Below are 58,880 nucleotides of genomic sequence, written 5' to 3' on the forward strand. Positions count from 1 at the left end.
TGCGCCTTGGAAATAAATGCGTTAAGAAAAGGAGAAAGTCATTAGCAGGTCTATTTATGAAAAATAAATTACGTCAAGTAATGTGCTTACTGATGTCCTACATGGTTACTCACTGCATGCCCTTGTTTGGTAGCACAGCAGAGCACCGAGAGAAAGATGTTTGCATCCCGTGTGCCCATTTTCCGCATTACGACGTCATGATGCATGGATCTCCCGATAAATGAAGCCGAATGTAGTCTGCAGAGCAGCTAGTATGAAGAAATAGGTTCTAGGTTCGTTTAGCGCTGTTGGTATGCAGTTACATAGTACATGCCGAAGACATTCCGTTAATGGAAAAGATGGCTAGATCAAATGGCATGGCAGTTTTCCTTCACACACACACACACACACACACACACAAACACACACACACACACACACACACACATATATATATATATATATATATATATATATATATATACATATATATATATATATATATATATATATATATATATGTATATATATATATATATGAAAAACAATTGGTAAATGCTGCACGGAATCTCAAGTGTCCAGCTCGTTTATTCTTATCTTTTTCCCCTCATTCTATTCCTCCTCATTTTATTTTATTCTCACTAAACGAGCTAACAAGGCCGGCATAACAGGGACAACATGTTCATCTTTCAATAAATTCTCTCGCCTGTACAGCTATTAATGAATAAGAAAGCCCGACAACCATCACTGACAACCAATCTGGTTGACAGTGATGTTATTCGAAGTTTATTATTGTGTATGAAAAAAAAGTAAAGGTTTAAATAAGACTAATATTTTTTATCGCCCTTGTGATTGAAATGCTATTCAAGAAAATATTGAATATTTACGATATATGCCGCTTCTGAGGTTGTGCGTTTTATCCTATCAAAGGAATTAGGTGGCACATAGAAAAATGAATCTGAGCTTTAGCAAGTTCGTCTTAAGTTACTGCCGAATGCCTTTCCAGCAATCTACGACAAATTCGTATTATTTGGATTTTTTGTTTATACACAGCCACATTAACTTTCGTCTTGCTGTGTAAAACGAGCTATTCCTTCGAACCCCGACCCCATGCAAACGGCGAAAAAAAAAAGCCGCTAGATTGTTTTCGCTGACCTAGACTGGCTCAACGTGGCACGACGTCCGCTATCTTCAGGAAACTTCGAATGTGGAGCCAGCAGTCGTGGCCAATGTCGGCGAGCTGAAGCCTCCTGGCACCGGGATGACTGAGGCACTGCACCGCCTCCTTGACTACGCCAGTCATTGTCATAAATTCGTCAATGCTACTCCTGCGGACGCGAAGCAGGGCGCGGTGGATCCTCTTCTTGGCTTCGGCCTTAGTGACGTCAGCACCGTCCATCACCATTTCGAGGAGACGCGAGTGGTCACGCATCAGCTCGATGGCGCGGGCACCCTCGACGCCATCTTGTTCGCCCAGCATGAAGTCTGCAGCGTCCAAGATGGCGGATGCGTTCTTCCTGGCCACTTCCTGCGTGTACAGAGATGAGCCATGGTTGGGAAAGCCAAAGAAATGTAGGCCTGCAAAAGTCAAACGTTCCAAGCACTTCTGTAGTGAACGCAAAAACGGGACTGAAGTGGATAGCGCATGGGAATCGATAAGGAACTTGTAGGTCTCGATCGTAGCATCGCTTGCTTCGTTGCAGAAATAGTCTCACATATTGCAGATATGAAGTCTACGCAACGTGATTTTGAACATTTAGAAGTTAAGCGCGATCCAGTGCAACCACAGGATTTCACATTGAGCAAACAAACATTACAGGCGAACGCCATTGTGGGTGCAGGAAGGTCACCTTCATAATCGTCATCATCATCATCATCATCAGTCTATTGTTACGTCGTCTGCAGGACGAAGGCCTCTCCCAGCGAACTCCAATCACCGCTGTGCGAGCTGATTCCAAATGTAGCTTGCAATTTTCCCGATTACTTCACTGCATCAATGTAAGATACAATAGTTCTTCACAAAATTTTGGCATGTGTACACTTGACGCAAGCATCCGACGTGAATTACGAGCGTGCTGTCCCACCGTGATAGCCGTAGTGCTTAGGCACTATAGCTGATAACAACAATCTGCTGACACGATAGCTTGGTAGTGTAATTAAACAGTAAGCCGATGCGACCCCGGTCAACACCAACTTAATTTGCAGCCTTCACCGTTCAGGAAAAAAACGTGTCATGAATTGTGTCTCCAAAGTACGGTTGCTGCCCTTGCCTGATATATATATATATATATATATATATATATATATATATATATATATATATATATATATATATATATATATATTACGCGCGCAACGCATGCCTAATGCTGAGGTTGTGGCTGTAAGGCTTTGTAGAACATTATATTCGCAGTTATTATTGCAAAGGCTAATGGTAACCTTTTCTTTTGCTCGCGACCATTCAACGTTTTTATATGTAGATTTACTTGGGGTAAGCTTGTTGAATCGTATTTTTTCCATTTCTTTTGCGTAAAAGATACACAGTGCGTATTTCTTTCGTTCGTTAGCAGAAATTCTTATCGCAACGTCTAGTCACCCCAGCGTGGCTTTTAAGATTACTTTCCGATTTGAAGTCTTCTTCCATCGTTCATTAATTCGGCTTTTGTATCAGCATGTAGGACGCCGGGGAATGAATCGTTGCGCTGTTAAAACGCTTCATGGTTTAAGTCTCGGTGACGCATTTCAATGTTCCCGCCTGAGACTTCCAAGTAGAGTTTGGAGCCAACATCTTTCGCTACAACTGATGCCAGAAGTAAAATAATGGAGTGCAGCGCTACGAGATATGCGTGTGACGTTATACGCTTACACGTCGCTGTCGAACATCGACTTTAGCGATGCATATTCAGGATGCTTTCAAGCAAAAACCTTAAATTTCGGGTGATCATCTATCGTGGTTACGTACCCTGTTTGAGTCTTATTATCATCATTGTGACGTAGGGCTTCATTTGTGACACCGACGCTGTTTTCACGCTCGCCATAACGGGGCACATCTCGAAAAGGTCTCCGCCATCTTGTCAAGAACACACTGTTTTCCGATTCCCACGTAATGTAATCCTCGCACACTGCAATGCTGGTCCTTCTCGCCGACGAAATGCATGAACATTTCGTACTCCTTTGAGAATCAGCTTGGAGCGTGAATCCTTGCACTAATTACCCTGCACCGGTGATCCGCGATCTCCTAATGGTTTACGCGTTCGACACTCTGCAATGTGCATTGCTCCAATGGCACGGAGTTCCCATTCCAGTATAGGCAGCTGTGGAGATCCGTAGTACTTTCTTTTTCTTCCCGCTTAGGCAAATGGTGAAGATGGGGATTACAAGACGGCTTGGGACGTCAAAAGAAAAAGTAATCGTTGTGCCACAGCCAGTTTCGAGTACTTAACCACTCTCGCAGTAACGTTTTGTGGTGCTAAGGTCATGCTCGACTCGCATACCTCGAACAAGAGACTTAACGCGAATGTAAGGCGAAAAGCAAGTTCAATTTCTTCAAATGCCGGAGGGAATACTATACATCTGGGACACTTAACGATGCACTTCATTAGTTTAAAAGGTGCAGGCAAAGAAACGCGCAGTGTGCCACCGCCCATGTGTCAACGACCAAGCGATGCTTACTGCCCGATTAATCGGCACCAAGATTAATTCCGTAGGTGTCACGTAGTATCCGACAGGGAACTCTGGCGACTTCATCATTCAGCTAACATGTGAATCATGGATGATAGGTACATTAGTCTGCGCCTACTTGTAGCCTACCTTTATGGCGGCATTTAGCTTAATAAATTTGTAAGTACTCATAGTCTTCAAAGCAATGTTATCAGTCGGAGTACATATGCGCAGATCATGGATAATGCTGGCGTTTATGAGGGAATAGGATAATGACAATCAAGAGTTCCGTCTTGCAACTTTCCTGGAATATTCAATGTGGACAGTCCTCTGCGTGCGCCGTCTTTAGCAGGCTATCGCTTTCCTTGTATTGGCGAACACACAAGAAAAGTAATAGCACAGAGTCATACCTGGATGTCCGCCAGCGCGCCGTCCTTGTAGTCGGCTGCTTCGAGGAACGCTTCGGCCACGTGTACAGAACAGTTGAACCCCATTTCATCAGACCAGTTGTAAACGATACACGCAGGAGTCACGGTGAATTCAGTAAGGCTGATGCTCCTGCTAAAGCCTCGCGCGAGAACGTTCAAGTCGTCGTACGACAGCTGCAAACCCTTGAGGTTGACTCTCACTAGCTTGATGTTAAAGGCGACAGCTGACACCAGTGCTCCCTCCAGATTCCGAAGGACGGAGCTCGGCCAAAGAACATACGTGGGATTCAGGTATATGTCTACCTCAGTGAGTGCGGTAGAGCCCCTTATATACGCTGCCAAGGCGGAATATTCATTGCGTTGGCATCTCAAGCATTCAACCCGCAACGAACTTATTTGATCGCAACCACTGACAACACGTAAAGATGGGACTATCGAGCGTGGGATGTTGGCAATTGGAATTTCCGCATTGATGGTTGCATTGCAGATTTGCGGGCACTGCTGCAGCTGCCTTGTGTTGTCGTGCCCGCAGTGTCCCTTCACGACAACGCGGTCATCGAGTCCCCGCTCCCGGATTGTTCTGAAGACTCTGTCGAGTCCGTCGATGCAGGGCAAGGTGTCGACGACTACCGTCTTGAGTGCTTTGTTGTACGAAACTTCACGGAAGAAGGCGTGGCACTGTGCTTCTCCGAAAATCCGCATGTCGATGCAGAGATGGCTGAGCGTCGAGATCTGTTTCTGCAGGGCTTGGCACAAGGACTCCATGCACCTCGCGGCTTGGGGATCCGGAAATTGGGGATTTGGATTCCACGATGACGCAAGACATTCGCATAACGTCGAAGGCAGCCTCAGCCGCCGTATTATGGCACTCCGTGTGATGACTTCGGTAAAGAGGGTGACCGTAGTCATGCTGGAAGCACATGTGGAGAAAAAAAAATATTTCTTGAAGAATTATGCCTCAAGTAAAAAGCTATTTAGAGCTCCAATACATTCAGTGCAAGAAACTGAAATCGAAGTATCTGTATGTATGGAAGATAATTTATGTTTCAAGAAATAAGACCACATTCGGGGTTTCTACTAACCGGAAAACCCGGGAATTCTCAGAGAAATTGAATAGTCTCGAAATACTCAGGGAAAACTCAGGAAATTTTTTGCTTTTATCAGGGAAAATTAGCTGTAGTTTCATTGAAAGGGAAAGAAAGTCGTGTTAATGCTGGCTCCAGTAACATAGCAATTGTAGCGAATCGTCATTGACGCCGTGTCATCGGCACGAGGTAATGCCTGAGTGGTTAAATACCGATTTTGCAGACGCCCGATGGTACGAACATGCCCGAGAATTCGCATGGCTTTGCGGCACCACCACGTACTACATTATAGTCAATGTATGTTGCCCTGACTGCATGCAGGTCTGAAACGGCATTAATCAAGGCAACCGGCGCCGCCATTTTTATCATCTCGCCGCCTCAAACCGGCACTCTCACACGCAGATCCGTTGGCCACGGTAGCCACCACCGCAGCAACGTTAGACCTTGGTGCTTCTACTTTCTGTATTAAGCTTCTTGCGTGTGGTGCTGTGTTTTGCATTGAAAGAATTCGCCGCAGTCACCAATGGCACCGACTCCGCCTTTGTAATCCCAGCGATTGGCTTCGAAGCTCGCAGAGCACACTGCGTTGTGTAATGCTAGTCTCTGAAGGTTAGCTTTGCCTTAGTACAGCAGTATTACGCGGTGAAGGATAACAAGCGTTGGAAGGGGCAATTGTCACGGGGCACAGTGTGTATTCCTTAATTATACACGCGTGCGCGCACCCCCGTCTCCTGTCACAGTATGAGCTCTGATATATCTAATAAGTGCACTGGCAGGACTTGAGAGGTTTTTCGGATGTGCCTGTGGCAATTTAAGCCCTTAACGGCACCTAAACACATGCATTCATTCTTTTAGGACTGCCCGGTTTTTCGGATGTTCTTGCGCCCCCTAGGGAGTCCGAAAAATCGGACGTTGACTGTACAACTGACCAAGAGTGTGCTTCAAGTGATCCACGCGGTGAACGAGTGACATAAGGAGGATGAGAACAGAAAGGACCAACGCACTGAGGAAATAACGGGAAAGGAAGCGTGCCGCCGCATCTTTGAAGGAGCTTGAGCTCCAAAAAAAAAAAGTGTTGGCTGACGCCGAGATGCAGACGTCCCTCATTCAAACCAGAGTAAACTCCTTAAAGCGGTGAAAGTCAACACTGAGATGTTGTGTACGCGCTGAGAGTATGTCAGGACAGTTGAGGTTGACTTTCCAGCGGCTCAGAGACAATCTGAGTTGTGACAAATTTCCGACTTCATACCGATGAGCTTGCTATCAGTTGATAGAAATAGCTCATATTCAAAAATATTAACTTAGGCATGCGTCTCCTGCTCATTCGTATTTGAATATGTTCGACTCAATTTGGATTGGGATTTGCGATTTTTTTTCGCTGTGCCCTGTTTTTAAATAAAATAGATATTACTCCTGATTATTGAAACTGCATTAAGCCAGCTTTTTGTTTTAACATGCATACTAGAGAGTGACAGCATCGAGCAAAATGGTGTCAGCCGGTCTTGATATAAAGCAATGTTCTGGCTCAAAAGGAAATTTCGCAAAGGTGCTCAGGGATAACCTCGAAAACTCAGGGAATTTGTAAATCTCAAATTGTTCCACACCCTGCACATTATAGTCCATAGGATCCACAAGATCCTCAGGATTCAGACATTCTTCACCGGCCGCTTGTTTGGCGAAACGCTGTGCTGCCCCCTTAACGCAGTGCCTCAGTCGTCTCACGTAGAACCTGCGCAAAGAAGAAGAAAAAAAATGGTAGCCGAAAAGATTTAGCGGCTAAACTGTTGCTTCACAATTTAACATGACCAGCGCGTTTCGCTCAACGGAAGTTACTCCCGTTGTATAGCATGTTTTGACCACGAAGAGAAAGGATATCCCCAACCGTGGGCCATTTATCTAAAAAGCAAGAAGCGCTGCGAAGATTGGGTTATGTTACTACTCGCCTATGTGATGAACAATTTGTGTCACGCCCCCAAAGCCACGGCGAGTGCCCTGACGTTCGAAGTACGCCAAGCCGCCCACAAAGGTTGAAAAAATGTCGCAGTTTCGACCGAAAGGCGAAGCACCGATGATAGCAAATTAGTGGAAAGCTGTACGAAGTAAGGACAGTAGTTTCAGCAACCGTATATAAACTTCAAACATTCGCTTACTAACGAAAATAACAATGATAGAATATGTAAGCTTGACACAATGAGGACGTAGAAAGAAGCCGACACCCAGAGGCAGCTCATTCTTTGTGTGTCGGCTGCTTTCTACGTCGTTGTTCAGTCGCGCTTGCACATTCAATCATGGATTGAAACCAACAAGCCCGCCAACGTGATTTATCTAAATTAACAAGCACTGTGCCACGCGCGCACAGGTAAACATGAACACATCTGGCTCGATGAGCGCGAAAACTCGCTCTTAAAATGCAGGAGTTTCGAATTGCGGCAGCAGCAAGCGAATTGATCTTCGTGCATCAGTCGCTTCAGCGCTAACGAAACGTTGAAAGCACAGCGCATACCAAGCTACCGGCACTCTGCGCACTCTGCAAACATCACAGGTCGATTTCAAGACCCACGAGCGCCGGGAACGCGTCCTTACGGCGTCCGTCAAGGGCGACAGCTACGGAGTCCGCCATTCACGTGCCAACGCCGTAGTAGACGCCACAGTTGTCTCCACTCTATGGAGCGGCGAGTGAGGAGGACATCGAGGCACCTTAGCAGCCGCCGGAGAACGCTCTCTGACCCCCGTGCTTCGCGCGCGTCAGGAGAGGGCACGCTTCCGGCTCGCGTTCCTCGCTGGCGCACGCGTGGTGCTAGATTGAACCGTGTTCGCCGGCTCAGCCTCGCACGCTTTCACTCGCACATACAGCATATCCGGCACGCGGCGACGGTCTCATCGCCCTTGGGCTTTATACGGAAGTGTCCATATAATTGCTATCGCAATAGAACGCCTGAAAGTCCACAACCACGAAAAAACGTTGCCCTTGGTTCCCGCATTCTCGATCGCCTCCTTCCCGATGGTACGCTCGACGGCCGCAAGTTTGCGTTGAATTTCCAGTGCTGTCTCCCTTCGAACAAGACGCTTCGTGTGCTCCATAGTTCCATATTAGTAGAGCTAGAGGGAAATCTGGCGCTGCGATCGTTCAACCATCATGGGAATGATGGGAAGTACAGGATACGGATTTGCATTCTGTTGACTGGCGAACTAGTCTACAAGTGCTTTTCGGCAGTTTTGGTTTTGCTAAGCGCAATTTCTATAACCTGCAATATGACAGTGCAACGCAGAGCTCTCTGCCTTTTACCTCTGTCACACAAGCACGCAAAAACTCTTTTACCTAAGCGGTCCTTTACCGAGTTGAAAGACCTCTAATTAAAAGGAGTTGCGCTGCAGACACACGGCGCGGGCGATCTCCTTTTATCGTTTCCTTCCGAACACGCTATGGAAAGCATGGCGCTAGATTCTGAAACAAAACCAGTTAGAATAAACCAACGTATTTCAATATAGAAATTAGAAACGTACTATAATATGCTTGTTTTAGTGAATTTAGATACAGTTTATTCGAAAAGGTTAAATTAAAGAAGATTTAATAAGGTAGCTTCAAGAGTCTTCGCAGAAGTAGCAAATTTTACATGTTCGTCTAGCAACCTTGGGCCACTGTTTACATCGGAGTCAACATGGAGGTCGAGAATATGGGGGACTGCACGGACACGAAGGAAAAAGTCGAAATAGCATGCATTTTGGCAAGGATTCTTGCTGCAGAGAGCGAAGCAGACGCCGCAAAGGCAGTCAAAGACCGTATTAAGCGGCAGTTGCTACTCAACGGGTGTACATTTTATGCCTTGGCGCTTCCCACGAGAGTCTGCAACCGATCGACGTGGGCTTTCATCCGCCACGAAAAGTGGTTCGAGGAGACTGTGCCTCACCTCGGTGGCCACAACTTCAAGCAGTCGTTTCGAGTGAACCCCTCAACGTTCCGGTTTCTCGTGGAAAGTCTGCGCCATGTGCTCGAAAAACAAGTTACCAACATGCGTGACCCGATCACTGCGGAAAAGCGTGTCGCCATTGGCCTCTACAAATTGTGCTCTTCTGCCGAAGATAGAACTGTGGCAAACCTCTTCGGCGTTGGGCGCTCATCCGTCAACGTCATTTACAGAGAGTTTTGCGCAGCTGTTGTCTCTGTGCTCGAAAGTGACTGGATCAGAATGATTACTGAAGAGGAAATGCCTAGGCACATCCAAGAGTTCGAAGCCGTGTGCGATTTCCCTCAAGCTGTCGGTGCCCTTGATGGCTGCCATTTCCCTATTTCGCCTCCAAAGAAGTACGCCACCGACTACTACAACTACAAGGGTTGGTAAGTGGCCACGATTTAACTTATTTCATGTAAGTGTTCTGTTTGGGCCCATTTTTATAGTAGTAAAAAAAAGTAACTGACTGACCCATATTTTATTGCTAAGTAAAATGTTATTCAATTTTACCAGCAGCTCTTAAGAAAACGCGTAATTTGGTTCGCAGTCTTGCAGTGTTTAGCAGCGACAATTTTAATGCGACGACGAAAAGAGTTCTCCGCAGGACTGCAACTCCTATACGATGTAGAGTACGCTAACAGCGACCGGTTGTGGCATTATGTGAAATAATGTAATCCGAGCTGCACTCACAGCTATTAATAAAAGCAAACAGTAAAATCGCATCACAGTAGCTAAAGGCAGTGAACTCAGCAGTGCCATGCTGCACTAACCTTTATTCACTTTGCACTTTGTTTTTTCTTGCAGGCACAGTATTATCCTACTAGCATTGGTCGACCACAAGTATCGATTCAGATACTGCAATGTCGGTGCCCCAGGACGCTGCCACGACGCACATGTGTTTGGTGTTTCACGGCTGTCGAAGATTGTCAACAGTCCCCTTTTCAAAGCACCTGTTGCCGCAGTGGGTACCACAGCAGTCCCACCGATAATATTATGCGATCAAGCATTTCCACTAACCCCAAACCTCATGAAGCCATTTGGACACCGAACTGTCATCAGTGAAGCTGAAAGGAATTTCAACTGTCATTTATCTGGAGCAAGGAGGATAGTTGAAAACGCATTCGGAAGGCTAAAGGCCCGGTTCCGTTTCATTGCGAAAAGAATGGAGTGTTCTGTTGGCAATGCCCGTTTGGCTATACGAGCATGCTGCGTGCTCAATAACATTTGCGAGCACTTCAACGACAGTGTCCACCCACAGTGGTTAAGTGAGGTGCAGCAGTCCAATGCTACATTTCCACAGCCATCACGCAGAACAGAAGCTGAAATTGGAAATGCATCCGCCATCAGGACAGCACTTGTGGAATATTACAAGCGAAGGAACTGAACGCAAGAGTCCCAAGAATCAGCAACAATTGTGGAACACCATGTCAGTTTTTACTAAAAAACTTCAACATTGCATCTACAAGTTTCTCTTGCAACTTGAGCCCCTCTTTACGGAGATCCATTTCCATTTTGTGCGCATCAGCAAACTGCTCTCTCTGCCGTCGCTGCTCCTCAAGCATCCTTTCTTGAAAGTCGCCAGCCGGTTGCCTTCTCTTCCTGCGGGCACATTCGGAACTGCCACTTGCGAGGTTCCTGGATTCAACCTGTTGTACTGGCGACTCGGAAGGTGAACAATCTTCGGCGACGTCTTCACAAGAAGCAGAGCCGGAATCAAGCATGTCGAAGATCAGCTGCGTTTGAAGAAGGGATCCGAAATACATTGACCACATTAGTTGATGTGTGAAGCGGTAAACAATTAGTTCAGGGTTTTTACTTGCAAGAGAGCTGCCTCTCCTTGCGTGTATGTATTCACGTTTTTTTATTTTAGAGTCTGCATTTTTTTTATTCTCCAAACAGCGCACTGCCAAGCTTGCAAAATGAACAGCGCGTGAGCACAAGCAGAAATGAACCACAGTATTAACAAGAGCAGTCCGCTACACTGCAGGGTTGTGCAGATTATGGGCTTGGCAGCACAGCTGATGCTACATTATGTCTTGAAATTTAGTTGACTGTAATAAAGCATATATAGTCTCCACTATGCATTTCTTACTTCTTCGACGGAGGCAGTGCTGCTTGTTGTGCTCTCGCTGCACCCAGCCTCTTCCATTAAAGATGTATCGTGAACAGGCAGGGATCCTAGAAACCTATGGACTTCGGAGAAGAATGGCCAGCTCGGCGGTGATGACCCTGTTGTCATGTGTTTCAGGCAGCTCCTGGATAAGAAAACGAAAGAACTAAAATTTTATATACTCAAAATGTAAAGATATACACAGAGCAAAACGTTTGCCGATAGATACAAACGCGACTTGATGGTACAGAAAGCCTGAGAAGCGAAGGTAACCCTTTTTACTCGAAAAAATTTAAAGTTTCTCATGTTTTCTTGTCTGAGAACAACGCTTGCGCATGGTCCGAGAAAAATGCAAACCGTAGTCACATCTGCAGAAATGAAAACATGCAGACGACTTCCTGCTTCGTATTATATGTTGCCGTGAGAAGGCGTACAATATAATGTGAAATGCGCCTGTCCATAAGTTAAGGTTCCCGTTATCTTGTGACGAACGAAATCATGCTATTGACGACCTGCGCGGGTTGTCATTCTTCGCCGCATGTGAAGGCGAATTTGCGTTTACTCAGACCGACTCGCACTGTAAAGGAATTGCAGAAACAGCCTTTAGCGCGTCGTCGACTTTCGTGTGTGCAGGGCGCAGTTCAGCCCTGCAAAATTCGACGCTAGCTGAAATGAAGGGTCTCTGCCTTAAAACCTTCGTTACTACGGCTCCGTCCGCTAGATTAGGGTTCCGTCGCTGCCTACTACGGAAACAACGTTCGATGCTGAGGTCGCGACACCACAAACGAGAGCTTGCAGCTTGCGACCACAGCCTGAAGCCGCTTCAAGGTAAATTTAGCGCTCACAGCTTACTGCTGTGCTTTGTCTTACCTGTAGGTCTGTCCCAGGTTCTCTATCTTGCTGTGCACTTGCGCCTTTGTGCGAGGTACACCCATGCTCGTCAATGCTTGTGCAATGCCATCGTAAACGCCTCCGTTGTGCTTCTGCGCACGCAGCGAGGGCAGGTTGTCTTCCCATAACTTGATTAACGCCCAGGTGTCTCTCTCCGACCACTGTACCCGCGGTTTTCTTTGGCGTGCCGGAGGCTGTTCGTCGGTACCGCTCGCCGTAGCCATGGTCGCAGAAAATGGCGCGAATTTGCATCGTCTGTTAGCGTCACGTGATATTTTCGAACTGCTTACGAGAGTGCCGTGCAAAAAGTGCAAAACTGCGCCTACTTAAGGTTCAACGAAAGACAAAACCCTTTTTTGTGATGTGTACACTTGAAATAAAAATGCACTTTTGCTTCGTTTCTTTATTGCATGATAATTACTGGTGCCCACTGCGTTGGAGGCTACGCCTTTCCAGCCGTAAAAGAGATCGGTGATCTCCGGTTTCGGAAAAGACCGCTTCTGAAAAAGAGATTAAACTTTGGCGTGTGTCTGCGGATGCAACTCCTTTGTGTGAGATGTCTTTTTCTTCAAATGCCTTTAAAGTGCTCGTGTGACAGGGGTATTTGTTATGTTGCTGGAAGCGGCGATGGCGCGCTGGGCCAGCGGCTGGGACGCTGTTTGTGTCGCAGTGTAGCGTCGATGCCCTGACGACAAAGCGACGGTATCGTAAATATTGAAATAACATATTTTGATCGATTGGACCTTGGTTTCTTAAGTGTGTTAGGTTGGCGCTGTAGTGTTACGTTCTTTATGAAACTTCAGAATAGGAAAAAGAAGGCACTGCTGATAGACGACATTCTATAGTGGCTTGAGAATCAAATTTTATTAAGGACTTCATTATGCATTGCTCATTTATGTGTTCATTGAAATGCGTGTTGTAGGACTTTGAGAACACAAACTTACTTGTGGTAGAAAAGGTTGCCGCTTCCTCGCTGTTGTATAGTGTTGCAAAATGGGTAAGTGCAAATATTACGCCACGCCATAACGCTTCGGAAGCGGAGCGTCAATATAAAATAAAATGAAGCCGCAGCGTCCTAGTTAGTAATACAGCAGATGTGTTTGAAAGTACTTGAAGACGTGACAATCGCGACAGCCGACGCAGCCATACGAAAGAGCGAGAGAGTTCGCAAGTATCTGTCGTCTGCGAGAAAAATGTCGCGTTCGCAGCGAGCAGGCGTTGTAGCAGACGACACTGGTAGCATTCCTCTCAAGGACGCAACATTTTCTCACAATGCAACATTTTTATTTCCATATATACTTTATGAGTATTTTTATACAAGTACATGAACGGTTGTCATTGCTGTTCTACAAATAAATAAATAATTATTCTCTGGCGTTAAATCGTGAACAGAATCGCACAAGAATGCATACCCTGGTGTGCCCTCGTAATAAACCATAGTAACCCGTGCTTCAATCTCACAGTCTTACAAAGTTTATCTAACGTATGGTACGTTATATACACTCTAAGAAAAACCCCGGGGAAAACGGAAGTAACTGCGCCGTTAGGCGCTTTCGTCCCTCAAAGGACTAACTGCATGAATGTGCGTGCCGTGTGCAAATTTCGGAGAGTAAGTGTTTAGTCCCTGCTCGGAAAGAGAGCAATGGGAGGATGAACGGCAACAGTTACTCCCCAGTCACTTCGCTGTTTTCGTCCGTGTCATGGAGCGATGTGGTGAAAACGGTTTTGTCTATAAATCGTGAATGGTTCGAAGTTAGTGCATTGTCTATTGAACTGCATGCAAAGCAGCACCTTGCCTCTTCGTGAGAAAATTACGTGAAACTTAAAACTGGAATGTGACGAGGCATGCCCGTCGTGTGCACCCCATAAGTGAGCGATACACATTAAACGCGCAAGTCATTGATAGACGGCTAGATTTTCTTGGCCAATAGTACCTAAGTTCCTTCCGTTCCAAGGAGGTTGCGAACTGAAGCGATGTGTAGCTCAAACGGCACACGCTAAGTGACAGAGAAATTGCCCTTCTCTGTCGTCTTCGGTGCCCCGTTTGAGCTCGCTACACGTATACATGGCGTAGTGCCTCAATTTAAATCACCCTAAGAATACTCGGGCTGATTTCTTTTCGCAGTCGCTAATGGTTGCGAGTACACTCAACGTTAGAATCTCACTGCATAGCTTGCACAAAATACGGAGTCACTTTTATATTGCCGCACTTGTGTTCCCATGCTTAACCTTGTCTAAATATCCCGTCTTGTCAACGAAGCGTCACAATCTCCTGTTTACAATCCTTGATTATGTCGGTGTTGGATCACGGATAACAGAGGGAGTTAAAATGGCATGCAATAATTGTACAACTAACCTCATTGTCAACCACGAGCTAACTGAAAGGATTGAAGTGCGTTCCTCTGTTCGTCAGGGGTGCCCCCTGTCACCTCTTTTGTTCGCAATATATCTAGAGGCTCTCTGTAAAAGGATTATTGATAGTCCGGATGTGCGAGGATTCAGCCTAGAAGGATGTGAGGTACGATTATTAGCTTACGCTGATGATGTTGTTTTCTGTGACGATAAGGAGAGTGTTCGAGCTACCATGACAAATATGCGTGAGTTTTGTGACATGACGGACAGCAATATAAACCTGAATAAGTGTGCCGGCTTGTGGCACGGCCGGTGGCAAACAACGCCGCGTGTTTTTGAAGGTATGCAGTGGAAGTTCACGCCTGGGATTTATCTTGGTGTACCATTAGGCACACATCGAGACACTAAAGACTTATGGAATGGGAAAGTGCAGGAATTAAAAGCTCAAACTGATAAGTGGGCCGGACGTGACCTCTCTATATTTGCACGTGCGGCTATCTGCAGAATCTTCTTGGTGAGCAAGCTGTGGTATCTCATGCAAGCCCTGAGCTGTTCCCGATTCAACTTCAAGAAATTCCATAGAGTATTTGCTGTTTTTGTGTGGCAGTCTGAATATGAAAGAACAAGCAGGAACAACTTGTTTCGCAAGTTGGGTCAGGGGGGCTTGTCATTACCAAGTTTATACTTGAAGCAACTGATTTCTAGATTTTTGTTCTTACGAGACACGACAAATCCTTTCTTGCGAACAGTTATTCAAGTCCGATTGAGCAATGCCTTACCTAACTTTGTTGTCTCGATGAGGAAGGGTGGGTGTTACGCAACGAGTAAATTTTTACGTGAAGTGGTCGTAGCATTTAGATTTTTAAACCACCACTTTTCCATAGAATATTTGGCTACAGTCAGTCGTAAGCGGATAAGCTCGGATTTAATATATATTATGTTCCCAGAACCATTACATCGATTAATGTATCGCGAAGGCCAAGGGAAAGATCTCATAAAACGTGTGAAACGAATGATTGTACCGGGGGGAGTGAAAACATTCTTTTTTAAACTACATACTAATACCTTGCCTGTAAAAACATGGCTAGAAGAAAGAGGGGACTATTTACCATGGGGGACTAACTGTTTGATTTCCAAGAAACCAGAAACTATAGAACACGGTTTTCTGGACTGTTGGAGTGCGGTCTTCTTTTGGGATATTATGCAAAGAACTATTAAAAAGTAATTCCCGTTAGCAGCGAATGGTATCCGTTACCTATCCACAGTGCAAGACAGTATACCTTATGACATGTTCTTTCTTCTCGGCCTTCACAGTATCTGGAGAAACCGCATGGCTGTAAGGAATTGTGATATAAATGTGAGAACAGTAAACTCGTATTTTGCTGAAAATATCAGTAAACTACGGAAAGTGTTTCAGAAGTTAGCGTATGACGATGATCTGTTGTCATTGATGGATGCCCTTGCCAAAATGGAAGTTTTGTAATTTCAACCGCAAGCTTGAAGCGCAGCGGTGGGAAAGCGAATATTGTCAGATGGTGGGAGCAGTGTGTATTGATGTGTTTGCTGATTGTCTGGAAATAAAGAAAAAAAAAGAAGCGGCGTGGTCAAGTGGTTAGAGTATACCTGACTTATGAGCGAGAGGACGTGAGTTCGAATCCTGCTCTCGGGCACGTTTTTAGTTTTTAATTTTTTTATTTGGGTATAAATGCCTAATTTAATTAATTCCACTTTTGCAGAGCATCGGAACGAATTACCGTTACTCCTTTGAGGACCATCGGGCAGGGGCAACTGTTAGTCCTCGAAGGAGTAAGCGCATGGGGAGTAACAGTTCATCCCATGTCAGTTCGTCCCTAAAAGGACTAACGGTTGTGGCAAATCAGTTGGTCCCCAAAAGGACTAACCTCCCTACCCCTTTTAGTATTTTTTTCTTAGAGTGTAAGATACTGTAGAAGTAAGATAAAATTTTGCGCCATGATTTTGACATAGGTTTGTTTACTGCGCCACAAGCAAATGCCATTAGTCTAAAGGTAGAAATCAATCCGAAGCCCGTACTTCCCATCATTCCCATGTAGGTTGAGGAAACGCTCACGGGAGACCCCGTAGACACTAGCTCCACATTTTCCTCTGGAGTATTTATTTAGAAACTGTATGGTGTGTGCGCGCTCCCTCCTCCTCTTTTTCCTCGCTGAGGCAGTCGCCGGCGATGTCTGTGCGCGCGTCTGCCTTTCTGTGCGGCGCCACTGGCGCTTGGAAAACCTTAAAGGGCAACTCTGGCGATTTGTCGGTGTCCGCAAATCTTAATACAATTTTGAATATACGCTCGCTTTTTCACTCTGGTTATAGATCCGTTCCAAACAATATTGTATTTAGGTGTGCTGAAAATGAATTTTAAGCGTTGGTTGCGCGTTCTCTACTCGCGTCTTTTTACTAGCCACCTTGTGTTTGAGACTTCAGAGATATACGCCGCCACCGTCGGTGAAATCGTGGCTCTAATCGACACTGTCCATAGGACGGAAAAACTCTAAAATCTCCTAGTATCGTCAGGAGATATCATCGGCCATAAGCTTCGCTTCTTTGGCGTTACCGCCACGTGTATCGCGTGTGTAGCAGGCGCTCGGCGTGTTTACACTGTGGTAGGGTAGAATCTGACGTCATCGACGCATCGTGACGCTACATGAGGCAGGCATCCGTTTCTGTTTCGGTACCTCGTTTATGAGCATATAAATTTATTGTTGAATTTCTATGGAAATTGAACCACCCTCTCGGTGACAGGACTGTGAATATCGTTTGAAAGTGGCAATCGTCTCATCTGGTTTTATAAACATCGGAGTTGCCCTCTGAAGGACTAAAGATAGTCCGACGTAGCGTGAGCGCGTAACACGTTGCGGCACGTTGTCGAGAACAACCTGCGTCTATAGTGCGACCGATGGTTCGAAGCACTGGCGCCGCGAACGTAACCGGACGCGACCAACGCGCCCGGCACGACGATCGCGCGATCATTGGTGAGAGAGGAACCACGTGACGAGCACAATCGGGCACGCACCATAACTGTGGAGCAGCCACGGCTTCGAATCGGAATGTCATCAGCGCACCTGGCAGCGACACTTTGAGAAGTTTGCCTGCCCCATTAGTTCATGTTGCGCCGCCTTCCGCAGCAGTTCCTGGCGCCGCAGTGCTGTCGCATTTGCCGTAATGGCGCCAACGCGACTGCAGTCGCTTAGTGAAGAAGAACGGAAGCCCAGGGACGCAGAGTATTGGCGTGAACACAGATTGTGCCAGAAACAACCGAATGACGCGACGCAGAGCTGGGAATTACACGTACTGCAACACGTTGTGGAACGCAACAAACAAGAACAACGCCATGCCGACGTTCCAGGGAAAGCTGGATGCATTTGCTTCATTTCAACGTCTCCCTCATCAGTTCACCCCACGTCCACTTTCGCTGCGGGTTCTCCGTAACACGAGTGACAATGGCACGGCGAGTCACAGTACTTATAATGTCGTCGTATGCTTGCTTCTAAATGACACAGACATGTTTGATGGAGTTATTGCTCATCATTTTTGCTGACAGTTGTGATTCTCCTAACATTTAAATATTTTACCTTCCCGATTGTTCGCTTACTCCGTATATGCCAGCAAATGCTGCGCCATATGCAGCAGTTAAGGTAATAAATCAATAAAGCGTGACGTAGAATAGCCCGATGCAATGCCGTTTCGTTGGAGTTTATAAAGCACACAAACATAGTGGAATAACGCATGTCATATTCATGAGCTTTATTGATTTTCTTGCGATATGGCAAAACACCCCGATGCTTAGATTTGGGCGCACGTTAACGAACCCCCGGGGAGCCAAAATTATTCCGGAGTCCCCGACTACTGCGTGCCTCATAATCAGATCGAGGTTTTGGCGCGTAAAACCCCATCATTTAAATTGATTTCATTTCCTTGAAAGTATGTTGTTCTGGCTAAACAATTGAAGAGTCATTAGGCAGGTGTCCTTTATCGGGCCCTCCTCAAGAACGGTTGTATTTCACTTTCACACACGGAATGTAGAATTCCTATATGTATTTTTTTCTACTGCGTTAAAATTGTACTGAAATAATACACGCCGAGAAAACCTAAATGCATTGTTTATTTCATTCGTAGAAGCACTTTTTCTTTTGTTCATTCACTAGCTCCGCTAAAATGTATCTTGCTTATATATATACATTTCGATTCTGCTGGCCAAAGGACGTGTATTCGCAACTACTGTCGCTGTTAAATTGCATAAGCAGTGTCATACGGCGCACCAATATCTCTTGTAGTACTACAGGTGTTGAAACAAAAGGAAATAAACGACCGTCCTTTTCTTTTTGATCTAAGCATGGCGCCGTAGAACTTGCACCCAATTCAATGCCGACAGCCTTAGTTGTTTTCTTGAAGAGACCTTTAACACAGTCAACTTTGTCCTCGACGTGCAAAACGTGACAAGAGAGCCATTCTTGAATCGTTACAACCAACACGGTAGTGCAGGGCAGTGCAGAGAATGTACGACTGCATGCCATTCAGCTCATCAACCATCTGGGCCGCATTCTGTTTTCATACATGTACTGCAAGGAATGTGGAACGCAACAGCGCTGTATTAAAGCGAAGCTTGTTTTTTTTGCCTCTTCGTCTTTTCTACTGCTGCTGCTGTGCAGTCTTGCACGCCGCGTTGAAGGCGGTGGGGGCGGGGGGAGGGGGAGAAAGCTGGGGGCAAGATAGGCGACTTGAACAACGTTTCGGTGGAGCGGATCCACAATGCCCTCTGGACGCCGTAATTAGGCTTGACTTCCCCCACCCTGCATTAGCATTGCAGGGGCTGCCACGCTTGCCTCCGTGTTCACACGTGAAAGGAACCACTGCTCAGGGAGGAGGTAGGGAAAGGGTACAACCGAATCAGTCCGACGCAGTGAAGAAGCGGGTGATTCTTGGTCAAGAAACGAGTGAAATTTCTGGCGCTCATGGCAGTTCATCTAACGTGACACGATGGCAAGAAAATGCCCCGCGAGAGACCATTGCAAATGAGCAATGCTTTCTTCAGCTGTCTTCCGTAAAGGAGTGAGTGAATGTACGACATGCCTCTCTGTGTTCTCTGCCCAGAGAACTCAAACTGAGCATTGCAAAACGTTCCTTTATAACACTCAACACAGGTGACTTAGTCCGCACCAATGTCGGCTGTACTAAGCTACATAGGAAATAACGAGAACGACAACGCCTGTTATGGTACGTCCACACTAGCGACAAAAACGCGCGCGACACAACGCGCGCGGCAAGATTCACGAAAAGCGGCAGCTACGCGCGGCAAACGCGCGAATGGGTGCGAGACCCATTTTTCGCGGCAGACGCGAAACGTCCACCAATCAGAAGCGAGCCGCTTTACGAGCCGCGCTGTTGTGGCGCCACCTGTCGCATAAGCAAAGAATCATAATCTATGGGCTCCGAGACTGAACAGTGACACGCGCGCCGTAAAATCTCAGAGGCCATTTCCAGTCAAGGGGGCTGTTTTTGTTAAGCCTTACCACACCGCCACTGAGCCGTCGACGAAGAATTCGCCTCGCAATGGAGGCGTTTTTGGAAACCGTTCGCGGATATGCGTACCTCTATGATAAATCGAGCGTCGGACAAGGAGCTGCGCGCCAACCGCTGGCACATTATGGACAGCAGTTTAAAATGACAGGTGAGTAATTGGTGAAGGTGGGGAAGCAGAGTGTGCGCCTGGCCCTCAGTGTCCCTGTACCGCACTCAAAACTTTCTTGTCCGCTGTCTGGCACGTCGGCGTCGCACAAGTAAAGAACAAACAAGTATTATAGTGTTCACAGTCACCAGTAGCTCCTCGTCCGTATCCGACATGCCTGAGCGTGGCCGGCAGTGGCGCAAAAAAACACACACTTCCGATGGAAGACGAAATGGGCAGAACGGAGACAGGGTTGCCAGGTACAAAATGTGAAAAGTAGCCAAAAAATCTCGGAAAGTAGCCAGATAAGTAGCCAACTTTGGCCACATACAGAAATGTAGCCAAAAAAGTAGCCACGCTATGGAAAAACGTTGCATTTTCATTTATTATGCAACTCTGAAGACATTATCACAGCCAACACTTAAAGTTGCTTTTAGTAAATGCAGGAACATACAAAAATATAATGAAACGTGTATAAATGACTACAGCTAAGAGCGCTTTGATCAGCATGTAATATGACTAGAATATTGTTACGTAGAAAGACGCAGACGACAAGCTATGTACAAATATATTTACAAGGAAAATACGCTGCGCTTGGCCAAGAGGCAACAGCCCGCGCTAGCTTCTAAATCGTCGTCTTCGTCTTCTTCCTGCTCAGCTCTTCGTCAGTGGGAGCATACCCCGTAGCACTACCCCCGGCGGCAAAAGCGCCGTCCCGGAGCGACTAAAGGCTGGACTCTGAAGCAGTGTAGTAGCTCTTGAGCCTACTGACGTGCACGACATCACTAGACGCCAGAGTAGATGACGAGGTTGAGCTCACAGGAGCAATTTCATAAGTCACAGGCGTCACCTGGCGCAGCACGCGGTAGAGTCCTGTGTATCGCGAAAGGAGCTTTTGTGAAAGTCCGACGTGACGAGAGGGCGACCACAAGAGCACGAGCGCACCAGGCGAAAACTGCACGTCACGGTGGCGGGCGTTGTACTGACGCTGCTGAGTGGTTTGCGAGTCCGTCAGTCGAGCACGGGCAAGCTGGCGTGCATGGTCGGCGAGAGCGATGGCGTCGCGTGCATACTCGCTTTTTGATATCGAAGCCGGAGGAAGTGCCGTGTCAAGGGGCAAGGTCGGTTCGCGACCGTAGAGCAGATAAAAGGGAGAAAATCCGGCGGTGTCGTGCCGGGAAGAATTATAAGCGAATGTGACGTAAGGAAGCGCAATGTCCCAGTCGCGGTGGTCCTTGGAAACATACTTTGACAGCATATCGGTAAGAGTACGGTTTAACCGCTCTGTCAGGCCATTGGTTTGAGGATGGTATGAGGTAGTCAGCTTGTGTTGAGTGGAGCAGGAACGTACAATGTCGGCGATAACTTTCGAGAGGAAGTTACGACCACGGTCAGTGAGCAGCTGTCGCGGGGCGCCATGAAGTAAGATAATGTCCCGCAAGAGAAAGTCCGCGACGTCAGTGGCGCAACTGGTAGGGAGAGCCCGCGTGATAGCGTATCGGGTGGCGTAGTCAGTTGCGACGGCTACCCATTTGTTCCCAGAGGATGACGTGGGAAAGGGACCGAGGAGGTCTAATCCAACACGAAAGAACGGTTCCACAGGGACAGTGATCGGCTGGAGATGACCGGCAGGTAGTACCTGAGGTGTTTTCCGACGCTGGCAGGTATCACAGGCAGCAACATAGCGTCGGACAGAGCGAGCGAGACCAGGCCAATAGAAGCGGCGGCGGACGCGGTCGTACGTGCGGGTTACGCCAAGATGTCCTGCAGTAGGTGCGTCATGCATCTCAAAGAGCACAGTCTGTCGTAGATGTTTTGGCACGACAAGAAGAAGATCAGATCCGTCAGGGAGGAAGTTCCTTCGGTACAGAATGCCGCCCTGGAGGACATATCGGCGAACGGATGCGTCGGTAGGTGTAGAGCGCAGACGCTCGATGAGTACTCGCAGCGATAGGTCTCGGTACTGCTCATCGGCGATGTTAACGAAGGCAGACACAGAGAAAATGCCGTCGGCAGTACTACTGTCGGCGTCGTCAGGCTCGTCTACCGGGTAGCGAGACAGGCAGTCAGCGTCCTTGTGTAGTCGGCCAGATTTGTAGGTGACAGAGAACGAATATTCTTGGAGGCGTAGGGCCCAGCGACCAAGTCTTCCTGAAGGGTCTTTCAATGAGCATAACCAACAAAGCGCGTGATGGTCTGTGATAACGGAAAAGGGTCGGCCATATAAGTATGGGCGGAACTTCGCAACCGCCCAAACTAGGGCCAGACACTCACGCTCAGTGATGGAATAGTTGCGCTCCGCGGGTGAGAGGAGCCTGCTGGCGTAAGCGATAACACGGTCGTTGCCGCGCTGGCGTTGTGCCAGTACTGCGCCAATTCCGTGACCGCTGGCATCAGTACGAACTTCGGTAGGCGCAGACGGATCGAAATGGGCCAGAACGGGAGGCGTTGTGAGAACGTCGATTAGATGCGAGAATGCAGAGGCCTCGTTAACGCCCCACTGGAAAGGGGCGTCTTTTTTCAAAAGCTCGCTTAGTGGTCGTGCTATGGCCGCGAAATTTTTCACGAAACGGCGGAAGTAGGAACAAAGGCCGATGAAGCTGCGCACATCCTTGACACACTTCGGAACAGGAAAGTGCGTAACAGCATGGATCTTGCCTGGGTCCGGTTGCACTCCGTTCGCGTCAACGAGATGCCCAAGGACGGTAATCTGGCGACGGCCGAATTGGCACTTCGATGCGTTCAGTTGCAGACCGGCGCGACGAAAAACGTCCAGGACTGCCGAGAGGCGCTCGAGGTGCGTAGCGAACGTTGGGGAGAATACTATGACGTCGTCCAAGTAGCACAGGCATGTGGACCATTTGAAACCGTGAAGAAGGGAGTCCATCATGCGTTCAAAAGTGGCAGGAGCGTTACATAGACCAAACGGCATTACTTTGAATTGATAAAGACCGTCCGGAGTTACAAAAGCAGTCTTCTCGCGGTCGAGATCGTCCACAGCAATCCGCCAGTAGCCGGAGCGGAGGTCAATAGAAGAGAAGTAGCGAGCACCATGGAGGCAGTCAAGGGCGTCATCGATCCGAGGTAGGGGATACACGTCCTTTTTGGTAACCCTGTTAAGGTGCCGATAATCCACGCAAAAGCGCCATGAACCATCCTTCTTTTTTACCAGTACAACCGGTGACGCCCATGGACTACATGACGGTTCTATGATGTTATTGGGAAGCATTTTGCGAACTTCAGCGTGAATAACTTGACGCTCAACCGGTGACACTCGATACGGGCGGCGATGAATAGGAGGGGCATCGCCGGTATTAATGCGATGTTTAACAGTTTTAGTGTGGGCCAAAGGACGATCGTTAAAGTCAAAAATATCGTTGTAGGAAAGCAGAACGCGGTAGAGCTCACGAGCGTGCTCGGACGGCATGTCGGGCGCAATCATTTTCTGTAAGTCGGCGATGGTGCAAGTTGTCGACTGAGATGGTAGAGGAGGATCGGCTGAATTGCTGTCTACCTCAATAGATGCTATTGAGTGATCTTCGAATGAGCAAAGTTGGGCCAGAGACATCCCGCGTGGCAGCACTTGTGTCGTCAAGCCAAAATTGACCACTGGCAGGCAGACGCAATTAGCCGTAATAGATAAAACGGTATGAGGTACCGTGATCCCGTGTGTAAGGAGGACGTCTTGTAGAGGAGCTGCGATATAGTGACCGTCGGGCACTGGTGGGGATGACACTAGGTCAACGTAAGTCAGTGCCGTAGGTGGCAAGCGAACAAAGTCGACGGAACTGAGGCGACTGGGGTGTGGTTTAGCGGGATCCAGAACAGGCAGGTCAAGGCGGAGAGTACTGGCGGAACAATCAATGAGAGCAGAATGTGCGGAGAGGAAGTCTAAGCCGAGGATGATGTCGTGGGGACAGTGGGCGATGACTGTGAATAGCACGACTGTTGAGCGATCGGCGAAGGAGACGCGGGCGGCACACATACCAATTACGGGGGCTGTTCCGCCATCGGCGACACGGACAACAAGCGTCGTGGCGGGCGTGATTATTTTTTTCAGGCGGGTACGAAAGTCCGCGCTCATTACCGACAAATGCGCCCCAGTGTCTATAAGAGCAGATACAGGAACACCGTCGACTTGCACGTCAAGAAGGTTCAGATGAGTGGGCAACGTCAGTGGAGGATTTGGCGGCGTAGGGAGCAATGCAGCGTCACCTCGAGGCGCTGCATCATTCAGTTTTCCGGCTGGGAGCGGCGTCCGAAGGGAGTCGGCGAAAAGGAGCGACGGGGCTGGGGAGAGCGAGATTGTCGTCCTTGGGGCGAAGGTGAACGAGAATAGGGGCGGTTCGGCGCAGGAGAGTCAGTGGCGGCATTATCGGAGCGTGCGGCATAAGGACGAGAAGGGCCACCCGAGGGGCGGGAATAGGCAGTATAAGCAGACCGGGTCGGGGAAGTCCAGCGACTTCGACAGTGCCGAGAAATGTGCCCGATGCGACGGCAGTGAAAACAAATGGGCTTGTCGTCAGCAGTGCGCCATTCAGCTGGGTTGCGGAAACGTGGTGGGTAAGACGATGCGGGACGGGGCGGAATCGAAGAAGCCGGATGGGTATCAGGGTGATGGGCCGAGCAGATGGTGTGAAGGCCCATGTTTTCGAACTCCTGGCGGACAACTGCCTGGATCAGGGAAACCGTGACTGGTGCGTTGGTGGGGCTGGAGTCGAAGGCAGCCGGTTAGGCGGCCTCAATCTCACGCCGAACGATCTTGGTAATATCGCCGGTGGTGTTGGGACGAGGAGCGTCGGCACAGGAAGAAGTCGCTGGGGTGTTGGGCAGACGGGCAAACTGCTGATCGATACGTCTGCTTTTAGCGAGTTCCAGGCGGCGGCACTCTTTGAGAACAGCATCCACCGTCGCGACGTTGTTGAATACGAGCAAGTTGAAGGCGTCATCGGCAATGCCTTTGAGGATGTGGGATACGTTGTCCGACTCAGGCATGTGTGCATCAACTTTGCGGCACAGAGCCAGGACGTCCTGAATGTACGTGACATAGGGCTCTGTTGACGTCTGCACACGGCCGGAAAGCGCCTTCTGCGCGGCAAGTTTGTGACCGTAGGGGTTGCCGAACAAGTCTTGGAGCTTTTGCTTGAACGAATCCCAACTGGTGAGCTCCTCTTCGTGCGTCCGAAACCAAACTCGAGGTGTGCCACAGAGGTAAAAGACTACGTTGGCGAGCATGATAGTGGGGTCCCACCGGTTATTGCGGCTGACGTGTTCGTAAAGGCTGAGCCAGTCCTCGACGTCTTCCCCATCTTTTGCCGAGAATACGCCAGGATCACGGGGAGCGGAGAGGGTGATGTAGGTCGTCGAAGTGGCAGCAGGTGTCGGAGCCGGTGGAGTCGGGTTGGCGTCGCCGGGAGCCATGAAGGTAGGCTCGACGTACCGGCCACTGCGAAGCTCCGTGACGAGGTACAGGGAACGTCCACCTCCACCAAATATGTTACGTAGAAAGACGCAGACGACAAGCTATGTACAAATATATTTACAAGGAAAATACGCTGCGCTTGGCCAAGAGGCAACAGCCCGCGCTAGCTTCTAAATCGTCGTCTTCGTCTTCTTCCTGCTCAGGTCTTCGTCAGTGGGAGCATACCCCGTAGCAATATTATCACAAATCAGAATCACAGTGTAAATGTTTGAGTTAATCTTGGCGCACATTTCTCGAAGAAGGTCAAAGCTCGAGGCAACCTCGAGCGATCGCTTTCGTGATTATTTACGTGCGATATTGCGTCTTGGCATCGGACGCGTCGCAGGCCGTTTGCTACGCTCTGCAAAGTGAGATGCCCAGTCGCGCGAAATCTCGCAAAAGTGATCGTATTCCAGGAAACAGCTCTATGTTTTCAAGCTGGGAACACATAAATGGACCGACTACCCCGAGAGCGCGCCGGCCAGACCGGCCGCTGACATGCTGGTAGCATGTTTACGTTTATCCCGTGACCAGCTGTCCAAGTGTTCGATTTTGCAAGCTTCGGGCAGCTTCGGGTTGTCTTAGGATCCCACCTCACGTTGCCTTCCCATCAGGACCGGCACTAGCTGGCTGCCAGCGGGCTGCCAGAACTCCGAAAATCGAAGAAGCCCTATGTGTGGAAGGCCTGACGCGGAACGTCAATGCGAAGATGGAACACGCTGTGACGTCACCAGTGCGAAATCCTTTCCATGAAATGAAAGCGCCAGAGTATGATTGACAATGATGATGGACCTGCTTGAAAAGATTTGAAGTGTCGTTGTTGCGGGTTGGCCTAAATATTTGCTAATGTTGCTGCATAATATGAGCTACACAAGTTTCTATCCAATTTTTACAATAGTCAAGCTATTTCAAAAGTAGCCAAAAAAGTAGCCAAGTAGCCAAGGCATTTTTTTCGCCGCCAACAGCCTCAAAAAGTAGCCAATTTGGCGCAAAGTAGCCAAATCTGGCAACCCTGAACGGAGAGCGCGTTGTCGCGAGAAGTATCGAATGGAACGAGACAACGCGGGACTCCACGGGCCGCTGCCGCGTGCCGCAAAACGCGACTGTGGACTTGCCCGCACGCGTCTGCCGCGCGGGCGCTTGCCGCATGCGGCGTGTCGCGCGCGTTTTTGTCGCTAGTGTGGGCGTACCATTACTCGAGAGCTTCCTGGTGCATCTGCGGGTGTCGTCGCAAAGGCCAACGCAAAACACGCTAGGGTGCGCCAGCCTCCAATACGACAGCCGTACGTTCCCATACCGAGGCGCAATGTGACCGTAACTTCGTCCATGCACGATAACGTTACTTGCGAGAGGGTCAGCTTTCCCATCTTACAAGCCAATGCAATGACCATGCACAAATCACAGGCTATGCACGACTAGGATAAGAGGCAGCCTCTCCGGCTCCTGTACGTCGCACTATCGCGTGCCACCGCTGTTGAAGGCTTCTACCTAACAAATCGAAGCAATGATTTTTCATTTCCGCATCGCAGTGGTACTGCGGATAGAACACTACATGACGAGGTGGTTCTGCTAAACAAGCGGAAATTAAGCACTTGAGTACACGATCGACAGCCTCCAACGAGCCGCAAGGAACTGACACGCCTCAATCGTGTCCTTCAATGTTCAGACTACACGCCCCATACATTGAAGTGAATTGCGCAATGCCGTAAGGAGACATGGTCGGCTTGTCGGAGACTTGTAGTGCCGAGGCGCAACCGACTTCAAACGAGTGTGCTACTGGAAGTGACAGTCTTACAGCAGTGCTGGAGTGGCCACTTACAAGAACAAAATGGCCGCCCGTCCGTCTATTTGATCGAGAATGCTGTCCCGACCACCGGATTGCGAAGCCAGGTGCGCAGTGGTTGACGGCGGTGCTGAGGCATGCGTTCTGCAGCTCAAGTGTGGAGAAGTCGACGTTGCACGGCCGCTATTCACATTGGCCTCTCGGCGACGCAAAAAGAAATCAAACGCTTTCATGCGCTCGAGTTCGCTCGATATGCACCCGGAGCATTAAACCCTGGTTGTAAATACGACGCCGTCGGTGTTCATCGCGAGTTCACCGTTGCTTTAAGGAAACGGGAAAACCGCTGGCTGCCAACGTTTATGCAAGAGCTGTCTCGTGTGCGCCTCGGGACATGCGATTACAACGCACCGTTACCAATTTTTTGCAACGGATCTGCTTGTTGGCCTTGTTGGTGATTGATGAAAGACACGTTTTTTTGCTGCAAGGGGTCGCAGCCCAAATTAAATCAGTGGGAAGTGCTGACCGTGTTGTCTTTCTGTGTGTTCGTTTTGTGTGTTTTACCTTAGGGCGAAAAACATGTCTTTTAACAACATCACCAACTTATTGAGGCATATCTCCTAAAACGAAGCACAGCAGTTTCCTTGGGTGAAATAATCATGCCCCTGCTTTCGCAAAAATAAAATTAATTAGCTTTAGTGGAGCTTGTAGATATTGCTGAACGGCTGCAGTACTCGAGCCAGATACCCATATGCATAAGTCGTTTGCATATAGTCAATCACTCAAAGTAACAGGCAAGAGATTCCAGCTCGTGCTAGACTCAGCGTCTGCAAATTGTGCGACAAGTTTTAGGTATTATCATACGTAGACGGCTGTCATCGGTAATATCACAGTACTAAAGCACGTAAGCGTAAATTCTAGGCTCATCAACTTGGAATGGCGGATCGACTTTTACTCGCAACATAGTTAAAAAATAATGAAAAGAAAGAAAGGACAAGTATTAAACTTAAATTCGATTACGGGGCTGGAACGTGTCAAAACCGCAATTGGATTATGAGGCACGCCGTAGTGGCGGACTGCGGGTTAATTTTGACACTGTGAGGTTCATCAACGTGTCCGATATCTAAGCGCACGGACGTTTTCTATTTCGCCCCCGTCTAAATGCGGCTGCCTTGCTTGGGATCAAATCCACGACCTCTAGTAATGCCATAGCCGCAAAGCCACCGCTGCGGGCACAGAAATGTTGATTTGACGGTCGACAGCTTTCGTGGTGTCGCCTGGACCCTGCGGTGCGCTTTAATTAATGCGGCCCTGCTTCTGCCCGTGCTGCGTAGTTTGTCCGCTTGACATATTTTTATTTTTGAGAAATAGCAGGAACGTACTGTACCGTACCTTGACACTAATGGTATCCAGTTGGTATAGTAGTAATGTTTGCTTTGCTTACCTTCTCTCCGAACCCCGCCCCCCCCCCTTACCTCACTTGTATCAGAACTGCCTGTTCTCATCACAGTTCTATCTACGTCCCCTCTGGACTCGCACCTTAGTAGAAAGGGAAGCGCTGCAGTTTCTACAATGCTTCTGAGGGCAGAACGTGGCGACGGCAAGGGGGCACCAGAGGCGATTGTGCTCATTCGACGTGGTGGGCTGAAAACTAGTTTTTAGTGTCGCCTTTCATCTCCGACTCAACCCTCTCATATATTGTCATGTATGCACGCGCTGTGCCCTCCCCCCCCCCCCACCTGATGCGAATATGCCGACCGGGTTGCAAAAATTTTTCGCGGTCGCCATCTTGACCAGTGCGAAATCATGCATGAAGACGGCAGCCCCATCGGCGTTGCAATGTCGCGAGTAATGGCTTCTGCAATCGCCTTAGCTGCGCGCCATGAGCAGCTCCTAAGAGCGCCGTAGCAAGCTGAAATATTGGAATCAAAAGGGCGTGACAAAGCCAATAGAGAGACGACAGAGGAGTCAATAGCAATGGTATGCAGGCATAGACACTGTCCATTCCACCCATCATTTGAAGCGAGGATTGGTTGCGCCACCGTTGGGAGTGGATTTTTATAGTGCAGGATGGCTGCTTTTGCAGGTCCTGACACAATAACCTGCATTCGTAATGAACTTTCTCAAGCAGCTGTCGTGAGACGTAAATTAGCGGCATAGACGGCGCCAAACAAAATCCCGTATAGCTACAGACGACGTGCCGTCAGTCTATACCGTCAACTGCGAGCGAACGCCTTGATAGCGGCGCTAACATTTAGCAGTATAGTAAACTAATAGCAGGAGCAAGGTCAGTGGTAAAATTTGCAAAACTTTTTTTTATTTATCCTGTTCTTCTCACAAATACTCGAATTCTTAAGAAAAGGTATACCTCCGTGTGATTATCGGACATATCAAAGTGTGCAGGGGAATACCGACATGTATAGTAAAGTATTTCTGAACGCGTCCACTTTATAAGGTGCCCAATGCAACTGAAATATGTCTTTATATGTATGAAAGCAAATATAGGAAGAGAATATGCCCCCTTTCTATAGCAGTTCTGCAGCAACTACAAAAAAACAACACTATAACAGCCCAACCTGTGTTTTGGCTTCAATTCAACTTTATGCAAGTGGTGCTGAAGTATGTCAGCGTTATCGAAGTTTTGCCCCTCTCTCAGCATATATTACGACAAAATCGCCGCAATGAAAATGCCGTTTTCAAAGGCGTAGGCTGCAGCTGCGCCTGACCCTGGCGCAGGGTAGTCGTGACCTTGTGAAAATAGTGTTAACGTTATTTTCACTGCCAGTGCCGTTGCACTGGCAGCTGTTAACATCCGCATTTCGGCGACGCAAAAAGAAATCAAATGATTCCTTGGGCTCGACTTAGCTCAATATGCACCCAGGGCTTTGAACCCTGGTTGCGACAGCACCAGCGTGAATACGACTCCGGCGGTGTTAATGGCGTCTTCACCGTTTATTTAGGAAACGAGAAAGCAGCTGCATGCTAACGTTTATGCAAGAGGTCTTTCGTGTGCGCCTCGGTCGCTCCGACTACAACACACCATTAGATGACCACAGAGTGGGCACGGGAACATTGCAAGAAGCATGGCTCCTGATTTTCGCTTTGCTCCGATGCAGGTTACGCTGACGCTCTTCTTCACCTGGCTGATACCGGAATCGCTATCTCCCTCATGCCCATCAGCTCAGATGCTACCACCGCCACTGCCCGACTGTGGCCACTTCAACAAATATTTCATCCCTGCGCACCCGATGGAATCGCTCGCCTTCGGCCGTTCAGCCCCATCGACGACTGCATCATCGCCCGCAAGGAATTTAAGCTGTGGCCACTCCGTCCTCGGATTCAGTGGGCACGGGAACATTGCAAGAAGCATGGCTCCTGATTTTCGCTTTGCTCCGATGCAGGTGTGTACGTTTTCCTTGTACGCTAAAAAAAGCGATGACATCTGCTTATTGCTGTTCCCGTGCCCAGGGGGGCTGTGTGAAACTGTGCATGATTGCTTTTCTATGGCTTTCCTACTCTTGTGTTCCGGCGACATAGAAACGAACCCTGGCCCCACCACTCGATCCGAATCCCTAATTAGAAATTGAATCACTACCTGAAGACCCTGCAGAACAGATGACCGTAATTTTTCAACTGCTCAAAGATGTTCACTCCCGCTCATTACAAAGTTCGAAGGCACAACATGAGATGACCACAGACATTAAATCCATTAAGGCTGGGCAGAAAAGCATCGAAACAAAAATAACTAACGTTCAGAAGCGTCTGGATGAACTAGAAGAGAAAGGGAAAGTTCTTGATACCTTCAGCCATAAGTTTGCAGGCATGCAAGAATGTATTGAAAACCTAACTGTACAAAATAATTTTTTACGAAAGCGTCTAGATGATATGGAGGACAGGTCACGCCGCGATAATTTGATTTTCCATGGACTAACAGATTCATCTGAAACTTGGCAACAAACTGAAAGCACACTGACCAATGCACTAACAAAGGTTCTTAACTCGCTACCAAACGACCCATTTGAGCGTGTTCATCGTTTAGGAATATTTTCCCCTAATAAATGCAGACCCATCATTGCGAAGTTTACCAACTACAAAATAAAAGAACTAATCCTATCACATCGCAATGATTTCAAGGAACAAAAAATTTCAATAAGCGAAGATTTTTCACCCGCCACTCGAACTGCGAGACGGAAACTTACGGAATTTGGAATTGGCCATCCGGGTTCACCCAAATTTCGCCTTCGCTACAATAAGCTATACATACGCGGCAAATGCTTCATGTACAATCCTTCTAACGACACAATCGATGAAATCGAGCAGCCATCCGAACACGCGCCCCAAGGATCAAGCGCTTCGTCACGTGGGGCGTCCTAGGGGCGCGAGAGGGGCAGTGGTCATTCATCATCGCCATCTGGTGTTACGATTCTGTATACTAACATCAGAAGTATCTTGAATAAGAAAACTTCTCTTTCTCTTTCATCGGCAATCGACACCTGTTCTGCGCATATCATCGCACTTACTGAAACTTGGCTATCATCTCAAATTCACGATAATGAACTCTTTCACAACGCACACCGCTTCGCAGTATATCGCAATGACCGAACTAATCAACGGGGAGGCGGCGTACTCCTTGCTATTTCGAAGGACTTACCGTCATCATGCATCTACACTAATAGCGTCTTGGAAACTGTCTGGGCATCAGTTACTCTTGACCATCAGAAAATAACATTCGGCGTATGCTATCGTCCTCCTTCTTCTCCATGCTCGTTTATTAACGACCTTCATGACGAACTTAACATAATACATACCAGATTTCCATCGGCTTCCTTGTTTTTACTAGGTGATTTTAACTTTCCGAGTATTTCTTGGGTTACCCAGCCTCCCACCCTATCTCCATTTTCATCCGATGCCAGCGATTTTCTTGATTTATGCTCTGTTTTTTCACTTACCCAATTAGTCACCAGAATCTCTGTCAACACAGCCAACACTTTAGATTTGATCCTAACCAATCGAGCCGACTTTGCTTCAGCCATCACCTATTTACCTAACATAAGTGATCACTCTTTGCTCATTTTCAACATTAACACTGCCTGTCCTAAACCTGCAAGAAAGAAAAAGACCATACTAGATTATATTAGAGCAGACTTCGATGCCATTAACAATGAATTATCAGTTTTCACTCAAACCTTCTTCAGAAAATTTAACGAACGCTCTGTGCAAACTAACTGGGATATGTTCACGGCCAAAGTTCACGAACTAACTCAAAAATATGTTCCAAGACGCACCATCACTTCTAATCCTCAAGCCCCATGGTATACCGCCCATATAAGACGCCTATCTAACAGAAAAAAGCGCCGTTATCGTACAGCCAGGCTATCACAATGTAACGCACACTGGGACGCATACAAGACTGCCGCTGATGCGTATATAACTGCGCTTAAGCAAGCAAAAGATAACTTCCTCTCTAAGACTTTACCATCGATGCTATCTACCAACATTAAAAAATTTTGGCGCGTCATCAACCCGCATACCGAAGAATCTATTAACTTAACTGACGCGTCGGGTGACCCTATTCCGGCTCATTTATGCGCATCAGAACTTAACGAAACCTTTGTTCTCAACTTCTCGCGCACATCAAACACCAAACATCCCGTTCCACTGCGGTATAATTTCCCAACTATGCCTCAAATTTTCATCGATTCATCTGGTGTTGCTAAACTTATTGATGCCCTTAAATTTCATTCATCACCCGCCGTGGTTGCTCAGTGGCTATGGTGTTGGGCTGCTGAGCACGAGGTCGCGGGATCGAATCCCGGCCACGGCGGCCGCATTTCGATGGGGGCGAAATGCGAAAACACCCGTGTGCTTAGATTTAGGTGCACGTTAAAGAACCCCAGGTGGTCGAAATTTCCGGAGTCCTCCACTACGGCGTGCCTCATAATCAGAAAGTGGTTTTGGCACGTAAAACCCCAAATATTATTAAATTTCATTCATTGCCCGGTTTTGACTGCATACATGCTAAATTTTAAAAAAATACAATTGTCTACAGTTCCTTAATACTAACAAAGTTATTTCAGCAGACTCTCGATAGTTCCACTCTGCCAACACAATGGAAAGTCGGGAAGGTGGTTCCATTATTCAAGTCAGGAAGTAGAACATCCCCTATAAATTATCGCCCCATCTCGCTCACTAGTACTTGTTGCAAGCTATTAGAACATGTAATCTTCACTAACCTTGTGAACTTTCTCGAGTCTAATTCATTTTTTACACCCGCACAGCATGGTTTCCGTAAGTCATTTTCTTGCGAAACACAACTTGCCAGTTTCACTAACAAACTTCACCATATTTTAGATCGCGCATCAGAAGCTGACTGCATTTTCCTAGATTACTCGAAAGCATTCGACAAGGTATGTCACCGCTTATTATTTTTAAAGCTAACCCAACTGAATATCGACTACAATGTTCTGAAATGGATTGAATACTTTCTTCTTAACCGATCGCAGTTCGTTTACGCTAATAATTTTAACTCCACTTTCAGCGAAGTTTACTCGGGCGTGCCACAAGGGTCAGTGCTTGGTCCCCTTTTATTTCTTATTTACATCAATGATCTCCCTTCCATTGTATCATCTAACATTCTTTTGTTTGCTGATGACTGTGTTGTTTTCCGCGAAATAAAATCCCCCGACGATGCTAAGATTCTTCAGCGTGACCTCTCTAACATTTCTCGTTGGAGTAACGAATGGCTTATGGAACTTAATACTAATAAGTGCAAAATTATGCGAATATCAAGAAGTGCCAACTCTCCGCCTGTATACTACCTAAATAACGTTGCGTTAGAAGCGGTTACTTCATATAAATACCTGGGTGTTCATATTTCTACTGACCTTAACTGGACGCGCCATATTGAATACATTACTAACAAAGCTAACCGCATGTTGGGCTACGTGCGCCGTAACTTTTCCAAAACTCCATCTTCTTTGAAATTACTGCTTTATAAAACACTAATACGTTCCAATCTGGAATATGCCGCCGCGATATGGGATCCGCACCATGAAAAACTGATAACTTTACTTGAGCTGGTTCAAAATAACGCTGCTCGTTTTATCCTGTCCAACTTTAACCGTACCGCAAGTGTAACAAGCATGAAAGCTAATCTTTCTTTACCTCTTCTAGCATCCCGCCGGCAGAGAATTCGTTTGAGCCTTTTTCATAAACTATACCATCACCCCATGCTACGCGATTCCCTCATTTCATTCCCCAGATACGTGTCAAATCGCATTGACCATCGTCACAAAGTTGGCATCGAAACATGTAACACTAAAACTGCATTTCAGTCTTTCTTGCCTCGCACATCACGCGAATGGAACCGCCTTCCCGCAGATGTAGTCGACATAACTGATAACCAGCATTTTCGTTCTGCACTAGCTAACATTGTATAACAGGAAGATGATAATACTTGTTCTGTAACATGCATTGTATTTATTTATGTATTTCTGTTTTGTAACCACTCCCCTCTTTAATGCCTTTGGCCTTGAGGGTTCAATAAAATGAAATGAAATGAAAGTATTGAGGCATCTAATTGTAAAAAGGAAGTACAGCAGTTTTATCATGTAAAATAATTATGACTCTGTTTTCGACAAAAATCATTCATTCGCTCTAGGCCAGCTTGCAGATTTCGTTAAATGGCTTGAGTAGCTTGAGTACTCGAGTCAAATTCCTATATGCACAAGTTTCCCGCATATAGTTAATCATTCAACGTAGCGGGCAAGAGATTCCAGCTCGTGCTAGACTCTCGGCGTTTGCAAATTGTGCGATAACACAACTTTTTGGGTGCTATGATAGGTGGAGGGCTATCATGGGTAGTATCACAGTTCTAAGGCACATAAGCGTAAACTCTAGGCTCGTCAACTCCGAATGACGGATCGACTTTTACTCGCATCATAGTTAAACAATAAAGAAAAGGAAGAAAGAGAAAAAAATGCAGATCCCACGCAGTGTCATGGGAATCTATGTGAGTGAATCATTCCGTGCTGTATGCTTTGATTGACGATAATTAGCGGTGATATTGATGACCAAAGCCTAATTTCTTCAACGTTTAGTTTAACACGAGAGTGATGAGTTGATATTAAACGTTACCTTGCGGGCACAACTGCTGTTTTTCTGCGTAGTGCACAGAACACACTGGGAGAGGTGTTTGCTTGAGGCGTTGTAGTGCTCTGTATTTCATAACCTTTGAGAAGTTTGGGCATAGTCACTGCCTCACATGGCACATCGCATTGTGGCAGACGTATTAAACTTGCATTGGATTATTGGACGTACGTTGCACAATTGGAGTATGAGGGGCGCCGTAGTGGCAGACTCCGAATTAAATTTGACGCTGTAATGTCCTTTAACATGTCCCAAAATCTTAGTGCACGTGCGTTTTCTATTTCGCCCCCGTCGAAATGCGGCTTTGATGAAACTTATTGTGCGCAACAAACAGGGACGAAGAAAGAAGAAACACAAGGACGAGCGCCTTCGTCCCTGTTTGTTGCGCACAATAAGTTTCAAGATGAATTTCTTCCAACTAGGCCGACTCGCAGTCTTACTTCAGTTAATTTGATGAAATATTGATTTGACGGTCCACTGCTTCGCTAATGTTGCCTGGACGTTGCAGTGCGCTTGAATTAATGCGGCTCTGCTTCTACGCACCCTGCGTAGTTTGTCTGCTTGAGGTATTTGCAAGGTGTTTATTGTTCAGAAATAGCAGCAACATACTGTAGTGTACCTTGAACCTAAATTTATCCAGTTCCCCCGAAAACGTCGTGGGGTTTGCTTGCCTTCTCTTCGTGCATCTTCTCCTCCTTCACCTCCCTTGTATGGGAACTGCCTCTTCTCCTCCCTCCTCTCTTCAGTACTCTCTGCGTCCCCGCAGGAATCGCGCCTTAGTAGAAAGGGGAGCGCTGCCGTTTCTGCAATGCTTCTGAGGGGAGTCACGGGTAATTACAGCTGTCAAGAGGCTATTGTGGCGACGGCCAGGGAGCTCCAGAGCGCATTGTGCACATTCGACGCGGTGGGCTGAAAACTAGTTTTTAGTGTGGCCTTTCTTCTCCGATTCGCTCCTGACATGTATGAACACGCTGTGAGCCGACTTCGCCACCCCCGCTGTACTCAAGCGGTGCCCCTGACAGCAGCGGCAGCAGCAGCAGCAACAAAGGGGAAGCCGCAGGAAGGGCCAAAGAAAGCTTCGATTTAAAACACTGCCGGCAAAGCGCGCGCCCCGATGTTGACGGGCAGTGGCTTTTTCGCATAACTTTAGTGCCAAATATGGCCGACCGAGTTGCAAAAATCTGCAAATTCATGCACGAAGGCGGCTGCCCCATGCCGCGAGCAATGACTTCGGCAATCGCCTTAGCTGCGTGCCACAAGCAGATCGTAAGAGCGCCTCAGCAAGCTGAAATAATGGAATCATAAGGGTGTGTCGAAGCCGATGGAGAGAGACTACAAACGGTCTATAGCAGCGGCATGCAGGCGTCTCCAGAAGCCACGTGCGTGCGCAGACACTGTGCATTGCAGCTATCATTTGGAGCGAGGACTGGTTGCGCCACCGTTGAGCGTGAATTTTTACAGTGCAGGGCAGCTGCGTTCGTAAGTAACCTGCATTCGTAAAGAACTTTCTCAAGCGGCTCTCGTGAGACGTAAATCAGCGGCATAGACGGTGCTAAAGAAATTCCCGTATAGCTACAGACGATAAGCCGTCAGTCTATACTATCAACTGCGAGCGAACGCCTTGATAACGGCGCTAACTTTGAGTAGTGTAGCAAACTAATAGCAGGCGCAAGGCGAGTGTAAAAATTTGCAAATCTAATTTTTTTATTTATCGCGTCACCCTCACAAGTAACTGTTTTCTCAAGGAAAGATATACCTCCGTGTGATTATTTGGCATACCAAAGTGTGCAGGGGGATGCCGACATGTATCGTAAAATATTTATGAACGCGTCCAATATATGAGGTGTCCAATGCAACTGAAAAATGCCTTTATATGTCTGACAGCCAATAGAGGAAGAGAATATGCCCCTTTCTATAGCAGTTCTACAGCAACTACAATATAAAACACAACTCTAATAGCCCGACTTGTCTTGAGAAACAGCGAAAACGATTATGTGTGTCGCCAGTCTTTTAGTCCCATCCAAATTTTTCACTTGGAGGTGTGCTGAAATATTTCGGCGTTATCGAAGCATTGTCCCTCTCAGCATCTATTAGGACAAAATCGCCGCAAATCAACATACACAGTCATTATAGCTATTACTATGAGTAGAATTATTCCTATAGACATGTTATCTCCTTAGATTTAGATTTAATTGTCTATCTATAAAAATGGCGCTAAATTCACTAAAAAAACCAATAGCTTCAGATGTTGTATTGACTGAGTTTTTAGAATGAAAATATCGTTTTCACAGGCGTAGGCAGCAGCTGCGCATTACCATGACACTGGTAGTGGTGACCTTGTCAAAATAGTGTTAACGTTATTTTACATGCGCCTCACTGACACCAACCGCTGAGGACAAAACGCGACCGCTTCCCCATTACGAACTTGTGTTTTCAGCGGTCGCCGCTGAAATGGTGTGCATGCAGTCATGTTTGGTTTAAGCACGCAAGATCTGTCATAAAGCGCTAGAATTTTAACTTACTACGTTAAGGAACAACGACGTTCGTCCAACTGTCGGCTGTTTCGGTTCGTCAACGTAAGACCTCTCTGCCTCTCTGAACAACCAAAAAAGAAGCAAAGGTCGTGTATAAGAGTTCTTTTCAACAAGTTAAACCGCATATATTGACGACTAGCTTCGTCATCTTCTAAACATTCGGCCACGCTTGTTGCGCGAGCACTCAAACAACTGTTGTAAAATATAATTTGGATGTAAAATTTGTTGCGGTAAGATACTGCATCGACAAAACAGGAGTTCTTGACTCACCTTATACGAGTGCCGGATGCTTTGAGTTGTGGTCCCGCATGACTGCACGTGGCGTCATTCCTGATAGGCCATGCGACGCTCAAATAATATCCACACACTTCACTCCAAGCAAGCAAGGGCGAAATGACAGAGAGCAACTCCTTTGGTCTCGTGCTGTCAGGCTAGCCTGCTCCTACTAAGTCGACCAAGCTTGCCAAAAAGAAAGGCACCACTTGTGGAAGCTGTCAGCAAGAACTACTAATTGTGTATTGCAAATACACAACTAGCGCGATCAGTGCCCTGCCTAGTCCCACGCACACTTTCCTTCTCGTTAACTCCTGTCCAGTAGAACCACTGATGACCTCCAAAAGATAGGACAGAGTGTGAACTGTTGTGCCAACGCTGCCTGCCTACATCGAGACAACCCGCGCTCCAATCTCCCCTACCCGTTCTTCTGAAGTGGTTGCCCTTAGTGCTGGCACAGTACCACGAAACTGCCGAGCCCTTTCCGTGGGTCGCACTGAGTAGCCCGGGAGCACAGAGCACCACGACTACATTGTACCGTTCTAGTACACTATAACCACGACGAATCCACTGTCACCCTTCAGAATTCTACAAATCTGCTGACCCTTTCCGTGGAGCCCGGTTTTATGCAGCCTCCTGCTTTGACGAAAGAAGAAAGCGACGCGGTTGACGTCGGCACCGGTCCTGTCGACGGTGGGACGTCCTAAAGCCCATCCATACACGTTTCCGCGGTGGTGGCGCGTGGATGGAGGGGCTTTAGGACGTCCAAAGGAATTTTAGGCAGAACGGGCCCGTTGTTAGAGGGAGAGTCGCCCCCGGCCGCTCCTCTTCGTGCCCTTCAAGAGCCGGGGCCCACGGCTCAGAACAGGCCCCGCACCTGACCATTTTAAATTCCAGCACTCAACATGGCGGGACACCCTAAATCCTTCCGAGTGTCACAACGCAACTCGAATACTGCTGAAATTCTGCAGTGGAATTGTCGAGGCTTCAAGGCGCGCACCAAGCGAGCTGACCTTAGACTCTTCATTACAACCCTCCCTCAACTTCCTGCTGTAGTAGCCCTCCAAGAGCCGGGAGAGGGCGTCACTTTCACGAACTACATAAGCTATCAGCAGGACGCACAGAGCTGTATCTGTGGCCATAAAAATTATACGGTCTCTCCAGTGGACCTGGACTGTAATGTAGCTTTTTCGTATGCGATGGTCACCCTTCTTCCGCTTCAAAAAAAACAATCCCCCGCTTCACATTCTAAATGTGTATAGCTCACCAAAACTACCAAACGTCACTTTTGCTGATCTCTTCAGCAGGGCACTAAAGGTGGCAAATAGGGAACCCCTCATAATTGTTGGGGACTTCAACGCCCCCAGTCGATTATGGGGCTACCACCGCGAAGAGAAACGCGGACGCAAGCTGGCGGAGCTTGCGTCTACGCTGGGCCTCACTCTTCACACGGACCCTGCCAAACCCACTCGGATTGGGAACTCCGTGACTCGGGATACCTGCCCGGACCTAACATTTTCTAAAAACATAAGATACGCAGATTGGAACAATACCGAGGAAACCCTCGGTAGCGACCACTGCATTCTCACGACCACAATTCGCACTTCACCCCTCACTCGTCCTCACCACAAGGCAACCCTTCCAGACTGGCCAAAATTTCGTTCCAACTACAACAACCCACAACCTATAGTGGAACAGGGGTACACCACCTGGTCACAACAGTTAATCACGCAACTCACAGACACTGAACAGCAGGTTCAGCTCTCTGAGGCGAATCCGGTGGTGGACAACCACCTCCTTCACCTCTGGGAGGCCCGGCACAGCCTTGTCCGCCGATGGCGCCGGCAAAAACACAACCATAAACTCAAAATTCGCATCGCCGAACTCACCCAGGAGGCGGCAGAGTACGCGGCCCAGCTCGCCGACTCCAACTGGGTAGACCGATGCAATACGGCCGCTCGACAAATATCGAACCGGAGTACATTGCGTCTTTTCCGCGCCCTAATTGATCCTACGAAAACCCGGACAGAAACCTATAAACACCTCTAGCGAGCGATCCACAACTTTAACGGAGACACAGCCGCACTGGCTATCTCCCTCAAAGAGAAATATCTCTCCACACACTAGGATGCCCGAGGTCACGCGTACTCATATGCAGGCTCTGAGAACGCTGAGCTGGATCGACCGTTCCAGCTTCATGACCTCAAAGCGGCACTTGCCAAAATGAAACGAGGAACAGCTCCGGGCAGGGATAAGGTAACGGTAAAGCTTCTAGCCAACCTCCCCGACCCAGCCTATGAGCAGCTCCTCACTTACTTTAATGCTATCTGGCAAGGTGACACCCCTCTTCCCATTGACTGGAAAACGGCGTTGGTCACCTTCATCCCTAAACCAGGAAAAGCCATAAACACAGACAATCTCCGGCCCATCTCCCTCACCTCTTGTGTGGGAAAGCTGATGGAGTCTATGGTACGGGATAGATTGTCCACCCATCTAGAGACCCAACACATCTTTGCAGACACCATGTACGGCTTCCGCCCACACAGGTCCGCGCAGGATGTCTTACTCCAACTTCATATGGAGATTCTCGAGCCAGTCGAACACCTTAGTGACGGTAAGGTAGTCCTTGCGCTAGACCTAAAGGGTGCCTTCGATAACGTCACGCACGAAATCATCCTAACCCACTTATCGCAGGTAGACTGTGGATTCAACACCTTCAACTACATTAAAAAATTCCTCACAGACCGCCAAACCTTTATCCGGATACAAGACACGGAACATGGCCCGTACCAGCTCGGTACACGAGGTACCCCGCAGGGAGTGGTACTCTCACCACTCCTTTTCAATCTGGCCATGATGAAGCTCCCTGCCCTACTGGGTGAGGTCCCAGGCGTGCAGCATGCTCTTTACGCGGATGACATCACATTGTGGGCTACTCACGGATCGGTTGGGGCAATCGAGGCCAACCTGCAGCATGCGGCGGCTATTGTGGACGAATATGCCCGTCGATGCGGCCTGGAATGCTCCCCGACCAAATCGAAATTTGTGCATTTACGACCCAACCCGAAGTGCACCACTAAACTCCACCTATCCCTATGTACAGGCCCCATCCCGGAACGCGACGAGATCCGAGTTTTGGGCCTTTGCATACATAGGAACCGCAAAGTTGATACCACTCTTCAAAAGCTCCGTAAGGTGAGGGACCAAGTGGGTCGTATGATCTGCAGGGTATCGAATAAAAAGGGGGGCTTGCGATGCAAAGACGCTTTGCGGCTAGCGAACGCATTCGTAACCAGCCGAATACTCTACTCGGCGCCCTATCTCCACCTACGCAAATGCGATGAAAACGCCCTTGAGGTGATTTTACGCAAAATCTATAAGAGAGCCCTTGATCTTCCCATAACTACGTCCAACAAACGTCTCCTCGAATTGGGGATGACGAATAGTTTTGGGGAACAACGCGAGGCTCATCTTAACAATCAATTCTTGCGGTTGAGCAAAACACCAGCGGGAAGCCGCCGCTTGTCCCGCTTGCACATTCGATATATAGCCCACACGGAACCCAGAGCCTCCCTGCCAGACGCATGGCGTCTCACCTTACAGGTAAACCCTCTCCCTCACAACGTGACACGAGATACTCACGAGGACCGCCGCCAAGCGCGCGCTACAAGGATCACCAGAACATATGGAGATCGCCCGGGAGTATTCTATGCGGACGCTGCCGGCCCTCACAACGGGGGTTGGTTTACGGCGGCAGTCGTCCATCAAAACACACCCGTTAATGGTCTCACTTTCCAGGCCCCCAATATTACTTACGCGGAGGAGGTGGCCATCGCGCTTGTTGCCGCAGATCCAGCGTCTCGGGTCATCATCACTGATTCGAGGGGTGCTTGCCGCAATATAGAACAAGGCCAAATTCCATATCGTGCCTTCCAAATCCTTAAGAAATGTGAGAACCAGGGATTCCAACCCCGGCGCTCCATTATTTGGGCCCCAGCTCATCAGGGAATAGAGGGGAACGAAGTAGCCGACGCTACAGCCCGCGCGCTTCATTTCCGGGCGTCGCCTCTATCACCCGTCGACGAGGTCCCTGAATTTAAACCGGCAGTCACCTTTAAAGAAATCGTACAGCTGTATCAGCTTAATCACGGCCGATACTTCCCCCCTTGCAAAGGCCTCAATAAGACGGAGGAGCGCTGGCTTCTCCGTCTCTACACAAATACAGTACTGTGCCCGGCGGTGCTGAAACACTTCAACCCGGCATTTTCGGGCGAGTGTCCGCACTGTGGGGAGGTGTTTGCGGACACATACCACATGGTGTGGGCATGCCCTTCCAACCCTGCTTTCCCCCCAAACCCCCACCCTACCCGAGAGGACTGGGAGGCCACCCTGCTCGGCTGCTCAACTCTCCAGGAACAACGTGCCCTGGTGGCCCGAGCCAAAGCCGCTGCAGAGGCCACGGGGGTCCCGGACTAGGGACCGCTCCCTAGACTTTGTAAGGGCTGGGCCCTTAGGGCTCAGCTCACAGCTCTCTTGTAAATAGAAGAAATAAAGTTTGTAACCACCAACCACCAAGAGCCCGTCTCTTGTCCTCGACGCGGGTCACAATTGTGGATGGAAGCTATGGAATGGCGGCTATAAACCGTTTTTTTTAAAACCTCTCTACTTTTGAGCCACCAATCTTCCAATCGCCTTTTGCTAATTTCCACTGCATATTTATTCACACAATTTTTGTTATCTCTGAATCCTAGGGCTACAAATGATGTGCTACTGCCCATCATTTGAAAATGAAAGACAAGATCTCTGCACAGCTCTCAACCAGTTAGATAGAAAATCAGTCACCTTGAACAAGAACTTGGGACCATGGCCTCGCATATCGCAGCTACAAAAGGCCACAAAAGCGCTGCTGCGATATTTGAAAGATACTAGGATTGAGTCAGCGTCTGTAATCCGGACTCAGTGACTGAACGATATCCCCGGTGGACTTTCTCTTTCTTCTTTAACCTTTCCGTCCCCCTTTCCCTTTCCCCAGTGTAGGGTAGCCAACCGGGCTCAGGCCTGGTTAACCTCCCTGCCTTTCATTTATCATTTGCTCTCTCTCTCTCTCTAGGGCCTCAGGAAGCCTGACTGTGTCTGCATTCGACATAGGGATGGATACCATCACATTTTAGTATGAGGTGTTCTATTGTTTCTGCAGATTTCCCACACACAGTAGATGGGTCTTCTCCTTCGTTAATTTTTTTTTAATCTCCGCGCTCTAAGACATCCTGACCTAGCGTCAAATAGTAGGGCACTGCCTCTTGAGTTATCATAAGATGCTTCCTTCCTGATTTGCTGTTTCCAGTATCGATTAGTTCAACACTATGCTTCTTTTCCATTGAATTTATCCAATTTTTACCTTCCGCATTTTTAACCTGTCGTTTAATGCTCTGTTTTTCTCCATCCTCGTGTCTGGTATACTTACTGCTTAGTTTCCTAGTTCTTTTCCGCCATTGTGAGTCAACACTCTTTTTGTATAAGTATTTAAATACCTTAGCTGCCCACCTGTTATCGTCCAACTGCCTCAGACGTTTTCCGTATAGTATTTTACCCTTAGCTTACAGTCTTCGAAAGATGCCCAGCCCATATCCCCCTGTACTGCTTCGTTTGTGATTTTCCCGTGGCCACCTAGCGGTAATCTTCCAACAGCTCTCTGATTTACTTCTAGTCTCGATTGAACTTCTGCCCTTAAGCACAGGACCCCATCCCCGAAAGTAAGCCCCGGCACCATTACTCCCTTCCAAATACCTCTCAGTACCTCATACCTGTTGTACCCCCACAATTCCCTATATTTCATTATCCCGGCATCTCTTCGCCCTTTTGCTATGAGAGATTGTTCGTGCTTTTCCGTGTACACCTGCCCTTCGTTTATCCATACCCCGAGATATTTGTATTCTACCACTCGGGGTATTTCATGGCCTTGTATTGCAAGCTACTGATCAGTTGTATCGTTGAAAAAGATGCCACCAGACTTAGCTGCACTAAAACGGAAACGTAAGTAGTCTCCTTCGTCTCCACAGTAATTAAACAGAGTTTGCAAGTCTTCCTGGCTATCTGCTAACTGTACAATATCTTGCGCATACATTAAAGCAGGTAGTTATTGTTCAACAGCCCTTCCTCGTAATCTGTACGACAGATTATACCCTAGATTGCTTCCTTGTAGCCTTCTTTCTATACTCATCATATAAAGCTTGAACAGCAGCGGTGATAGCGGACAACCTTGCCTTAATGCTTTGTATACCTCGACAGCTATCGTACTCCTAATTCCTTCCCATTTTATTTCAACATTATTTTCTCGATATATTTCCTGTTGAAAGTCAATTACCTCATGACCGATACCTTCATCTTTTATTATGTTCCACAGGAGTTCCCTGTTCAAGTTGTCGTATGCACCGCTTATGTCCAGGAAGGCTAAATACAGGTGTATATTTTCCGCCTTAGCTATTTCTATGCATTGGGTAAGCACGGACAGGCACAATCATCTAAGCGCCTACCACTTCTGAACCCGTTCTGAAGTTCTCCGAGTATTCTGTTACTTTCTACACGTGACTTCATATTTAATTTCACCGCCTGCATCGCCAGCCTATATAAAACTGATATTATCGTTATTGGTCGGAAGGTTTTTATGTTCGTCTTATCGCCTTTTCCTTTATAAATCAAATTTATTTTACTCTGTTTCCAGCTGGGCGGAATTCGCTTATTTGTTATGACTGCCTCCAATACTTTTATCAGCGTTTCCTTGCTTCTTGGGTCAAGTTAATTAATTACCTTGATTGGAATTTTTTCTATCCCTGTGAACGTGCATTTTGGAACATTTGCTTCCGCCTTTTCCAGTTAATATTGGTCAATTCTAAGCTGTTTTATATTGTTCTATCCTTGCTCCCTCATTTGGCGTGATTACCCTGTCATCTTTCCTAAATGACTGAGCTATAACTGAACCAACGTAGTTCACATCATCATCTCTCTTTAAACAATTTCCCTCGGCATCGTGAATCTGTTCCTGCTTTCTGTGATTCGCATTACCGAGCGAGCTTATATGGTTCCAGAATTTTCTTGACCCCCCTTTAGTTGCATCAGAGGACTGCTTTGCTTTAGCCTGGACGAGGACCTGCACTTGTTAATTCTTTTGTCGATAAGATTTCCCTTTTTTGCCCATTTCCTCTTCAGATAACTGCGCCCTCTTTGCTTTTCTTTGTTCCCGTGATGCCAAACGTCGTTGTTCGATGGCCTCCCTAAGTTTCTTATATCACGAACTTCCTGGCTTCCTCTTTCCTCTCCAGCGGTTTACTCCTTTTACATCTTTTATTTTTGTACCAATAAGTAGTTCTGATTATAATCCCACTTTTCCATGGGATGTTTCTCTATTGCTTCCTCTATGCCGGCCGCTATTTGCGCTATTTGTTCGTCATTTAATTTTGTATACTCTTTTCAACTTCCCTGCAATTCTCTTTTGAGCAGGGCTCTCAACTGTAGACTAACATGCTTGTGACCACTTCCGAGGCTGTACTTCCACTCTCCATCTATTTCCATTAGTTCGAGCTTGCTATACATCCTCGGCGACATTTATTTATGTATATATTTATTTATTTATTTATTTATTTATTTGTAAAAAACCTTACGTGGCCCCTACATGGGGATTGAGTAAGGGGGCATACAATCTAGTAACAACAATAATAAAAGAAAACAGCAGCCAAGTGCACAGCCTAAAAGTCAGAGAAACATATTAACTACATAAAGCTGCATATGAGTGCAATAAAAAGGAACTCTATAAGTTTGTAACAAACGTATAACAGAGCAAGAAAAAGGTAGAAAAAATAACACAGAAAAGTTAGTGTGATATTAATGGTAATCAAGCAACAACAAAAGTGATGGACTGGTTTCGGACTAATTTAGTCGATATCAAGGAGTCCAAAATGAACTAATCTGTTTCCACAACCCTGTCAAGCAAGTTACCCCATCGTCCCCATTATATTTGCACACATTACATTGCAATCCTTGTTCTTGTGACCCTGTGCAATACGCTAGTTCAATTAAATACCTTGGTGTTTTTTTTTTGACAGTGATTTATCCTGGAACTCTCATTTCCCACATATTTGTCAAAAATTCGCGCAGTGTCTTGTCTTTTGTATACTGTTAAATTTTACATGCCATTCTCTGTACGGAGGCTTGTAGTGCATGCCTTGTGCTACAGTGCAATCCGGTATGGAATATCTACATATGATCATGGCGCTCAACATTAGGTAAACCGGGTCAATTCCGTCCTCCGTATTATTCTGAAGCATGCTGCAAATGATGTCTCCCCGGAATCTGATGTGTTCAAAACTTTGTCTTTACCTGGTTTCATTTTTTTTGCTGCTAGAAACTGTTGTCTTAAAGCTTTTTTGGATAAGCCAGTATAATGTTGCTTATGTGCCAATTCGTTGCCTGAGGCCAAAGAATCCTTATGTTACACCCCGCTTTAAGACAAGATGCGGTCGAAGACTCCGTAAGTGTTATGCCCAGCAATGCTTAATTTACTTGCCCAATGCATACAAGATGTGAAGACGAAATATGGTCTCAGAAAGGCTCTTAGACACATTAATGCGTGATCGGAAGCCTGTTCATGTGTGTGTGTGTTTTCTTCACTGTTGTCAACAAACCAACAACGTGTTACTGATGGCTCTGTCGCTGTCTGCCAGGCACTGCCGTTCAAGCCCACTGCGGCTTCGGCAGGCCCGATTCTTGCACTGTATTATTCTGTAGTCACCAATAAAGTATTATTATTATTATTATTATTATTATTATTATTACTATTTTTATTATTATTACTTACTTACTTACTTACTTACTTACCATTTAGCATGACCTGCGCCTTCTGCACGCTAAACGGTTGTGTGAGACGTACTGAAGTGGTTTAAGCCAGTATGGACGTTCTTTCTGCTGGCATTGAGGCGGACGGAGCGCGCGTATATTTGAGCCTACAATCAGCCTCGGAGATCAATTGTGTGTTTCTGAATATTCCATTCACTAATTCGTGCTTATTGCAGTGTTATCCTCTAGTTCTATGCTGCGGTTTAAGAGAAATGAAACATACGCGACAATCGTAGCAGCGTGGGTGCCGTTCTGCTACGGTAGGAGATTTATTGTTATACTTTGACAAGCGTTCAGCCGTTTGCGGCAGGTTACATTGCGTGACTACTTGGTTCGATGGATGAGGTTTCCACCCATGAATAAATTTGTTTTGGCTAGTAATAGCAGCATACGTTAAAGTCTGAATTAAGCTTGTCCAGCAAAGCGACCGTTTACGAACTGCGCGAGCGTCGTAAGCAGTGGTATAGGTGCTGGACTACAGATCTCTTTGTTCTATATAGCGGATGGTCCAAGCCTATGGCGTCAGTGGTTATATATCTATACATGTTGCGCGGCGTCACTATGCGAGGTCGTGTTATGGCGTTAGCCCCTTTTCTCTTGCTTTTTCGAGAAAGAGGATGATAACCGAGTTTTTTTTTTTCGGTTGTGCTCGTTCCGTTCTCGACGAAGAACTCACCCGCGTATTACGGAAATGTTGTCCTCAAAAATAGCCATCGCATTCTTCCTATGCGATCCCTCTCATACATTATGACTGTATACAGGCCAAAAAGGCACTGCCGAAGCACACAGCTTGTATATGTGCCGCGCTGGTTCACCAACCGCAGTGATCGCAGTGTTGAGCAGCGGCATCGGCCTCATGCAGGAAGGCTATAGCGTAGATATATCGTAATTTCAAGCCTATATACTAGACTTGAAATGCACCACAAGGATGCTGGTTTTTCACAATTATTTGATAGCGCCTGCCGCTTGCATGTTTCATGGTTGCCTTAGGTTGGCCGTGCATGAGCATGCGCTCTTATGTTTTATGTTTTACTCCCAACGCAAAGCGATCAGACAGTGATGACGTGTGGTGTTTTATTGGAGCTAGGACAGGGTGTGGCCAAAGAGCGCCATGACAAGTGGTAATGTTAACGACGTATTATGGATGACGTGCACAATGAATTCCTCATGGTAGAGGTGATATGGCTGTAAAAGGGCCTAAAAACTGTCGCTGTAAGTGGCGTGGAATATATAGATGCAAAACATATTGATGTTGACTGCGTAGTGATGTGGGCTATGGCAGTGGGCTGTAATTAAAAAAAGCATGATGCAACAAAACATAACAATGAGACCACAGTTCCAAGAGAGCCCTTGAATGCAGGTCTGTTGCCCATGTGCTAAAAGTTGCCTGGTCAAATGATCTCCAGGGTGTCGGTTTCGTCTAAGAAATTTAAAACTATTTGCAGATTAAAAAAACGGTTCATCGATAATAAAAAATGCAGGGTGGAGAGGTATATTTTCGCGATATGCAGAAGGGAAACACTTTTCCTCTCTGTTTCTATTGCTGGACACTGAATAAGAACATGGAGGACTTTGAGACTATTGCCGCACTTAAAGGGCCCATGAAACGGTTCGGACAAATTTCGTACACGCGTAGGATACAGCTTAAGTAGAACATTCGCACTACCATTGAGGTGAAACGTTACGTATTAATGAAGTTGCAAGCAATTAGAAGTTACCCTCTTCCCTAGCCATGCTTTTCCTCCTCAACTCGTTCGCCGAGCGAGCGGGGCTAAGCTCCGCCTTCACTGGTACAACGCCACGATGCGGCGTCACGTCGTCCACTTCCGGTTGTTTTGGAGCCCGCCCCGCCCGCGCGAGACCTCTCCGCAAGCCGCTTGGCCTTCGATCTAGAGCTATCAAAACAGCGTGCATTGCGAGCTTTCTGTCGTAGCGCCGAACGTGTCTGGTATTCCGTTAACCACAGGCAAGCTGGTCATTTCGGCAAATGACTGGAGGCATAAACTCAAGCTGATGAAGGAACTTTAGCGTCAACGTACGTGAGCGGCCTGATCGGTCTGCACGGTCCAGACACTTGTTGGCGCAGCGCTTAACCAGCCCAACAAAGCGCTATTTTGCTCTAGCCAAGTGTAAAACATTTTAAACATTTATAAAACAACGTGTTGATTATTACACTCCCGCGAAAAATACACACCAGCAGCAAAGAATACACTTCGTTGCTGCTATTGTGTATAGTTGAGCTCTGTGCCACCAGGTGGCTGCACCGTGCAGACCATTCACATTTGCCCTTCTGCTCATCTCATGGCTCATCCCGTTACGGCACAGTCAAGCGGCCAGACCCTGTCCCCTTGTGCTTGCGTTTGGCCTAAAACCGGACTCGCGAAACGCTATTGCGTTAGCAATCTTCCGGTGTAAAGTGACGGCCACAAACGCGCAAATCCTGGCGCCGATCGGATAGCGAGTCCGATGCGCAGCAGCCAGTTCGCTCGTACGCTGCCTTGCAGAGGGACACGATGTCGCAGCTTGACATATTGTCAAGCTGCGACATTTGTCACTTGTCACTTGTCACTACGTTTGCAGCCCACAAGGCAACAAAGTCGAATCATAGTGCTCGCGAAAAGACTGATGCCGAATCTGACCGCGGAGTTCTCGTCAAAATTGAGTACGTTGTAACACAAGCAGACGACTCTTGTTGTGTGCCGGAAGTGCTTAACTGTACTGAAAAATTGTTCTTGTGCATTCTCTTTATGTTGCTTTCTTTTTATAAAAACAAATGAACTAACATTCCAACTATTACGAAGATCACTTGTTTACCATAAGGTTGGAAAAATTATCGATCACGCGCCCTGGTCAGACAATCGGATAGTTCGCCCCACTGACGTCATATGGGTAATTTCCGTAGTATGGGCAGAGGCGGCTTAAAATTCCGCTGAGCAGTGTGCTGCGAACATCAGCGATGTGCCTTTTTAAAACCTTATAATAAATTACACGCCTCACGCGGAGCACTTAGATGTGTCAACTAATGATTAGAAGGACGTACTCTAACGACTCAGTAGGTTGTAGAAAATCGTCAAAATCGTTTCAGGGTCCTTTAACATAATTTTGAGGATCGCCTCCGGTCAAGAGATAACAGTGAGTACGGTATGTGTGGCCTATCCCTAATCGGCAAAGAAGCACTTCCTTGCTCCGTGCTGTTTTCCCATTTATCCAGTTCCCCAGTTTTAGGTTTATTACGTGAAGCTTATTCATTGCTTGTGTATCCCACTCGCTTTGCAATGATTGCTCAATTTACGGTGTAGGAAAGGCTTTAGGTCTGTGGTAGGGATGGGGATATTTCCATCTGCATCTCTAAAAGTTACTGACCTAGCGCTTTCGTCAGCAGATTTGTTGCCTTTTATATCCTTGTGACCAGGTACCCAGCATATGACAATTACTATATTGCACAACAGACTGTACAGCTCACTAAAAACTGAGTTCTCATATTTTCTTGGACTTAGTAGGGCTCTGACTACACTTAATGAATCAGTAAACCCAATAGCCCTAGCAAGGTTTGTGAGCCGTATGTTTTGAATAGCCGATAGTATAGCGTAGGCTTCCGCTGAAAACATACTGTTGGAACCTCCGTGCTGATACCCGTTGTTGCAATCGGACCGCTGGCACGAGTTGTTGCAACTGGGTCGCAAGCCCCAAGGGTAGCGTTGGCCTGGCGGCCTGGGGCACAACTGGAAGCATCCGAAGGTCCGAGCAAACCATGAGTCGACTGCTAACAGAACAACTTGTTTATTCTAGCATCGCAAAAGAGCGGCCGGTCAGGTCGACCGAAGTGGAGAGACGGGAGAGCACGTTACTCAGCAGAAGAAATCGGAGCCTCTCTCCTGGCGTCCGGGGGCAGCTGCTTTTATACTCTCGGAGTTGAGGGCAAGAGGGAACGTCACGGTACGAAGCCACGTGACAACAGGGCACAGACAAGCTGAGAGACATGTTGAGACGAGTGTAGTGACGCATCAGCCGTGCCGGCGCCGGTCAGATCTCCTCGCTTCACACTTGGGGAGCTCCTCTCCCCGGCTGCCGCGCTTTGACAAGCGAGGGCACACACACACACACACACACACACACACACACACACACACACACGCACACACGAAGACACGTGGCACTGAAACATGCCTGGACGCGCTTGCCGGGGATGCGTTGCGGCAGCTCCGAACTGGCCAAAATGTCCGCCGCTTTGAACGAAGCCTCGGCGTCCGTTGCATCCGCGCCGGCTATACCGCGCGTCGTAGGCGAAACGTAACAATACGTGTGTGTGGATTTAGTGCCCCAGGTACTGAAAATAAAGGACCCAGAGCTGCGCAGGAAACTCCTTTAGAGGACTTGGAAGCGTCTGTATAGTCTTCTGTACAGGAGTACTTCTCCTGAAGTTCACGAAAATGAAATTACATATGCGCTTCCGGCGCCCTCTTAGATATAGACGACCGCACGCCAAGTTTCATCCTAGACGCCAGCGCTCGTTTCTCCCCTGGCGGAGCGATTTCATCTCCAGCGGGGGTTTCCGTCGCCGCTTCCCTTCACGGTCGCGCCCGCGTTCAGTTCGCGCTGCGCGCGAAACGTCTCTTGTTTGCGACGGCACCTCTTCGGATGACCGGAAATTATTATTGTGTTGTTAACTGTCACGACAGCAATGTAAACATGAAAAGGTTGATGCCACCTGTGAAATTCTGCCGATTCACAAGAAAATGGTACGAAAGAAGCAGACGACAGACATGGATTACTGCGGTGCGCCGAGCGAAGTAAACATCTGGCAAACGAAGCGAGCTCGTTCATTGATCCCTCCTGAGTGTATGACGGTTTCTATATGTAACCCATGTGAAATTAATAATTACTCGGTACATAATCCTGTTATTCATATAAAAACTTTAAGTTAAACGAGCGCTTGTCCTGTCTTCTTTCTCGTGTTTCGTTTGAGTGTGCGCTGTCTAAGAATGCAAACCACGTCTGTTGTATGCGCTAGCAGTGGCCGAAGTTCACGCGTGCCGAGAAATTGAATATGTGCATGATGCATTGAACATGACCGGAGTTCATTCCCGCTTCACCACCGCACTGATTGATCGGGTTACTGGACGATACACACCCGCGTCTTGGTCGCACCAGCATTGCTGAAGCAGGAATGATTAATAATACTTTCAACTTCCGTCTCTTGAGTACTGTTAAAAAATGACGAAGCTGTCTACATTGCTGCCTCTATTCCATATTGTAGGGGACGTACTAGTTAAAGTTGTGTGCGCATGTCGTACTTGTGCTATGCAGCGATATATCTTGTTTATTTCCGCACAGTGTCGATAGAAGTCCATTGTCGCCATCAGAGACAACACGGATTTGTAGCAAACATAATGTGAGAAACTGCAAAAATGACTTTAGCTCGTAGGTGCCGTATGTATGTGCCGCATCGTATGTGCTGACGATTTTTCCGGCGGCACATACGATGTCGTTTCCAATTACCTCCTCAGCGTCCCTTACATGGTTAAGCAGACGCTGCCCTTTCGCCGCATTGCAGCCATAAAAATAATCGTCAAGCGTACCGATCTTCTTAAAGGCAAATATGGCGTGTGCAGTTTGTTTCACACTAAGGGGAAAACTCGGAACGTATTGCGTCGCGATGCGGCAAGCAATGGAGTCGTGCGGCGGCAGCAGCTCGAGCAGCCGCACACGCTTGAGGGGCAGTGTCGTGATCTGCGACGTCTGCTACGGCGGCGCGCGCTGGCCGCATTTTCGGGAAGCGTGGTACTGTCAGGGGCAGTGCATCGATTTCATCGGTACTGCGGGAACTGAGCTGATATTCTTTACTAAACGTTGTGCGTCGCCACACTCTGATCCTTCATTGGCGATAATGGAGTTCCACAAACTTTTTTTGACAACATGGTTCAATTGTTCTTTCGAAAGGCCGGAGTACTGAGCGTGTGCACGTATATTTCTTCACTGTGTGTGCTACCGTAATGAGCAGCGACAAAAGGCACCAAGATGTGCGCGCAACGTGCTCAGTCTTTGTTTGACTCGAAAGGAAAACAAAGCACTCAACAATGGGAGTCGAACACGATGAAAAAAACGGACACGATTAAATGAACGTTTTAGGTTCAGACAATGAGCTGGAAGTGATTTTTCTCGATAATCATTCGCTACACCAGACAGACCCTGCCCGCCGGTGGGGAATTGGACACGTCACGCTCGGAACTTCAGTTAGTATCTCGTCATGTCCCCAGCGGCAGCGATGACAGCGCTCATCCTGGAAGGCAGTGAAGTGTAGAATGACTTGATCAGGGATGTGTTCATTCGCTGCACGTCTCAGTCACTGACGATGGTGGATCGAATCCTATCCTCGGGCGACTCATATAGGGGATGTTTCGCCAGAGATACTTTCAACGAGCCCCAGACATTTTAAATGATGTTGGCGCCCGGGGATTGAGGCGGCCGCTCCAAGGGAGTGACTGTGCGCTCTTCTAGCAGTTCTTGCACAGCACGAGCAGTGTGGATCGGCGTCCTATCGCGTTAGAATATATAGTCGCCTTCCAGAAACGGGCCGTCAAGAATGTATGGAATCAGTACGTCGTCTATGCCTGCCATGCAGCGATGAACTTACATTCGAGGCGTATCAGTGGGCGTCGCGCAACGCTTAGCAAAGAATACCGGCTCATTTCACGCAGTAACGATGTGATCAGCGCCTGCACCTGACAGTAGAACGTTTCTCGACAATGCGGCCAGCGTGCGCCGCCGTAGCAGACGACGCCGTTCAAGATCCCGCCCCTCGAGCATCTGCGCGAGCTGCTGCCGCCGCCTGACTCAAGCGCTCGCCGCATCGCGATGCAATGCGCTTCGAGTTTTCCCCTAAATGTCAGAGAGACTGTACACCGCCCATCGAAGGAAATGTCCACGCGCACACACCGCGCGCGGCGCGAAACGTGCCCAAACACGCGCAGTGCAGGAGGCAATCAAGGCGGCGCGAACGAGAGATGGGAGAGGGGTACCACCAGCTAATAGAATTTTGCTCCGCATGCGGCGCTCTCAACGCCGGCGCAGCAGCGCCGCTCTCGGTGCCGTTCTTGTCTATTTCTACGAAAGAGATGTCGCATTCAATGTTCTGCCATTCCCATGGTGGGGGCAGGCGAGTGGGTGCCATTAGGACATTCTGTGGGACTAAGACACCCAGTGCTATCATACGAAGGTTCAACGGAGCCCCAATAGGTGGGTGGTTACGAAAAAGCCCGGCAGTACATAGGTCACGAATAGATGAGGGGCACGGATGCTGCATGTCTGATTTAACCTTGAGAGCGTAGGAAAAAGTTAAATATGTCCTTTGGAGATGTAAAGACCATCCATTAGGCTCCACATACAGGCTTTCTATACGGGATTTGTCCTAAAAGTGCCTGTAGTCAGGCGTATACCCAAGTGGTGAATGGGATCTAGCATCTTCAAAGCACTAAGCGCAGCAGAGCTATATACTATACTTCCATAGTCGAGGCGGGAGCGTATCAGTTTTTTGTAGAGCCTGCAAGCTGCAAAGGCATCTCCTGTCACTTCCCTAAGATGTGCGGCCACTTCTCCCTCTCCTTCACATCTCTCTCTCTCTCTCTCTGTCTATATATATATATATATATATATATATATATATATATATATATATATATATATATATATATATATATATATATATATATATATATATATATATATAAGACAGAGAGAGAGAGATGTGTATATATATATATATATATATATATATATATATATATATATATATATATAATGGTACCAGAAGAAAGGGATCTGAAGGGCCCCATTTTTGTTAACCATATCATAAGAAGCCAACCAACAATTGCACCAACCGCACCATAGGGGAAAATACGTACTTACTAATTACAAGATGAGAAACTAATGGAAATGAAAGTGGATGAAAAAGAACTGGCCGCAGGTGGGATACGATCCGACGTGCTCGCATCACGCGTGCGATGCTCTTACCAATAGAGCTATGGCGGCGCCGTTTCCCCATTCACTTTCTGCGCTTTACTACTAGAACTAACCCCAGGAGTGTTAGCCAGCGCCACCAGTCACGAACCTAGGCGTCGGATGTTGAACATTTTATATGCCGCAGGCGTCACGAGTACGTCATCTATTTGGGTGACAGCAACTGGTCAATAAACCCTCACAAAATACCTCAAGGCATCAGTGCTGCCGGATTCGAAACCCTCTTAATGTAATGAACTAGAAGAAAGAGCGCTGCGGGGCCCGATTTTCGTTAACCATATCATAAGAAGCCAAAAAACAGGCACCAATGACAACATAGGGTAAGTTCCTTGTACTCACTAATTATGCTTTGCTACTAAACTCAGCCAAGGAGTGTTCACTTTCTCCATTTCTATTGTACACAGCATGCACCCATATCATAAGAAGCCAACAAACAGGCACCATTGACAACAAAGGGTAAATCCCTTGTACTCACTAATTATGCTTTGCTACTAAACTCAGCCCAGGAGTGTTTACTTTCTCCATTTATATTGTACACAGCATGCACTTTATTCAATAAAAGGCCACACACAGTTTTTTTGCAATGGCACACTCATTTATTGGAACTTTTATGTACATACAGGTAACGAGAAACACAAATCTTTAGACAAGGAACTTGTTTTTTCTTCAGTGTATTCACGTGCTTCTGTGGCTACATTTAGCTGCTAAACCACGGTGAGGGTGACTACATCATCTATTTGGGTAACGTCAACTGGTCAATAAACCCACACAAACTACCTCAAGGCATCAATGCTGCCGGATTCGAAACCCTCGTAATGTAATGAACGAGAAGAAAGAGAACTGAGGGGCCCGATTTTCATTAACGATATCATGAGAAGCCAGCAAACAGGCACCAATGACGACATAGGGTAAGTCACTTGTACTCACTAATTATGCCTTGCTACTAAACTGAACCTGGGAGTGTTCACTTTCTCAATTTTTATTGTACACAGCATGTGCTTTATTCAATAAAAGTCCACACACAGTCTTTTTGATATGACACACTGATTTATTGAAACATACAGGCAACAAGAAACACAAATCTGTCGACAAGGAACTTGCTTGTTTTTCAGTTTATTCACGTGCTACTGTGGCTACATTTAGCTGCTAAAACACGGTGATGGGTTCCTGTGTGAATGAAACTCGCCTTACGCTGGCAAAATTACTAGAAATTGTCACTGCGCCTAGTCCTTCGGTGCCCTGGGCCCCCCATTTACATGCCGTCAACTTCTACTTTGGGAAGATGTCACCGTAATAGAGTAGGCAATCTATACATATCTATACCTAACATCACTACTCTTTCCGGTCTGGTAAGCTAATTGTGTCCGTTGAGTTCCACCACTGTAGTATCAACGCGCGGTTAGAGGTCAGAACTACACATCCTGAAATATATCTAGTTCAAAAAGGAAACGCCTTCTGACTGTTGATGTAGGCATACCGAGGTAATAATTATGATAATATAACTATTGGTGACAGTTTATGTCGAGTGCGTGGTACTGTATACTTGACTTTGCCCCTGTGTAAAGAGAAACTTAAATACAATGCTTTTAAAGAGGAATGAGAATCCGTTGAGGGAAATAACCGAAACTTCTTCACGTTCAATTCAAATACGTTCAAGTTCTCGTCTCTATTCTCCCACATTCAATGCGTGTAGCGAACTGATTCCAGCTCTAAATGCTAGTTCGGGCTCCACTGCGGAAACACACGTAGATTTTTTGTTACTTTCGTCAGGCAGGATGACTACAATGCACAGTACAACACTGACAGTTGACACTTTGCGGACAGAGTGATGCAAAAGTGTAAGAATCGTCTCGGCACTCGAACAAATGGTGGTAGACACGCTCAAAAGACACATGGTCGCTTTATTGCATGTTAATATTTACCGCAATAAAACCAAGCAGAACACTAGCGTCTAATAAGTGCCTTATATCAGTCGCTCCGGAGTGCACAACGCAAACTAAAGCAACAGCTGCACATAGTATCGGGTGAGAGAGAGATATCTCTAAACTTTCTTTCAGTACTGAAATCAGGATCAACGAAGAAAGACGGGGCCGTCGCTACGGTTCCAAAATTAGCACGTGTCAAGTGAACTCCAATCCCCGTTGATATCACGCGAGGTAATACGAGGAAAACGCAGGACGCCTCCTCCACTGCTTCTACGCCAACACACAGTGAATACACGCTGTAACAGTTCCACATCGGCGATGGCAAACGGTGTTCAGTGGCTTCCTACCAGCTTCCTGGGTGGACGGTGTAACGAGTGGGAAAAGTGGAAAGGTGCACAGCAGGCCATCTTTACAGGTGTACTTCGACGCCAGCAGGAGGAGCCACCCTGCTTTCTTCTCCCCTCAGGCTGCCAATCTCTGCTACGGAAGACTGCAAAATGAAGCAGATATTGGTGAAATTTATTGATTAGCATTAAAAACACAACAAATAAGCGGTAATCATACATATTTGTGAATACCCTTAGTCGTCTCAGTGCCACACTGCAGGTTGTGTAGAAAATAATAGTATTCGTATATGCTCACTCATTCAAAATAGGAGGTCGTGATATTTCATCACTTTCTAGTTTGCAAAAGCTGTTTTAGTTACGAAAGAATTATGTATTGCGGAAGTATAATCTATCAGGACCTTGTATGTTCCGTTTGTTTCTGTGTGTCATGACAGTATTGACGGTAGTTTATGTTTACGCATTATAATTATCTTCATTTCTTGGGTATCTTGCTTTTCGTACTAGGTTCATAAAAGAAGAAGAATGCATGAATGGACACCAACATTCCCTTTCACCACCATTTTGTTCCTCTAGCGTGTGGTAATTTGTGTGCCTTTAAAATGAAGGCGTTAGGGAAAGGAGATGACCCTAAAGAAAGTTAATTTTTGAAAAAAATTAATTAATTAACTGAAGTAAAATGCTCAGCTATCTTCTACACAGCTACTCACTGCGTGCCCCTGGGCGGCAGCACAGCAGCACACCGAGTGATGAAACACGTGAACCAACCATCCCGACGTGCACACCACATGTGACGGTTTTCTGCATTATGACATCATTATACACAAATCTCCCGAGAAATTAGCCCTAATCTAGTCTGTGGGCCATCTAGTATTAGATATGATCTAGGTTCGTTTGGTGCAGTTGGTGTTTTTTATATGGTACATGCCAAAGACATTCGGTTAATGCAAAAGTTAACTAGATGAAATGGCATGTCAGTTTTCCTTTATATATACAGGGAAACAAAAAATTGCAATGTTTAAATGCTAAACGGAATCTCAACTGTGAACCTCGTTTATTATTAATTTTTTCCTTTCAATCTATTCCTCCTACTACCATTTTATTCTCCGTAATTGAGCTAAACAGGCCTGCATAACCGGGATGGTATGTTCACATTTCAATAAACTCACTCGCCTGCACAGCTGTCAATGAATAACAAAGCCGACCATCTGGAACAAGTCATGTTGTCTGTGACGTCATCACAAGATTATTATTGTGTAACAAAAACGATAAAGGTATTAATAAGATAGTAATCTTTTGATAACCCATGTTACTGAAATACTATCCAAGACAATATTGAATATTTACTAGATATGTGCCT

At 47.1% G+C, this 58,880-nt stretch overlaps 2 protein-coding genes and 1 long non-coding RNA gene across 3 annotated transcripts; 1 reads left to right on the plus strand and 2 right to left on the minus strand.

Annotated features, from left to right (window-relative positions):
• Positions 1-4,793: 4,793 nt before the first annotated feature.
• Positions 4,794-31,683, minus strand: LOC139052833 (uncharacterized). Its single transcript, XR_011510080.1, has 3 exons — positions 31,591-31,683; positions 6,757-6,881; positions 4,794-4,977 (listed from the first exon to the last, which is right to left on the minus strand). It is a non-coding gene; the product is annotated as an uncharacterized lncRNA (long non-coding RNA).
• Positions 8,525-11,180, plus strand: LOC135916786 (uncharacterized). The gene is made up of 2 exons (XM_065450238.2): positions 8,525-9,488; positions 9,907-11,180. The coding sequence occupies exons 1-2, from the start codon at positions 8,812-8,814 to the stop codon at positions 10,484-10,486; spliced, it is 1,257 nt and encodes a 418-aa protein (XP_065306310.2). The 5' UTR covers positions 8,525-8,811; the 3' UTR covers positions 10,487-11,180.
• LOC135916778 (myb/SANT-like DNA-binding domain-containing protein 1) lies at positions 10,515-12,697 on the minus strand. The gene is made up of 3 exons (XM_065450221.1): positions 12,083-12,697; positions 11,195-11,357; positions 10,515-10,835 (listed from the first exon to the last, which is right to left on the minus strand). The coding sequence occupies exons 1-3, from the start codon at positions 12,325-12,327 to the stop codon at positions 10,530-10,532; spliced, it is 714 nt and encodes a 237-aa protein (XP_065306293.1). The 5' UTR covers positions 12,328-12,697; the 3' UTR covers positions 10,515-10,529.
• Positions 31,684-58,880: the final 27,197 nt, after the last annotated feature.

This window comes from Dermacentor albipictus, unplaced genomic scaffold, assembly GCF_038994185.2.
Source record: "Dermacentor albipictus isolate Rhodes 1998 colony unplaced genomic scaffold, USDA_Dalb.pri_finalv2 scaffold_39, whole genome shotgun sequence".
Lineage (NCBI taxonomy): Eukaryota > Metazoa > Arthropoda > Arachnida > Ixodida > Ixodidae > Dermacentor > Dermacentor albipictus.

Coding starts and splice junctions, on each gene's coding strand:
- LOC135916786 (XM_065450238.2), top strand. CDS start 8,812: ATGGAGGTCGAGAATATGGGGGACTGCACGGACACGAAGGAAAAAGTC. Junction 9,489..9,906: donor TACTACAACTACAAGGGTTG/GTAAGTGGCCAC, acceptor TTTTTCTTGCAG/GCACAGTATTATCCTACTAG.
- LOC135916778 (XM_065450221.1), bottom strand. CDS start 12,327: ATGGCTACGGCGAGCGGTACCGACGAACAGCCTCCGGCACGCCAAAGA. Junction 11,358..12,082: donor AACCTGGGACAGACCTACAG/GTAAGACAAAGC, acceptor TTTCTTATCCAG/GAGCTGCCTGAAACACATGA. Junction 10,836..11,194: donor GCACTGCCTCCGTCGAAGAA/GTAAGAAATGCA, acceptor CTTCAAACGCAG/CTGATCTTCGACATGCTTGA.